General features: G+C 41.2%; 1 protein-coding gene across 9 annotated transcripts; it reads left to right on the top strand.

Moving 5' to 3' along the window:
• Positions 1–256: 256 nt before the first annotated feature.
• On the top strand, positions 257–19522 carry ATP23 (ATP23 metallopeptidase and ATP synthase assembly factor homolog). Of its 9 annotated transcripts, none has more exons than XM_081594159.1 (7): positions 257–293; positions 416–638; positions 5083–5128; positions 5848–5929; positions 10343–10480; positions 17212–17295; positions 19063–19522. In XM_081594159.1, exons 2-7 carry the CDS (start codon positions 452–454, stop codon positions 19264–19266), a joined length of 741 nt encoding a protein of 246 aa, XP_081450285.1. In that variant the 5' UTR covers positions 257–293; positions 416–451; the 3' UTR covers positions 19267–19522. The 9 variants fall into 9 exon arrangements, with proteins under 9 accessions (XP_081450285.1, XP_081450287.1, XP_081450290.1 ...); XM_081594161.1 differs by having other exon boundaries at positions 5691–5929; XM_081594164.1 differs by lacking the exon at positions 5848–5929 and adding exons at positions 5239–5367; positions 10026–10094 and having other exon boundaries at positions 257–638.
• Positions 19523–60948: the final 41426 nt, after the last annotated feature.

The following is a 60948-nucleotide window of genomic DNA, read 5'->3' as shown; positions in this document are numbered from 1 at the left end:
CACTGGTCAGGAGGTAAGGCAGGAGTGTGCACGAGGAAGGGGGGCTGCGAAACAAGGCTTGTGGGGATCTCGCAAGCACGCCGAGAGGAAGCGGCGAAGCCCACAGCGGGCCGGCTGCATTCTGCGAGAGTGCAGGCCTGCTCAGCCAGCTGGCGCCTGGCCCCGCCCCTCTAGCCCCGCCCAGCAACCGTCACCCCGCCCAGCACTCGCCGCCCCGCCCCGTTACCGTCGCCGCGCCCTGCGCTTCCTGCCCGGCACTCCGTCCGTGTCCTGGATTGCAGACCCCAGCGACTGTACGTCCTTGGGCCCGCCCAGCGACGGCGGCCGGGCTGGCGCCGGTTCGGCCTGGCAGAGGGAGGGCCTGGGCGGTGGGAGGGAGGTTACCTTTCCCTCGCTCACCCTCCGCCGTCCGAAGCGGGAGGAAGAAGCCGCGGCAAAGTCCGTGGGCAGCATGGCAGAAGCTCCGGATGAGCGCGAGCCGGGCCCCACGGCAGGGGAGCAGCTGCAGCAGCAACACGTCGGGTGCCAAGTCTTCTCCGAGCGGCTGGCTCAGGGGAAGCCACAGCAAGGGTTCTTCTCCAGTTTCTTCACCAACAACCAGAAGTGCCAGCTTATGCTCTTGAAGACGTTGGCGACAAGTAGGAGCCGCGACCCGGGGGCTGGGCGTCTGCGGGGTGGGGTCTGAGACCGGGCGGGCGGGGAGGCGCCTCCGCACCCCTCCGCTAGGGGTCTCCGGGTTCGGCTCAGGTGTGGCAGGGGCCGGGTTCTAGCCCCAAGGGCAGAGTTAAGGCAGATTCGGCATCGTGGGGTGAGTGTGAGGGGCTGAGCCTCAGTTTCGATCAGAGAAGGCGCTGAGGCCCCTTTCAGGACTTCTTTTGCCTGTGGCGTGAATGAGGAGTCGGGTTAGGAGTTAGCCCTTTCCGTCATACTCTGACAGATCCTCTCATTTCGTAGGTAAATTGTGCAGTGATATGGGGATTGGAGAGTCCAGGTGAAGCAGTTTTAAAGAGCTACGTTAATTAAAGCATACCTGCTGTAACTGCGCAACTCAGATGGGATTTGAACCCAGCTAAAACTCAGATTGGGACTTGAGCCCTGCACGCTGGGACCGGAACCTGCTGTCTTTTAATTGAAATCGCACACCTGGTCGCAGGAAGTTCAGATTCTTTATGTCTCACTGTAGTAGGAATTGAGCAGGAGGCAAAATGATAGGTAAAAAGTAGATTTATTGAGAGAGATACAAACTGCATAGACAGTGTGTGGGCTGTCTCAGAAGTGGGGAGGCCCTGGGAGATCCACATACCAAAGACAGAAGGCGGTGCCTGGATATATGGGCTGGTTAGTTTTTATGGGCTGGGTAATTTCATAGGCTAATGAGGGGGAGGATTATTCCAACTATTTTGGAGACAGGGTGGGGATTTCCAGGACTTGGGCCAGAGCCCACTGTTTGGCCTTTTATGGTTAGCCTCGGAACTGCTGTGCAATGTGTCATTTAGCATGCTGATAAATTAAAATAAGCATATAATCAGGCTCAAGATCTACTGAAAGTTGGATCTTCTGCCGTCTTGGGCCTAATTGATTCTAACCATTTTATGTCATGTCCACAACAGCTCTGTCATTCTTTAAGGGTTGTGCCCTGCCCTGTTTCGTCCTGGTTCACTGCTGCTGGCAGTGCAAAGGCAGTTTTGCAGTCCTACTCTTTGTTGAAAAGGGTTCTTAACCTTCATACATGGATGGACTTCAGAGTGTGGAAACTTCTGACATGGACTGCGAAACTCCTGTTTGTATGCTCCTAAGGGCACTTTTCTGGGGAGAGAGTTCATAGCCCCATGATGTTCTGAGATGCCCATGACCCTGAAAAGGTTAAGAACCATTGCTGTGGGTTACATAGGGACACCGTCTGCTGACCAGTTTCTAAATCCAGGAACATTGCACTAGAGATTTCTTAACTTTTTTACAAGGCCCTAGACTTCCCAAGTTTACTTTAGATATATTAAGAGAATCAAAGACAGACTTGGTTGTCCCAAAATAAGATTATTGTTTCATAGCTGGCCAGTGACAGTTCAAAAGTCAACCACTCAGTGAGTTTTCCATCCTTCTTGAGATTACCTGCATCTCCAGGAATCAGGGGAGGAGAAAGGGGAGTAGAGGGGAATGATGACATTGTATTTACTTTGCGAATATGTATCGAATGCCTCCTATGTTCTGCTTTGGGCAAATACAGAGAGTAGTTGGGACCCTGCCTTTAAGATGTTCCAGAGTAGAATGGTGGAAAGGACATGGGCTGCAGATTTAGGCGTGGGTTTAAATTTTGATCCCTTTCCTTGTTACAGATGGAAGAGTGATTTAACTCTCTGATCCTGTCTGTCTTTATCAGGAAAGGAAAAGGTAGATGGGAAGGGGTGAAAGTACCTCTTTTAGGGTTGTTGTGAGGAATAGGTTTTATAAGTGTAAAGTGCCACTGTATCAGGAGCTGAATAAAGAAACTGTAGCTGTTCTTACAGTGGAAGAGCCAAAAAGTGGAGGAAGAATTGAGATAGGAAGTGAGAAGGGCCAGGTGCTGAACTTGAGTCCCAGTAGGAATTAACCCGCTTCAACCTTCCACGGGGAATGCTGCTGGAGAACCTGTTAGTGTATTAAAGCATCAACCTGCAGCTTTAAAATCCTATCCCTGGGACGGGTGTGATGGAAGAGATCAGGCCTCAAGGGAGACATTTGTTTTATTTTTCTCCAAAGCACATCCATTCTAAATACTGCAGGTCCTTTTTTGAAGAACCAAACCAATGTGCTCCCAGCATTTTTTTCTTTTAAAGAGGACACTAGACTTTTGAACCCTGCTCTGTAAAACTCTCAGTTGCTTCAGTAATAATGCACTTAGTATTGTGCCTGATACTTGATATACACTAAGTAGTATTTATTAATAATAATTGTTTTACTGTTAACACTCTTTAAGAGGGGTCAGGTTAGAAAAGCAGTAACCAGTACCTAACTTTCTCATCCAACAATACTTTTACTCACCTGTTTTTGCTTTCAGCATTTGAAAACCATAATATCTTCTTCGTCGTCGTCTTTTTTTTTTTTACTTATGTCACGTAATTTGCTGTGCATTTATATTCTCAGACAAGACATCTATGTGAAAAGTTGATGTTAGAGGCACTTGGGTTCCTTATATTTTCCTGTAATTTGAACAGGCTCATAGATTCTTAGAAGTGGTGATGGGGGGCTCTAGAGTTGTCTAGGCCTTTTCACCCCCATCACTGACCAGAAACCTCTGTGCCATCAATTGACCAGAGTGTTTTAGACCTCTGTTGAAACAGGTTATATTTGAAGCCCTTTGAGGCTACCAGGCTCTTGTATCGACTGCTGTAATTGTTGGAAAAACCCTTTCTCATGCCGAGTTGAAATGTGTCCCATGTAACTTCTGCCCTTTGGTCCTTGTTCTGCTCTCTGAAGAAATGTTGGCAGAATCTATTCCCACACGACACCCCTTCGGATACTTGAAATTATTGTGGCCTTAGTTAAATCTTTTTTTTTAACTTGAAACTTTTTATTTTGTGTTGAGGTATAGCCAATTAACAATGTTGTGATAATTTCAGGTGGACAGCATAGGGACTCAGCCATACATATACATGTATCCATTCTCCTCCAAACTCCTCTCCCATCTAAGCTGGCAAGTAACAGTGAGCAGAGTTCCATGTGCTTATACAATAGGTTTTTGTTGGTTATCCATTTTAAATATAGCAGTGTGTACATGACCTTCCCGAAGTCCCTAACTATCCGTTCCCACACCCCCACTCTGCCCCACAACCATGAGTTTGTTTTCTGTCTGTGAGTCTTTCTGTTTTTAAGTTCATTTGTATTGTTTCTTTTTAGATTCCATATATAAGGGACGTCGTATGATATTTCTCCTTCTCTGACTTACTTTACTCAGTATGACACTCTCTAGGTCCATCCATGTTGCTGCAAATGGCATTATTTCATTCTTTTTAGTGGCTGAGTAATATTCCATTGTATATATGTACCACATCTTCTTTATCCACTCCTCTGTCAATGGACATTGAGGTTGCTTCCATGTCTTGGCTCTTGTAAACAGTGCTGCAATGAACATTGGGGTGCGTGTATCCTTTGGCAACATGGTTTTCTCCAGATGTATGCCCTGGAGTGGGATTGCAGGGTCATGTGGTAGCTCTATTTTTAGTTTTTTAAGGAACATCTGTACTGTTCTCCATCGCGGCTGTAGCAATTTACGTTCCCATCAACAGTGCAGGAGGGTTCCCTTTTCTCCACACCCTCTCCACCATTTGTTGTTTGTGGATTTTTTGATGATAGCCATTCTGACCGGTGTGAGGTGATATCTCATTGTAGTTTTGATTTGCATTTCTTTAATAACTAGAGATGTTGAACATCTTTGCATGTGCCTGTTGGCCATCTGTATATCTTCTTTCTCCTTTCCAAATCTACAAATCCCTTCCTTGCTTCCTGTGGAACATAGCCCTGAACTATTCCAGTCATCTTCCCCAGTGGAACAGCTTTGGTTGGCAGGTCCTGTTTAGAGTGTGGTACTCAGAATGGGATGCTGTGTACAGATGAGGGCAGACCACAGTGGGCCACTTACTGCCTTCCTCTAATCTGGATACTATGCTGCTGTTCGTTTCTGTGCCTATGACCACAGTCATGTTGGTATATTTTGTACATATACATTCCCTCAGTTTTTTGGTATCTATTTTAACACATTGTGTTTGATCATTTAACTGAGAAACATATTTGATATTATCTAAGGTGTTTGGTGGTACACATTTTGGTATTTCTGTCAGTGTTTCATTCCATTAAAGACTTGGTTTTATGTTAATTGAAGCTTATCTTTTTGTATTCATTTTTTAATCAATTTTAAGATATTAGTATTACTTAAAATTGTTACGAATTACTAATTAGTATTACTTAAAATTAGATATTAGTATTACTTTACTAAGATTTGAGAAGTATTTTTTTTCTTTTATAATATCTTCTTTTGTAATATTTGGATAATTTAATTGCTGCTTTTTTTTCTAATTACCATATGTAATTGAATCAATATCTTTCTAGATCCATATGTCAAACTTCTACTTGATGCCATGAAGCATTCAGGTTGGTAAGTAAATCTTTTTAAAGTGCTACTCTATATTCTGACTGCTGAAAACAAACCACCCCTTTCTCCCCCATCCCCCGCAAACTGGAACTACTTCAGATTTTTCACTTCAGGCCGCAAAGCCCTTTCCATATGGTAGGTGGTGGTGATGGTGGTTGGCCGCGTTTTCTCCAGGCAGGCCTTGTTCTCTCCGGACCTCTTCTGCACTAACTCCACATCTCTGGCTCCACCATTCACCTCAGGTATTTAGTAAAGACAATTCTTAAAATCTTTCTCGTAAGTAATTACCAAACCTGGTTTTTCCACTTGCCAGTCTCAGCATTATCCTTAATGGAAAAGAAGTCTCAGTTTGTTATGCAGGCAGTAGCCTTCCAGGTGTCGTTCTACTTTGAGGGGATCAGAAAAAGTGACTTCTGAGCTCCCCTTCTTAACATTCTGGCCCAAGGGCAGAAACACCAGCATATTTGCAATGTGATCTTCATTAGTTGAGCCAATGCTTTATGGACTCACGGCATAGCCTTTGAACTGGGATCGATTTTGCAAAGACAGTTTCCTTATTTTACAGATGAGAGAACTAAGTGCTGAAGGTGTTCAGTTGCTTTCCCAAGGTGTCCTGTGTGGCAGTGGTGGAGATATGGGTGATCCGGATCTCCTGGCCCAGGGCTGTGCCCCATGGACGCTGCTTCTGGACGTTGTCTCTTTAATCCATTCTTGCCTTCTAGTGCTGTTAACAAAGACAGACACTTTTCTTGTGAAGACTGTAATGGAAATGTCAGTGGAGGTTTTGACGCTTCCGTGTCTCAGGTAGGTGTTTTACCAAGTTGTTTCCTTTCTCCAGTTCTCCTCGTGTTTGCGGAGTGCCTTCCACATGCCGGGCATTCTACTTGGTAGACTTTGTGAAGGATTGAAAAAAAAATGAGTTAGTCGAGATTCTGACCCTTAAAGTCCTTACATCTCACAGGGGAGACAAGACGTGAATGCAGACAATGATAGAATTTGAGGCAGGTTAAACTCTTGGAGGTGGATCTGGTTACCATAGGGGATGTTGTGTAGTTCAGCTGCTATATGGTGGGGGGCTTTGGATGTCAGGATAAAGAGTTTCATCTTTATACAGTGGGAAGTGATGCATCTTTGAGAATTTTTGATGAGGAGAGTGAGTTTTCTCATCTGTAAAATATGGGTAATGGTTGTATTTATCTCACAGAATGGTTATGAGAATTAAATGAGATTTCTCTTGTAAAGTGCACTCAAGTTAACACATGTTAGTTTTAAGTCAGTGGGGGGTTCTGACAGAGTCTCGAGGTGGTAGATGGATATGTCATGTGATGAGGGCAAATATAAGTGTTGTATGTCACTGATTCCATCATGAGTATATAACACACATTTAACTACATTTAATTGTTTCCTGCTAGGGGACTTTATGTGTATTTTGGTTATTTATAGCTGTTTCAGGGAAATCATGGGAAAGAGCAACATAGCAGAGAGGTGAAGTGTCTGAGTTTTGGAGTCAGATAGACTTTGAGTTCAAATCCTTATTCCCCTGCTTATTAGCTGTGGTGCTTGGGCAAGTTATTCATTTTATTCTCAGTTTCCTCATTTGTAAATTAAAAAAAATTTATTTATTTTAATTGGAGGCTAATCACTTTACAATATTGTAGTGGTTTTTGCCATACACTGACATGAATCAGCCATGGGTGTACATGTGTTCCCCATCCTGAACCCCCTCCCATCTCCCTCCCCATCCCATCCCTCAGGGTCATCCCAGTGCACCAGCCCTGAGCACCTGTCTCATGCATTGAACCTGGGCTGGAGATCTGTTTCACATATGATAATATACATGTTTCAGTGCTATTCTCTCGAATCATCTCACCCTCGCCGTCTCCCAGAGTCCAAAATACTGTTCTTTACATCTGTGTCTCTTTTGCTGTCTCACATATAGGGTCATCGTTACCATCTTTCTAAATTCCATATATATGCATCAGTATACTGTATTGGTGTTTTTCTTTCTGACTTACTTCATTCTGTATAATAGACTCCAGTTTCATCCACCTCTTTAGAACTGATTCAAATGCATTCTTTTTAATGACTGAGTAATATTCCATTGTATATATGTACTACAGTTTTCTTATCCAGTCCTCATTTGTAAATTGATAACTGTAACACCTGTAGCTCTCCAGGTGGGTCCTGGTGAGTTCATTCCCTTTTGGGGTTAAATAGAGTGCATATTTTGAATCTTCATATTATTTCTCAGCAGTGTTTTACACAGTTGGGAACTCTTTTCTTTTTAATTAAAATTTTTGTTGTAAAATATCTCATTCATACAGAAGAATAACAAACCTAAATGTATGCTTCCAGTCATAATAATAAAATGAACATCTGTATAACTACCACACAGATTTGAGAAATAAAATCCTGCTGGGACTTTAGAAGCCTGTGTGCCCCTTCTGGGATCATAGCCCCCCTTCCTTATTTTTGACTTTCGTGATAATCATTCCCTGCTTGTCTGAATGGTTTTAACATCTATGTATACAGTCAAACAATGTGTCATGTAGTTGCCTGCTTTTAAGTTTTAAAAAAATTTATTTATTTGGCTGCACCAGGTCTTAGTTGTGGTAAGTGAGATCTTTCATCTTCATTGCAAAATGTGGGATCTTTAGTTACGGCCTGTAAAACCTTTGGTTGTGGGATGTGGGATCTAGTTCCCTGACCAGGGATCGAACTCCGGACCCCTGCATTGGGAGCATGGAGTCTTAGCCACTGGACCACCAGGAAAGTCCTTTGTTGCCTCCTTTTAAGCTTGATATATACTTGGGGCTATATGTAATACTCGGTCATTTTATGAAATTATACAGGGTATAGTCCTCTGTAATTTAATTCTTTTGTACAACATTGTGAGATTCTTCTGTCTTGTATGCATCCCTGGTTTATTTAGTGTCACTGTTGTGTATATTATTCCACTGTATGTCTGTGGTAGAGTTTACTCTCTCTAATGTCATTTCCAACTTTATTATTATAAGCAATGCTGCTGTGAATTCTTCACCTTCTCTCCTGAAGCACACAGGCAGGAATTACTACAGGGTCTCTGCCTAGAGTGGAATGCTGGCTCATATCTCATGCATTCACTTGACTTGAACAGCTAATGCCACTTTCTTGCTGTGGTTTCCAGTATGCAGCACTCCTGCGGTTGCTCCTTTGGTAGCTCAGCTTCCTGTACCAGCCCTTAAATGCTGAAGTCCCTTAATCCAGAGTGTTACAGCCCCTTCTTTTCTTTCCGGCACTCTGCCAAGGCGATCTAATTTGTTTTGCTAGGTCAGAACTCTGTCTTGAACTTCACATCCGTAGAGCCAAGTGTTCACTGCACACCTACACTTGGAAGTTTTAAAGGCACCTCAGACCTGACATGTCCAAATCCAAATTGATGATTTTTATCATCCTCCATCTCCACCCATCCTGGTCTTTTAGTTTTGCATCTCAGTGAATGGTACCACCATCCATCCTATTTTCCAAGGTAGAACTTTAGGGGTCATCCTTGATACCTCTGATTCCCTTCTCATTTTCTATCCAGCACCAAATTTTGTGCAGTCTACCTCCTAAATACCTTTTAGGCTTCCACCACCCTACCTTGGGCACTATTATCTCTTGCCTGCTGCTGCTGCTGCTGCTGCTAAGTCACTTCAGTCGACTCTTTGCGACCCCACAGACGGCAGCCCACCAGGCTCCGCCATCCCTGGGATTCTCCAGGCAAGAATAGTGGAGTCGGTTGCCATTTCCTTCTCCAGTGCATGAAAGGGAAAAGTGAAAGTGAAGTCACTCAGTTGTGTCCAACTCTTAGTGACCCAATGGACTGTAGCCTACCAGGCTCCTCCGTCCATGGGATTTTCCAGGCAAGAGTACTGAAGTGGGATGCCATTGCTTTCTCCGTCTCTTGCCTAGAATACTTTATTCTCATTCAGTTAGTCTCTCTGCATCCAGTTTGGATCATCTTATGCCTATTTTTCCAACTGTGGTCAAAAGGATGAAAGCAAAATAAAACACCCCGTTTCACTGTTCCCTTTAAGTGACTTCCCATTGCTGTCAGGATAAAGAGTGACTTGGCCCTGATGACCTCACCGGCCCTGCCTCATGCCTGCCACCTCCAACTTTGTGCTTCAGTCCTATAGGCCTACCTTCACCTTCTCAAACATTCTTGTCCTTCAACCCTCCCCCTACCCTTTGCGTGTATTATTCTCTCTCTGGAATGCTCCCTTCCCTTCTCCTCAAATTTAACTCCTGTTCATCCATCCATGAGATCCCAGTTGTAACATTCCTTCTGCAGAGAACTATTTCCCAACCTTGCAGATCAGGTCAGGTACTCCATTGTATGTACTCATAACAACTGTTATTGCATGTGCTCAAACATTTTGGTAAATATTTGATTAATTTCTATCTCCATTTGTAGACTGTAAATCTAATAGGTCTTGATAAATATTAGTTGAATAAATGAATGTTGAATGAATATATATAAAATACCTGTGACATGTCCCAGTGTCTGGCACATAGTAAGTACAAAGTAAATAGAAACTATTATTAGGACCCCTCATGCCTTTGTTATTCTTATAGGGTCCTCCTGCTCAGTGTGCTGTTGGCTTTTTGCACTTCTTTCTGAAGGTCTTTCTGAGGACTTTTCCTGTGTAGAATGGGACAGTGTGGTCATTCATTGTTGATTCATTGCTCATTCAGAAACTTGATAAGAAGCATTTTACATATATTCTCGTTTAATTCTCACAGTTCTATGAGGTAGGTAAGTCATCTCCTTTTAATAGTTGAGGAAACTGAGGCACAGAAAGCTTAAGAAACTTGCCCAAGGTCACTGGCTTAGTAAGGAGTGGGGCTGGAATTTGAATCTCTTCTTCATTCCAAGGTCCACGCTTAAATATTATTAAGACTGTAGAGTCCAAGACAGGCTGGTGGAGTCCACGCAGCGAGGATGGTATGTGAATAAATGTCCTTAAACTAAGTGCTGTGCAGTCCAAGGAGAGGAGTGCCCTTGGGGAAGGCTTCCTGGCATGTATGGAGAAGACTGGGCCTTGATTGTGGGGTGGATGTGGGCTCGATAGAGAAGAGTAGGTGAGGCTTTCCATGTACTGAGCCCCCTCAGGTGAGAGTGAAGGTGGAATCTTACGAAATGAGAGTAGCTCTTAGAAATAACTGAACTTCTCTCGTTTTGGTGCCTCTTAGATTGTTCTGTGCCAGAATAATATCCGTAATCAGGCCCATATGAACAGAGTGGTCACCCACGAGCTCATTCACGCGTTCGATCATTGTCGTGCTCACGTCAACTGGTTCACCAATGTCAGACACTTGGCCTGCTCTGAGGTAAGTTTTATTCTAGAAGATACTTCCCCACCACCCTGAACATTGTGTGTTTGAACATTTTATTCAAGTATGATTTATTTAAACATATTCGTTTTCTTGTCATAACTCCACGTTAGTCTTCGATTTCCATTTTTAACTATTGAATACAATTTTTGTCTTAAATATAACCTTTAAATCCTAATAATAGTGATTTGACTATTAATGACTATGACTAATTATAATATTAAAAAACTATTTTTCCTATGGAATAAACATTTCCTATATCATAAAATTTATAGTTGACATTTACTGAGGGCTGTGTGCCTAACACTGTTCTGTTTATGGATTCTTATTTAATCTTCACAACAATCCTTTGAGGTAGATACTGTTATTCCCATTTTATTTATGTGAAAAGTGAGGCAGTTGTTTAGATACCATAGTTAGTTAAGTGGCAGAGGCAAGATTACAGTCAAGGTTCTTGATGCGTTTGCTGTGCTGCCTTCCACAGGTAAAGTTGCTAGCTTTCCCTAGAATAAAACAGTTCATTTCAAACATACAACATCAGTTCAGTTCAGTCACTCAGTCGTGTCCAACTCTTTTGACCCCATGGACTGCAGCTTTCCAGGCTACCCTGTCCATTACCAACTCCCGGAGTTTACTCAAACTCATGTCCATCGAGTTGGTGATGCCATCCAACCATCTCATCCTCTGTTGTCCCCTTCTCCTCCCACCTTCAGTCTTTCCCATTATCAGGGTCTTTCCCAGTGAGGCAGTTCTTCACATCAGTCCTTCAAATGAATATTCAGGACTGCTTTCCTTTATGATAGACTGGTTGGATCTCCTTGCAGTGCAAAAGACTCTCAAGAGTCTTCTCCAACACCACAGTTCAAAAGCATCAATTCTTTGGCACTCTGCTTTCTTTATAGTCCAACTCTCACATCCATACATGACTGTTGGAAAAACCATGGCTTTGACTAGATGGACCTTTGTTGGCCAAGTAATGTCTCTGTTTTTTAATATACTGTCTGGTTTAGTCGTAGCTTTTCTTCCAAGGAGCAAGCGTCTTTTAATTTTATGGCTGCAGTCACCATCTGCAGTGATTTTGGAGCCCAAAAAAATGAAGTCTGTCACTGTTTCCATTGTTTCCCCATCTATTTGCCATGAAGTGATGGGACCAGATGCCATGATCTTAGTTTTCTGAATGTTGAGTTCTAAGCCAACTTTTTCACTCTCCTCTTTCACTTTCATTTTAAGGGGCTCTTTAGTTCTTCGCTTTCTGCCATAAGGGTGGTGTAATCTGCACATCTGAGGTAACTGATATTTCTCCCGGCAATCTTGATTCCAGCTTGTGCTTCCTCCAGCCCAGTGTTTCTCATGATGTACTCTGCATATAAGTTAAATAAGCAGGGTGACAATATACAGACTTGACATACTCCTTTTCCTATTTGGAACCAGTCTGCTGATCCATGTCCAGTTCTAACTGTTGCTTCCTGACCTGCATACGGATTTCTCAGGAGGCAGGTCAGGTGGTCTGGTATTCCCATCTCTTTAAGAATTTTCCACGGTTTGTTGTCATCTACACAGTCAAAGGTTTTGGCTTAGTCAGTAAAGCAGAAGTAGATGTTTTTCTGGAACTCTCTTGCTTTTTCGATGATCCAGTGGATGTTGGCAATTTGATCTCTGGTTCCTCTGCCTTTTCTAAAACCAGCTTGAACATCTGGAAGTTCGCGGTTCATGTACTTTTAAAGCCTGGCTTGGAGGATTTTGAGCGTTACTTTGCTAGTGTGTGAGATGAGTGCAATTGTAGGTAGTTTGAGCATTCTTTGGCATTGCCTTCCTTTGGGATTGGAATGAAAACTGACCTTTTCCAGTCTTGAGGCCACTGCTGAGTTTTCCAAATTTGCTGGCATATTGAGTGCAGCACTTTCACAGCATCATCTTTTAGGATTTGAAATAGCTCAACTGGAATTCCATCACCTCCACTAGCTTTGTTCATAGTGATACTTCCTTAGGCCCACTTGACTTCACATTCTAGGATATCTGGCTCTAGGTGAGTGATCACACCATCGTGATTATCTGGGTCATGAAGATCTTTTTTGTATAATTCTTTTGTGTATTCTTGCCACTTCTTCTTAAATCTTCTGCTTCTGTTAGGTCCATACCATTTCTGTCCTTTATTGTGCCCATCTTTGCATGAAATGTTCCCTTGGTATCTCTAATTTTCTTGAGAGCTCTAGTATTTCCCATTCTTTTGTTTTCCTGTTTCTTTGCATTGATCACTGAGGAAGGCTTTCTTATCTCTCCTTGCCATTCTTTGGAACCCTGCATTCAAATGAGCATATCTATCCTTTTCTCCTTTGCGTTTAGCTTCTCTTCTTTTCTCAGCTATTTGTAAGACCTCCTCAGACAACCATTTTGCCTTTTTGCATTTCTTTTTCTTGGGGATGGTCTTGATCCCTGCCTCCTGAACAATGTCATGAACCTCCATCCATAGTTCTTCAGGCACTCTGTCAGTTCTCATCCCTTGAATCTCTTTATCACTTCCGCTGTATAATCATAAGGGATTTGATTTAGGTCATACCTGAATGGTCTAGTGGTTTCTCCTACTTTCTTCAATTTAAGTCTGAATTTGGCACTAAGGAGTTCATGATCTGAGCTACAGTCAGCTCTTGGTCTTGTTCTTGCTGACTGTATAGAGCTTCTCCATCTTTGGCTGCAAAGAATATAATCAATCTGATTTTGGTGTTGACCAGCTGGTGATGTCCATGTGTAGAGTCTTCTCTTGTGTTGTTGGAAGAGGGTACGTTCTCTTGGCAAAACTCTGTTAGCCTTTGCCCTGCTCATTCTGTACTCCAAGGCCAAATTTGCCTGTTACTCCAGGTATCTCTTGACTTCCTACTTTTGCGTTCTAGTCCCCTATAATGAAAAGGACATTTTTTTTCGATGTTAGTTCTAGAAGATCTTGTAGGTCTTCATAGAACCATTCAACTTCAGCTTCTTTGGCATTACTGGTTGGGGCATAGACTTGGATTACTGCAATATTGAATGGTTTGCCTTGGAAACGAACAGAGATCATTCTGTCGTTTTTGAGATTGCACCTAAGTACTGCATTTCGGACTCTTTTGTTGACTATAAGGGCTACTCCATTTCTTCTAAGGGATTCTTGCCCACAGTAGTATTTATAATGGTCATCTGAATTAAATTCACCCATTCCAGTCCATTTTAGTTCACCGATTCCTAAAATGTCAATGTTCACTCTTGCCATCTCCTGTTTGACCACTTCCAATTTACCTTGATTCATGGACCTAACATTCCAGGTTCCTATGCAATATTGTTCTTTACAGCATTAGAGTTTATTTCTGTCACCAATCACATCCACAACTGGTGTTGTTTTTCTTTGGCTCCATCTCTTCATTATTTCTGGAATTATTTCTCCACTGTTCTCTAGTAGCATATGGGTACCTGCTGACCTGGGGAGTTCATCTTTCAGTGTCCTATCTTTTTGCCTATCTTTGCCTATCTTTGATGGCGGAGTAGAAGGACGTGCGCTCATCTGTGAGAACTCCAAAATTACAACTTGCTGCTGAACAACTGTCAACAGGAGAATGCCCACCAAAAAATTATAACCCATGTCCAAGGGCAAAGGAAAAGCCCCAGCAGGACGGTAGGAGGGGTGAAATTGCATTTAGAATCAAACCCCATACCTGCCTGAGACACTCGGAGGGCTCAAACAAAACCTTGTGCACACCAGGAGACTCTACAGAGACTGAGTCAGACCTGCCCCTGAGTGTTTGAATGTCGTTGCTTGGAAACCTGCCTTTCTTCAAGATTCATGTCAATCGTTTTATGGCCCAGGAGAACTCACCTTGTGCCAATGTTATCTCAGAATGCATGTTGTGGGTGAGGGGCCTGGTGCCAGTCTCTGAGTTTTGAGACATTTCCTTTCTCTCATGTGCAGCCTGCTAGTAGCTATATAGATCATTTAAGATGATATTAAATGTTTGAGTGTCTCCTGTGCTGTATGAGTGTCTCCTGTGGAGGTACAGGTCAGCAGTGGCCTGCCGCTGGGGCAGGGGTTCTGGGTGCAGCAGACCTGGGTTTGGCACAAGCCCCCTTGGAGGAGGTCTCCATTAACTGCACCATAGAGCTGCCAGAACTTACACAGGACTGGGGAAACAGACTCTTGGAGGGCACAGACAAAACTTTGTGCACACCAGGACCCAGGAGAAAGGAGCAGTGACCCCACAAGAGACTGACCCAGACTTGCCCATGAGTGTCCAGGAGTCTCTGGTGGAGGCATGGGTTGGCAGTGGCCTGGTACAAGGTCGGGGGCACTGAGTACGGCAGTGTGTGCCCAGGACCTTTTGAAGGAGGTCGCCATTATATTCATTACCTCCACCATAGTTTTGGCCTCAGATCAAACAACAGGGAGGGAACACAGCCCCACCCATCAAACAGAAAATTAGATTAAAGGTTTACTGAGTATGACCCTGCCCATCAGAACAAGACCCAGTTTCCCCCTCAGTCAGTCTCTCCCATCAGGAAGTTTCCAGAAGCCTCTTATCCTTATCCATCAGGGGGCAGACAGAATGAAAACCACAATCACAGAAAACTAATAAAACTGATCACATGGACCCCAGCCTTCTCTAATTCAATGAAACGACAAGCCATGTTGTGTTAGGCCACCCAAGGTGGAGGGTCATGGTGGAGAGTTCTGACAAAACATGGTTCACTGGAGAGGGAATGGCAAACCACTTCAGTATTCTTGCCTTGAGAACCCCATGAACAGTATGAAAAACACAATGTAGAAGATATTTATTATTATCTTCCTATGTTGATTGGATTGCTTTCAGAAATACACATGCTACTAGAAAGACATTTGTATTTCATACTTGCATTTCATTAATTGAAGTGTGCAATGTGCTGAGAAGCTAAAAAAAACTAATAAATTTCAAGCTTATATTTCATAACTTAGATTATTTTCTCTTTCCCTTGAAATTAATAAGCAGCCTCACTGCGTCTGATTATAACTCATATGATTTGGGAAAAAGACTGAAACCTGAGCTTTTGAATATTTCTCTCTCTTGGGTGTTACAAAAATTGATGCCTGTTAGCTAGTTAAAGCGGAGAAGGCAATGGCACCCCACTCCAGTACTCTTGCCTGGAAAATCCCATGGACGGAGGAGCCTGGTGGGCTACAGTCCATGGGGTCGCTAGGAGTCGGACACGACTGAGCGACTTCACTTCCACTTTTCCCTTTCATGCACTGGAGAAGGAAATGGCAACCCACTCCAATATTCTTGCCTGGAGAATCCCAGGGACGGCGGAGCCTGTTGGGCTGCCATCTATGGGGTCGCACAGAGTCGGACACGACTGAAGCGACTTAGCAGCAGCTAGTTAAAGTGTGTTAAGTGCTTTGAGCTCCTCAGAGGAATGAAGCTATGTTATTATAGGAGTAACAAGAAGTGGGCCATCTGATTGCAGTGAATGAGCAAAATTGTGGCCAGGCTGGCTATAGAATGTGGGTAGTTCCACAACTATTTCACATATTAAAGCTGCTTTTCAGAGAAGAAAATGACAACTGACACCAGTATTCTTGCCTGGAAAATCCCATGGACAGAGGAGCCTGGCGGACTACAGTCCATGGGGTTACAAAGAGTTGGAGAACATGACTGAGCACATACACAAAGCTGCTTCTTACCTTAAAGATTTGCTGTCAAATTAGAAAATATGGACTAACTTCAGGCTGTCATATTCATAGCATGACCAGTTTGGAATGTTCTTGATTCTTGTACCCATTAATTTTCCATAGGCCAGTTGAGGCCTTGGAGGAAGGTCATGAACTTACATGGGTTTAAGGGAAGGTCCAAGAGAGTTTCAGTGGTTTGGGCTAGGAGGACTGGGAGGTTTGTGTGCCTGAGTGTCTTAGGTACTGATATGTTCTGTTTTATGCTCACATTGAAAATCAGTCTTTGGAAGAATGCTTTCTTGAAGTCCTTTTGGTCATTTCTAGAAGTGAGAACAGAGTATCTGTAAAGATTGTAGAGAGCATAATCTTTAACTCAGAATTCCAACTCTGACTTTTGGTTCCAAAAGAAATTAGTTCTGTCATTAAGGCTCCAGAGAAACATTTTGAAAATTCCCTTTGAATAGGTGATTCCCCCCAGTATATTTGGTGTTTTGTAGCATAGCTTATAGATGTCTGGTCTTTTTTTTTTAAATGCTTTTCTGAATTCAGTAATTCTTTATTTGTTTATTTATTGGTTGTGCTGGATCTTCGTTGCTATGCCGTCTCTTCTCTAGCTGCAGCCAGCAGGGGCTAAACTCTGCTTGTGGTGTACCAGCTTCTCATTGCGGTGGCTTCTCTTGTTGCAGAGCATGGGCCTTGGTAGTTATGGCACAAGGGCTTGGTACTTACGGTTCCTGGACTCTAGAGCACAGGCTCAGTAATTGTGGCGCATGGGATTAGTTGCTCCGCAGCATGTGGGATCTTCTTGGACAAGGGATCGAACCCATGTCTCCTGTATTGGCAGCAGATTCTTTAGTACTCAGCCATCAGGGAAGCCCTCTGCTCTTTTTCTTAACTTAAGAACTTCTTAAGTCAATAGAGTTTAAAAAATCTTACAGATACTCTGTCCTCAGAAAAATATGCCAATTTTATATTCTTTTATAATAAAAAAAAATCAGTTGATATAAAGGTATAGAGCACAAGTGCTTACTTTCTTTTTGTCTGACTTCTGTCTTTGTGATAGGTTCGAGCTGCTAACCTTAGTGGAGACTGCTCACTTTTAAATGAAATATTCAGGTTGCATTTTGGATTAAAACAACACCATCAGGTAAAAACTAACATATGAAATCACTTAACTGTCAAGAGTGCTATGAGTGGAAATAATGAATAGAAAAATGAAAGTACATTTAGTATTTGAAATGTGAAAGAATCATTATTTGAATAGAATACAACAGGTATATCACTTAAGCCAACAGAGGGAATTCAGTTATGTTTTATAATTATGGGCAAGCTCTGTGACTGAGAGATTTTCGAAATGATCGCATGGGATCATTTTGGATGGGTAGATAATGAATGGAAATGAAATCACAGCCTGTCTTACTTCTATTCTAACAGTCCTGGACTTCTGTTTTCAAACTGTCGTTGTTCTTGAGACAAAAAAGTAATACCTGTTAGAACAGAGACTGCATTGCAGCACGGTGTGTATTAGTGCACCTTTATAAAGGCTGTGTGATGGGACAGCAATGCTTTGGGTCGGCACAGACTTAATTATGAAGAACTGAGCTGAGAGATTTTGTAAACAAAGCAAAATGAAAACTATAGGCAAGATCAATCCTGCTGGAAAGCTTTTAAGGTCATCAATAGATGGACATGGGGAGAGGAAATTTAGAACTGATGGACTGGTGAAGGATGTGAGCAGTTCTTCCCACAGCAACCAAGGGGCTCTGTGTCCACACTGAGGAGAAAGGCTGGTCAGAGCTTTTCTATGGGAAGAGGTTGCTGGGCCAATTTGTGAGGTACATGGCATCAGGATAGCACTTTCAACCGGATGTAGAAAGGACAGGCTTGGAACAACAACAGGAAGGTCCTTGGTGGAGTAACTCAACTCAGCGCTGAGGAGGAAGGTGGAATGTCACAGTGAACTATGAGAAACTGTGAACTCAGTGAATGGGAGTTAGAAGGCAAACCTGGGGCCTGGGAAGGGTGACTGCTCAGATAAGGCTGTTATGCTTTCAGCCTGTGCCAGGTTCACTTGGTGATGTGCTACTGACTTGTCCTGAGCCACATGGGTTCTGTGCCCTCCAATCCCTGCTCTTCTAGTGAAGTCAGCTCAGGCAGCATTTGAATGGGCAGCATGTTCTGGCTCTCAGTGGAAAGAGTGGAAGCAGGGTACACATCAGCACATCTCCGAGAAGAGGCTAATGCGTTTAAGGCATGTGATCCGGGGCCAAGAGTCTTTGAAGGAGAAATCTCTCCTCTTTTTATCTTGGGTTGGAAGTAGCAGTGGATGAATACAGCTGGCAATAGGATGGAAGATAGGTGGAGGCAGTGGGAGAAGAGCCCTAGCTTTTGTATAGCATGTGCCCAAGAAAAAAGTTGTTTGATTTTTTTTTCCCCCTGAAAAATTAGAAACCTTTCAAATTTTGTGTGTGGTTTCCTGTTGCCTCCAGGTGAGATGCCCTTCTCAAAGGAAAAGTTATCCAACAATGGTCAGCTATGAAAAATTGATAGAGGCACAGCAGTATATTTCAGATTTATTCAAGTTAAAAAATTCAACAAGAACCTTATTTATAGACTTTTTAATGATTTTTCAAATTGGGAGTTATTGTTTAGCAGATATTGCCTAGAACTTATCATCATTAGTAAAGATAAGAAGAAAGGAGGAGAGGAAGAGATCTTTCTTATACCTGAATAATTTTAGATTGAACTAAACATGCTCCATAATTGAATGTTTATTTTTTGGACTGATAGAAATGAATAAAATAACATGAGAGAAAATTAATTTTGATCGTGGTTCAGACATTATGTGAAGTGTTACTATTTCATGAGTAAATTTTCATAAAAGATTAACGCCATGTACTTTCTTGCTCCATAGACTTGTGTGCGAGACAGAGCCATTCGTTCTATCCTGGCTGTTAGGAACATTAGCAAAGAAGTAGCTCAGAAAGCTGTTGATGAAGTTTTTGAGTCTTGTTTCAATGACCATGAACCTTTTGGAAGGATCCCTCATAATAAGACCTATGCAAGATATGCTCATAGAGACTTTCAAAACCGGGATCGATACTACTCAAATATATGAAGACAATGATATTTTATACTATAGAGCTTCAGTGATCATGAAGAAAGTTATGGTTCCTAAGTGGACAAACATAAAAGATCAATTAAATACAGGGAAGACGCAGAAGATGCTGATTCTAACATCAGAAAAAGTAACTGTGATGAGAAATGAAATTGCCTTAAACACAAAGGCAAACATTGTATCTTTGTAGCTTTGGATCTTTATTTACCAGTTGGTAAATAAAGCAAATAAATTGTGCATTTAAAATTTTCTACAATATACTTGTTATTACTTGTGTTTTATTTTTACGATAGTGATTTGTTTTTATTATATGTGATTATTTTAATACTTGATTATGAAACCTGTGAAGTATGCCCTTGTGTGATATGTGTGTCTTCTTTGGAAAAATGTCTGTTCAGATCCTCCGCCCATTTTTAAATCAGGTTGTTTGTTTTTTGATGTTGAGTTGAATGAGTTTTTGTATATTTTTTAAGTAACTGCTTATCAGATCTTGTTTGCAAATATCTTTTCCCATTTAGTAGGTGACCTTTTCATGTTGTTGATGGTTTCCTTTGCTATGCAAAGGCTTTTTAGTTTGATGTCCCTTTTGTTTATTTTTGCTGTTCTTTTGCTTGCCTGAGGAAACATATCAAAACAAAAATTACTAAGGGTGATGAAAGAGTTTACTGCCTATGTTTTCTTTTAGAAGTTTTGTGGTTTCAGGTCTTCTTACCTTTAAGTCTTTAATTCATTTTGAATTTACTTTTGTGCATTGTGTGAGAAAATAGTCCAGGTTGATTTTTTTTTTTTTTTGTATGTAGTTGTTCAGTTTTCCCAGTACCATTTATTGCAGAGACTGTCTTTTCCTCAATGTATATTCTTGCTTCCTTTGTCATAGGTTAGTTGCCCATGTACGTGTGGGTTCATTTCTGGGCTCTATTCTGTTCCATTAATCTGTGTGTCTGTTTTTGTGCCACTGCCATTACTGTTCAGATTAGTATAGCTTTTGTAGTATCGTTTGAAATCGGGCAGCATGATAACTCTAGCTCTGTTCTTCTTTCTCAAGATTGTTTGGCTGTTGTTTGTGTTTCTGTACAAATTTTAGAATTATTTGATGTTCTAGTTGTGTGAAAAATACTATTGGTATTTTGATAGGGATTGTATTGAATCTGTAGATTGCCTTGTATAATATGGTCATTTTAACAATATTGATTCTTCTAATCCATGAGCATGGTATATCTTTCCCTCTGTGTCATCTTCAATTTCTTTAAATTAGCATCTTATAGTTTTCCAAGTATAAGTCTTTTACTTCCTTAGATATATTCCTAGGTATTTAGTTCCTTTTGATACAATTATAAATGGTATTATTTTCCTATTTTCTCTTTCTGATAGTTCATTGTTAGTGTATAGAAACACAACAGATTCAACAGCATATTAATAGGATCACACACCGTAACCAAGTAGGATTTATTGCTGGGGTGCAAGGATGGTTCAACATATGAAAACTGGTCAGTGTATTATAACACATTAACAGAGTGAAGGAAAAAAAATCACATGGTTATCTCAATCGATGCAGAAAAAGCATTTGACAAAATTCACCACCCATTTATGATAAAAACTCTCCAGAAAGTGAGCATAGAGGGAACCTACGTCAAAATAATAAAGGCTATATATGACAAACCCACAGCTAGCATCATATTCAACAGTGAACAAGACAAGGGTGTATACTCTTGCTACTTTTATTCAACATAGTTTTGAAAGTACTAGCCATGGCAACGGAGAAGGCAATGGCACTCCACTCCAGTACTCTTGCCTGGAAAATCCCATGGATGGAGGAGCCTGGTAGGCTGCAGTCCATGGGGTCACTAAGAGTCGGACACGACTGAGTGACTTCACTTTCACTTTTCACTTTCAAGCATTGGAGAAGGAAATGGCAACCCACTCCAGTATTCTTGCCTGGAGAATCCCAGGGACGGGGGAGCCTGGTGGGCTGCCGTCTATGGGGTCGCACAGGGTCGGACACGACTGAAGCTACTTAGCAGCAGCAGCAGCCATGGCAATCAGATGAAAAATAAATAAAAAGGAATCCAAATTGGAAAAGAAGTAAAACTGTCACTCTTTGCAGAAGGCATGAACTATATATAGAAAATCCTAAAGATGCTACCAGAAGACTACTAGAGCTCATCAATGAGTTAAGTGAAGTTGCAGGATATAAAATTAATACACAGAAATCTTTTTGATTTCTATACAATAACAATGAAAAGTCAGAAAGAGAAATTATGGACACAGTCCCATTTACCATCACATCAAAAAGAATAAAATGCCCAGGAATAAACTTACCCAGGGCTCAGACAGTAAAGAATCTGCCTGCAATGTGGGAGACCCAGGTTCTATCCCCGGGTTGGGAAGATCCCCTGGAGAAAGGAATGGCAACCCATTCCAGTATTCTTGCCTGGAGAATTCCATGGATAGAGGACCCTGGGGGACTACAGACTACCCCTAGGGTTGCAAAGAGTTGGACACGACTGAGCAACTCACACACACACACAAACTTACCAAGGAGACAAAAGACCTATACTCTGAAAACTATAAGACATTGATGAAAGAAATCAAACATAATACAAATGCAAGATAAATCATATTTTTGGATTGAAAGAATCAATATTGTCAAAATGATTATACTACCCAAAGCAATCTACAGACTCAGTACAATCCCGATCAAATTACCATTTGCATTTTTTCACAAAACCAGAACAAAAAAATTTAAAATTTGAATAGAAACACAAAAGATCCCAAATAGCCAAGGCATTCCTGAGAAAGAAAAACAGCTGGAAGAATCAGGCTCCCTGACTGGAGACTATACTACAAAGCTATAGTCATCGAAACAGTACTGGCACAAAAACAAGTATAGGCTAATGGAATAGGATAGAAAACCCAGAAATAACCCATGCACCTATGATGAATTAATCTACAATGAAGGAAGCAAGAATATATAATAGAGAAAAGACAGTCTTAAATTAAGGAGTGCTGGGAAAACTGGACAGCCACATGTAAAAGAATGAAATTAGAACACTCTCTAACACCATACACAAAAATTAACTCAAAATAGATTAACAACCTAAATATAAGACTGGATACTATAAAACTCTTAGAGGAAAATAGGCAGAACACTCTTTGATGTAAATTGCAGCAGTATCTTTTTGGAGCCACATCCTAGAGTAATGCAAATAAAAGCAAACAGATGGGGCCTAATTAAACTTAAAAACTTTTGCACATCCAAGGAAACCATAAACAAAACGAAAAGACAACCACAGAATGGGAGAAAATATTTGCAAATGAAGTGACTGACAAGGGATTAATCTCCAAAATATACAAACAGCTCATGCAGCTCAATATCAAGAAAACATATAACCCTGGGCAGAAGATCGAAATAGACATTTCGTCAAAGAAGACAGAGACGGCCAAAAAGCACATGAAAAGATGTTTAACGTCACTAATTATTATAGAAATGCTAATCAAAAGAACCATGAGGTATCACCTCACACGGTCACAATGGCCATCATCAAAAAAATCTACAAACAATAAATGCTAAGAGAGGGTGTGGAGAAAAGGGAACCCTCCTATACTGTTAGTGGGAATGTATGTGGGTGCAGCCATTATGGTAAACAGTATGGAATTTCCTTAAACTAAAAGAAGTTGCAATGTGACCCAGCAATCCTATTCCTATCCATGAAAAGCCATAATTTGAGAAGATACGTGCACGCCATGTTCATCGCAGCACTAGTCACAAGAGCCAACACACGGCAGCAGCCTAAATGTCCATCGACAGAGGACTGGATAAAGAGGATGTGGTACATATATACAATGGAATATTACTCAGCCATAAAAGATAATGAAACTATGCCATTTGCAGTAACATGGATGGAGTGAGAAATTATCATACTCAGTGAAGTAAGAGAAAGACAAATATCATATGATAATCGCTTATATGTGGAATCTAAAAAATGATACAAATGAACTTATTTACAAACAAACAGACTCCTAGACTTGGAACACCAACATGGTTACCAAAGGGGAAAGTTAGAGGGGAGGGATAAATTAGGAGTTTGGGATTAACATATACATACAATTATATATAAAATAGATAATAAACAAGGTCTTACTGTATAACACAGGGAACTCTTTATTCTGTAATAACTTACATATACAGAAAAAGAATCTGGAAGAGAATGGATAAATGTATATTTATAACTGAATCACGTTGCTCTGTGGTGTTGTTCAGTTGCTGAGTCATGTCTGACTCTAACCCCACGGACTGCAGCGTGCCAGGCTTCCCTGTCCTCGCCTGTCTCCTGGAGTTTGCTCATGTCCATTGAGCTGGTGATGCTATGTTGCTATACCTGAAACTAATACAACATCGTAAATCAACTGTAATATAAAATAAAAATTTAAAGAGAATAACTCTGAAAATCAGGCAAACCATGGATTGGAAGAAAATATTCATTTATCTGACAATTCTAGTGTGAAAATATAGAGTTTCTATGACTCAAGATAGGGGTGGCTCAAGTGATAAAGAATCTGCCTGCAATGTGGGAGACCTGGGTTTGATCCCTGGGTTGGGAAGATCCCTGGAGAAGGGAATGGCAACACTTCAGTATTCTTGCCTGGAGAAGTCCATGGACAAAAGAGCCTGGTGAGCTATAGGCCATAGGAATTGAAAAGAGTTGGACACGACTGAGTGACTAATATACACACACATACATGACTTAAGAATAAAAAAACAACCTATTTTAAAAATTGGCAAAAACACTTAACAGACGCTTTACAAAAGAAGCTACGTAATTGACCAATAAACACTGCAATGAGAAGCTACACAGTACACACCCACTAGGAAAGCAAAAATTTAATAGACTGCTGAAAATATTTGTTAAGATGTGCAAACAGAACTCTCATGCATTACTGGTAGGAATGTAAAATAATATCACTTCAAAAGTTTGGCAGTTTCATATAAAGTTAAACATTCACCTATCCCTTGACTGTGCTGTCCTGAACTTGGTATTTTATTTAAGAGAAATGAAAACAAATCTAGAAAAAGACTTGTGTAAGAATGTCTACAACATAATAAGTTAACTTATTTATGATACCTAAAACCTGGGAACAATGAAATGTCTGTCAACAGGAGAATAAGTAAATAAATTATGGTATATTTTTACCCTGGAATACTTCTCAGCAATAAAAAGGAATCAATCACTGATATATACAACAAGCTAGATGAAGCTCAGACATTATGCTAAGTAAAAGCACGAGACAAGAGAGTACATACTTAATGATTCCATGTATATGAAATTATAGTATGGGTAAAAGTAATCTGTGTTGAAAAAAAAAATCAACAGTGGTTGCCTGGAGTGAGGGAGAGGACAAAGAATTGACTGGAATTAGAGAGAAGGAACTCTCTGGGCTGATGGAAGTGTTCTATATTTTCATTGTGATATGGGTTACACAGATGTATCCACTGTCAAAATTGTTGAGTTAATATTTAGACATCTCAACATATGTAACATTTACCTTAAAAAATAATTGAGGGCCTCCCTGATGGTTCAGTGGTTAAGAATCCACTTTGCGATGCAGGGGACACCAGTTTGATCCTTAGTCTGGGAAGATCCACGTGCCATGGAGCATCTGACCCCAATGCCACAACTCTATCAAGCCTGTGCTCCAGCGCCTGCGAGCCTCAACTACCGAGCCCGTGTGCCACAATTATTGAAGCCCGGGTGCCCTAGAGCCTGTGCTCCGCAGTAAGCCACTGCAACGAGAAACCTGCGCATTACAACTGGAGAACGTCCCCGCACAGCAGCAAAGACCCAGCACAGCCAAAAATAAAAATAAGTAAAAAATAAATTCTTAAAAAAAAAAGCCCATGGACGTTGGGTGGAGGTATAGATTAAACAACGTGGCAGGATGTTGATAAGTAGCAAAACTGATTGAGATAGAGAATTCATTATACAATTCTATATACTTTGTAAATAAAATTTTCCACTATTTTTTTAAACTGGAGGAAATGAGTTAAAGATTAATATGCACTGAATTCCAAATACTATATTTTTTTTTTAAAGAAAGTGAGAACTGGTATAACTACACAGTCTTTGCTAGGCAGAAAACTAACTGCTAAACAATTAGAAAATCATTGTTTTGTTCATTCCTGCCCTTGGGAAAGAGAAGGAAGGGCAGACTGAAGAATGAAACAGGATAATCTTAGTCTGCAGCAATCAGACCACACTATTCAGTGATTCAACTTCCTCTTTTCAAGGGGACAGAGATATCCAGGCAAGATATTACCAAACCTAGATATTTGTTAATTAAACTCACTTCAGAGCAATACCCTGAGTGAATAATTAATTAAATGTTAATTTATGTTGATGATAATATTGCACTTGAATTTTGGAACTTCTCCCCTGAATTTTAAATATTTGAGAAGCAAGAGCTAAGTATTCTGCTAATAACCTGCATTTTTTTCCTCACATTTTCTTTTTTCTTTTCCCTGCTGATTTCTACTGCTCACTTTGATAATGCAAGTGGTAGAGTTCCCAAGCAGAATGAATGTGGTTCTATAGAAATTAGCGAGTAGAGTATCGGAGATTTTATAAGGATGATAATTTTTCAACGGGTATTAAGGCTAAGTTGAGAAAAAAAAATTGGGTGGTCCAGTGGGTAAGGATCTGCCTTGTAGTGCAGGGGACGTGGGTTTGATGCCTTGTCAGAGAACTAAGATTCCACATGTTGTGGGGCAACTAAAGCTGTGCACCACAACCACTAAGCCGGCATGCCACAGCAGAGATCCTGAATGCTGCAACTAGGACCCCAGGCAGCCAAATAAGTAACTAAATGGAAAAAATTAATCCTTAGTGACATCCTGAGTGGTAATTGGCAGCTTCTGAGTGCTATCTGCATTTATATTGCCTCACATCGAAGGTGGTAAAATAATGGGGAAAAAATCAAACTGGGTCTAGAAAACTCTAACATAATGCTTCCTTTTCTGAAAATTAGTAAATCCCAGAGTTCCAGAGCAAAGGCCAAAGCTTTATGGATAGCCCTTCCAAATCTGGATCGGCAGGGTCAAAGCCAGATGTGTCTGGAGGGGCCAGGCTGGTCACTGGAGTGGCCAGTTATTGGTAGGAGGCCCTGAGGAGTTTGTGTCAAGAGGCTGGACTCAAAACTCACTAAGGGAAGCACAGTGCCTCTCCCCTCCATTTTCCCAATCATGGCATGAGGAGGAGAGTCAGTCTGAGGGAAAGAATAGATACTGCATTAATTCAGTAAATTCTTATTTTAGTTTTTACTTTTTGGCCATGCTGCATGGCATGTGGGATCTTAGTTCCCCGACCAGGGATCAAACTCATGCCTCTTGCATTGGAAGCATGGAGTCTTAACCACTGCACCACAAGGAAAGGCCCAGTAAATATTTACTAAGTACTGACTGTCTCCTATATACTGATGCAGGCACTAGGGATACTGGAATGTCCAACTTGGATTGGATCTTTGTTGTCATTGGCAATAGCTGCACCAAAGAGGAAGAAGGGTGGGGTGGTTTGGGGCTATAAAATCTGGTACCCAACCTAGAGGAAGTGACATTTAAACTGAGACCTGAGTTTGAGGAGGAGTTAGCAAGTCCAGGGGGTGTGGAAGGAGACTTCCAAACAACAGGAAACTCTGTGTGAAGGCCTTAGAAGGGGGCAGGGACAGTGAGAGAAAGGTGGTGGAAAGGGATGATGTGGAGTAAAGTATCTGGTTCTCAAGGAAACTGGTACCCAATTCCCAGGGAGATGAGAAGCTCTGTAACCTGAGTGTCAAAAAAGGTAAACAGTGGGAAAGAGTGAAATATTCTGTAAATGGTTTGGAGAAAACTGGACATCTGGAAAAAAGTTAAACACTTAAGTTATTTCTATACCAAAATAAGTTCCAGAGATATCAAAGATGTTAATAGAAAAGAAAGCCATAAAAATACCAGAACATGGGGGAATTTTAAACATAATCTTAGATTGGGAAAACGTAAAATGACACAAAAATTACAAAACCATAAAAGGTGCTATCGATACTCTTAACAGCATTTTTAATCTCCAAAAAAAGAAGACAAAAAATATTTTCAACCCAGTAGCATGAAAGATGTTATAGTAAAGTGATGACTGTTTACATCTATATAAAAAACAACAGAAAAATGAGCAAATAACATGAATACAAATAGGTACCTCTTTAAGCATAAGATTTATGTGACCTTATTTGTAATAAGAGATGTTCAAGCTATGACATACTGTTTTCACCTAAGAGGTTTACAAGGGTCAAACATATAATATACATCAAACTAAAGTACTTCTTCATAACAAAGGGAACCACTAACAAAATGAAAGTCAACTTACTGAATGGTAGAAAATATTTGCAAATCATACATCTGATGAGTGGTTAATATCCAAAATATGCAAGAGCTCCTATGATTCAATAGTTCCTCCCCCCAAACAAGCTGATTAAAAAAATAGGCAGAGGATCTGAATAGACAGTTTTCCAAAGAAGACATATAGATGGCTAACAGGTACTTGAAAAGATGCTCCACATCATTTATCATCATGGAAATGCAAATCAAAACTACAATGAAATTATCACCCCCTGCCTGTTAGAATGACTGTTATAAAAAAGACAAGAAATAATGTGCTGGTGAGGATGTGGAGAAAAAGGAACCCTTGTGCACTATTGGTGGAAATGTAAATTGGTGCAGCCACTGTGGAAAACTCTCTGTGTGTTAGTCACTCGGTAGTGTCTGACTCTGCAACCCCATGGACTATAGCCCACCAAGATCCTCTGTCCGTGGAATTCTCCAGGCAAGAATACTGGAGTGGGTTGCCATTTCCTCCTCCAGGGGGTCTTCCCAACCTCGTGATGGAACACATATACATACGGGTATCTAGAATATTCCTATAAATAAATACAATGAGCTACCTCAGGTGGCTCAGTGGTAAAGAATCTGCCTGCAAATATAGGAGACACAGAAGACATGGGTTTGATCCCTGGGCTGGGAAGATCCCTTGGAGAAGGAAATGGCAACCCACTCCAGTGTTCTTGCCTGGAGAATCCCATGGACAGTGGAGCCTGGTGGGCTACAGTACATGGGGCTGCAAAGATTCGGACATGACTGAGCATGCCCGCAATGAATAGAAGTCTCCACCGGGGAAAGCAAACTAGATGTTGGAGAGGGAGGAAATGTTACTATTTGCTGTGTACAATTTTGAACCTTTTGAATTTTGTACATGTACATCTAGTAACTAAAAAATTAAATGTGCACTTATTCATAATTTTTTCAAAACTGTTATGTCAGTATAACTAATGCCTTTGTTGTAAGTGTGAGCAAATCATTGCAATGTTAACCTCAATGTTGTTAAATATATGATAAATTTATTTTCATCATATGAGTTTCATTTTTCAAGCTATAATGCCAAGCACACCTTTTTTTGAAAGTGTCTTCCATAAAATTCCCATTTTAATTGAATTCTCTTTCAGGAGTCTTATCGCTGTCATTAGTTATCACTGATAATGAGGAATCCCAAATTCCCGTTTCCAAAGCTACAGTGCATACTAATTTCACTATAATCTTAACAGTACTCAGCACAAACCTTGTTTGTTTTCATTGTGCTACCATACACATAAAATGTACCATCGTAACCATTTTTAAGTGTACAGTTCAGTGGTATTAAGTACATTCATATTGTACAGCCAATACCATCCTCCATCTCCAGCACTATTTCATCTTGCAAAATGGAAACTCGATGCCCTTTAAACAACTCCCCAGTCTTCACTCCCTGACCCCCCAGTAACCAATGTTCTACTTTTTGTCTCTGTGATTTTGACTACTGTTAAGTACCTGAGAAATTTGTGAGGATTAAATTTGTTTACATATAAAAGACTTAGAAGGATGACTGGCATATGTATTACTAGCTGTTGTTATCTAGGTGTTACTGTCCAATAGAACTTTCTGTGATGATGAAATGGCTTTTACCTGCACTATCCACGTGGCATACATGAAATGTATGTGGTTTTTCAGGATTGAACTGTGGCTAGTGAGACTGAGGAATGGCGTTCCAGTGGTTGGGACTGCACGCTTCCAGTACAGGGGCTGTGGGTTTGATCACTGAACCGGGGGGGCTAAGATGCCACATGCTAAGTGATGCAGCCAAAATAAATCAATAAAATCATTGAGTTTTTTTTTTTTTTTAAAGGAATGGCATTTTACATTTTATTTAATTTTAATTAACTAAAATTTTTTAGTCACATGTGATTAGTAACTGCCCTATTGAACAGCAAGAATCTAGAGCTTAGAGGAGAGGCCAGGCTTGGAGTTACAGATGCAGCTGTCACCTTATGGCTAATAGTTGAAGATATAAGAATGAAGGGAGGTAAATGAAATGGGAAGGGCAGAGGGCTGAGAATTAGAAACTAGAGAATACCAGCATTTCAGGTTTTTTCAGAGAAAGAAGACATGGAGACATGGGAAAAAGACCAAAAGTAGATGAGGTACCCTCTAAGAAAAACAAGACAATTCCAAGAGAGGGAATGGTCACCAGGTTACATACCATGAATTGAGTTAATACAATAAAACTGAAAATATCATTGACCATATCTGTGTGCTTGAGGTAGGTTTTGTAACTTTGCAGGTGGTGGTGGGGGAGATTGGCTGTGCAGTGGAATTTGAGGCACTATTTGTAATGCCTCTGCCTTCTCTGGTGAATATATGTAAAAGACCTTATGAAGGCATTGGCTTTGAGAGCTTACAGAAGAAATATTTCAGTACTAATTTCCATGACTAATTCTGGAGACATTTTAAAGACAACACTGCACTGCTTTCTACAACATAACCCTGTTGGGCTGCACCCCACAGGCTTACAAGGTCTGCACCTGCCCAGCTTTAAGGCCTAAGAAGGAGCCTGGAATCAGCCACAGAGCATCAGTGGTTTAATGGATGAGGTGGTTTACATGTCTCAAGCAGGGTCCTGGAGTTGGACCTGACTGTGTGTGGCAGACAGATGGCGGGCAGGATGTGGCGGCAGGCTTCCTCCTGCTGGGTGGGGAGGGGAAATTGCCAGTTATTGGGGGAATTGATGTCAGGTTGGCTCATTCGTTCCCAGGGAAACTAGCAGAGGGGCATGCCCCTCACAGCCCCTTTGATGAGAACAGTCACTAGGTGGGGCCTTGGGCAAGTAGGTAGGAAGGTCAGTCATGTGAGTTGGGAAAGCGGGCATAGTTTGAGAGTGAGAGAACAGTCATCTTGAGTGGCCTCACCATACACCCCATAGAACTCTGTCATAAGGCGTTGGAAGATTATGGTGGCTGTTTCCTTATTAAAATGTTAACGCATGAGTCAAATGGATGGTTTTTGAGCCAGAAGGATCAGTTTCATTTAATTATATTAACCAAATTGTTTAAACCAGCAGAATTCTTTGTAGTGTTCAAGAAGTCATTATGCTCTACCCAAGCAAGAGGAATGGGTCACCTTGGGATTCGCTGCTGGAATTTTCCTTTATGACAATACACTGGTAACTAAATCATTTGTCCTAAAGAGACTCTCTCAGCAAGGTTCACCAAACCTGTCTTGATTAATTTTTCAAAAGCTCATGAGGAGCTTTACTGATTATACTTTCAAGGGTTCATTTGATCAGCTTCACTTGATTGCACAGTCTGCATATTGCTCCAATAGACGAAAATGGTTAAAAAAGATCTGATGGAACTCAACTATGAACGAAATTCTAATATAACCTAAACTTGTGTGCTTTTAATTAATGCACAGCCAATTCTCATACCATTTCTGCAAAAGTAGGGAGCAAATATTAAGTCCTTTGGGCAGTGAGGGAGACTGTGACAGAAAACAGGAAGATCACTCAGATGATACGATAACCTACTGCAGAACTATTAAGATAAGTTTTTCTCTGAGCCGCCCTCCTTCTTTTGTTTCTACAGCAGTTATCATTATGGTGTTGTGGTTGTAAATAATCGGCATTTTCAACTCACACAGACATTCTGTCATTCCATATTGAAACAAATTCCCTTTTCTTCTGTGGCCTCTCTCAAAATTTTGCTCCTCAAAGTGTGGTCCTTGGCCCAGCAGCAACTTCATCAACTGGAAGCTAATTAGAAATGCCCAGATTTTACTAAATCAATCTGCATTGATTCACATGCAAGTCAAAGGCAAGAAACCCTCTCTGAAGGGACTTGATGGGTTCAAGACAGTGGTTGGCCACCCAGGCTGCATAGTAAAATTGCCAGAGCTGCTTTTAGCCATGAGGTTCCCGGGGATCCCAACCTCAAGGGTTCTGATTTAATTGATTTGCAGGTGGGGCCTGGGTATGCTTGAGTTTTAAAACTTTCACAGGTGATTCTACTCTGTAGGCTTGAGATTTCCTGCTTTAGAATCATGTTGCATCTAGGTGCCCTTATTTTCAGATTCGTTATTCTGAAAACAAAGCAAAACAAAATATTCTATACATTTCATATAGTATTTTTTGTTGCTGCATAAAAGAAATCCAGGAATTCAGAATTTTTCTCATTCAATCCATTCGCTAATTAAATAACTTAAAAAAAAAAAAGAACAAATGTTTTCAGTCATGCGTAGCAGACCCTGCTAATGCAATCTTTTGCTTTAGGCTTTGATATGTTAAAACCTATTCAGTGTCTCAGAAAATGCAAGGGAAGAAACAGAAGACAGAGAGAGATGTTGTGCTTTTATCCATTATTATGGTAGGATAAGCACTGCGTGTCACAAGAGAAAAGAATTTCAATTATGAAATGCAGAGCACATGTGAAAATAGGTAAGGTCTTCAGATAAATACAGGCAACCCAATTAAATCTGAATTTCAGATAAACAATGGATTCTTTTCTATTCAGTAATTTAGTATTGTTTGGTATAAGTATTCAGTATGAGTATATGTCATGCAGGTACATGGGATATATTTTTATTCACCAAATTTGGCAGCCAAAGCAATAGGCCATGCAAAATGAGGCAAAAATTGCATCTATAATTAATAAAAATTAGAATCTATAGATGTGTCAAGAGGATGCCTACACAAATTCTTTCTGGAATACGTTACAATTTAAAGAGCAATAATGTATACTCCATGATTACAGCTCAACAGGAAATCTCTAAGTGTTCTTTGATTAAGATACTTCTTTAGGTGAGGATTGTAATGTTAAGAGATAATTTAAAATAATTCCATGTATTTTGATTCTACAATAAGTACCATTTTACTAACACTTTTTACTAATTTATGTGTAAAAAAATTTAATCAAAATGAAACATCGCACGTTCTTAAGAAAAAACAAAGCAAAACAAAGCAAAACACAAAAAAGCCGCCCTGAGCAATCTGAGCTGTTGGTAAGTATAGCCAGTAGAGGGCGCTAGAGTATCACGGATGAATTTCGTCTCATAAAAGGCTCGTTTTTTGCAATGCTTTGTGCTACTTTGATTTTAAATATTTATTTCAGTCCACTTTGCTATGCAGTGTTGCTAACACAGATTAGAAACTAAAGGCAGTACGAGTGAGCTGTTCAGCCCTAAATGATACATTTCTTTTGCCCAAGATCCTTGACAGCAATACACTTTAGCCCATGTTGGCAATTGAACTGAGCTTTCTGTTTAGGCTTGAATGCCCGGGTCTCTGCAAGTGTGTGTGATTGTATGAGTAATAATGGGTCTAATTAACAAAGGCAGTGGCAGGTGGAGGTTTATCAGGTGAAGGATGTGAAAGTCCCAGTTGGGGTGGGAGTGGCCATGGCTGGTCTGACTTGGCTCCTGAACCAGAGAATGTGTCACGTGTCACAGTTCTGTCCTCATGTGTACACACCTAAACGGTGTACGGAGGTCTAGTTGAATTCAAGACAATTTCATTTCCTCTCTGTACTGCCTATGCGACAGAGAAGGAGCATTTATTATGTGTCTGCTTTGGGCTAGGCTTGACCTTTTGTAAGGTGGCTTCCCTGATGGCTCAGATGGTAAAGCATCTGCCAGCAATGTGGGAGACCCGGGTTAGATCCCTCGGTTGGAAAGATCCCCTGGAGAAGGAAATGGCAACCTACTCCAGTATTCTTGCCTGGCAAATTCCATGGATGGAAGAGCCTGGTAGGTTACAGTCCATGGGGTTGCAAAGACTCGGACACAACTGAGCCACTTCACTTGACCTTTTATAGATTTGATTTTATTTTCATGACAACCCTGTGTGGTGGATGTTATTATCATCTCTTTACAGATAAAACAACAACTGAGGCTGAGAGAAAGAATGGATTTCCATGGATGCTATTCTTGCATATAGTGAGTACTCACTGAACATTAGTCTAAGGCAGCATTTCCCAAACTTTGTTCTGAAAGACACTGGTGCCCTTCAAAGTTTCATAAGGTTTCCTTATTAAACAATTTTGGAAAATATTGCAAATTTTGACCCTCTCTTAGAGTTTCACAATGCACAAATGTGTTATAAAGTTTCTTAAGAAATTCTGTGGCAGGAAAACATCTTTAACTTTGTGCAAGCTCAGGTTTCATAATCTTTTTTTTTTTGATGAGGACCATTTTTTGAAGTCTTTATTGAATTTGTTACCATATTGCTTCTGTTTTATATTTTGGTTTTTTGGCCCCGAGGCATGTGGGATCTTAGTTCTCTGAGGAACTCACACCCCATGCATTGGAAGACAAAGTCTTAGCCACTGGATTGCCAGGAACGTCCCAGGTTTCACAATCTTAATTGATCTAAGGGAGCCCTTTTTGTTCCTCCATTTTTAGAACCATCAATATTACAAGGCAGGTGGAACGTGTTTTGAGAAGTATGGATCTAATGAGTAAATATGTGGAATATTATTCACGGCAGGAATTAAGGGGAGTTAGTTCATCATTGCTATTATCATCATCAGAAAACATATTCAGGCTTCCCGAGGGGTTCAGTGGTTAAGAATCCGCCTGCCAATGCAGGGGACACGGTTCCATCCCTGGTCTGAGAAAATCCCACGTGCCTCAGGGCAACTAAGCCCATGTACCACAACTACTGAGCCCACGTGCTGCAACTACTGAAGCCTGGATGTGCTCCACAATGAAAGAAGCCATGCAAGGAGAAGCCCTTGCACTGCAACTAGAGGGTAGCCCCTGCTTGCTGCAACTAGAGAAGCCCTGCGTGGAGCAGTGAAGACCCACCACAGCCAATAATAAATTAAAAAAATATCTTAAAGAAACATGTATTTAGCCTCTTCTGTTTGTAGGGCATTTGGTTAGAACCCAGAGACATGACTCAGACCCTCTTGTAGAGGACTTTACAGTTTAGGGGCTTCCCCTGGTGGCTCTGACAGTAAAGAATCTGCCTGCTACAGCGACTTGAGTTTGATCCCTGGGTTGGGAAGATCCCCTGGAGAAGGAAATGGCAATCCACTCCAGCATCCTTGCCTGGAGAATTCCATGGAGAGAGGAGCCTGACAGGCCAAAGTCCATGGGGTTGCAAAGAGTTGGGCGTGACTGAGTGACTAACACTTTCACACTTTCCAGTTTAGACAAGGAGGTCAAATGTCTTTAGTTTGAATGAAAATATAGCTTGAATTCCTATGATATTATTTTGCCAACTTTTGGAGTTAGGATAGTGTTAATGGATAACAGGGTTTCCAATGATTTCTTAATGTGGCATTCTGTTTCATTCCCCTAGCGAACAATTACCATCTTCTTTCATTAATTTAGTATGGCTCAGATGTTTGGAGGATGAGACAGTTAAACATTTGATTATGAGTAGATCCTAGCAGAAGTTGTTAAGAATCATACATCTTTGACACACCCTGGGAAAACAGATGTTCTCCTTTTCACATACAAGCGCACACACACTCACACACTCAGTCTCAGCTCATCAGTGCATCTCATCTTCATGTCATTTGTGAGATGAACCAAAGCAAATGAAGGATGCAGATGTCTGTATCAGGGAGTTGGTCAAATGATTTGGAGTATACAAAATACAGAAATGTTAATTTTGATGGCTGGCAAGTTGTCAGTAGCCTTTCTTCTCCAGAGATGTGATAGTTCACAGGATTCTCGCACCTTTCCTCTAAGACTCTTTTAAAGCCTTCTCAAGCAATGTGGCGGAGAAAGCAATGGCACCCCACTCCAGTACTCTTGCTTGGAAAATCCCATGGATGGAGGAGCCTGGTAGGCTGCAGGCCATGGGGTTGCTAAGGGTCGGACACGACTGAGCGACTTCACTTTCACTTTTCACTTTTCACTTTCATGCATTGGAGAAGGAAATGGCAACCCACTCCAGTGTTCTTGCCTGGAGAATCCCAGGGACGGGGGAGCCTGGTGGGCTGCCGTCTATGGGGTCGCACAGAGTCGGACACGACTGAAGCGACTTAGCAGCAGTAGCAGCAGCAGCAGCAAGCAATGTGGTATACTACCAGCAGGGAAGAAATTCATTCGTGGTTGCACCATTCATAGAGGAGCTGGAAAGGAAATATTCAGTTGTGGTTAAGATGTGCAAAGGGAAATGTGAGATGATGAAAAATGACCTGGAAACTGTCCTGAGGTATGCAGACGCCTATAACAAAAAATGATTTTTTCCTTTCAAATCACCTTTAGTTAAGCCAGCCCCATTACTTCACCCTGACGTCCCTTGAAGTAGGGCTCTATGTGGAGAGGCTTCAGGTGGACAGCCATGCTTTTTGGAAGTACCATTACTTGCATCTCCATCGAATCAAGTTCATCATCTTGGAGAGAATAGGCAAGAGTTTTATCTTTGCCTCTACCTATCTTAGCAGCCTTCTCATCCTATTAAATCACCAGGCCTTATTTATTCAGGTCACAAATGACTGAGCAATGTAGAAATAATAGGATAGTGGAGGCAAAATTGTGTTTTTCCACATCATGACTATAAATAAGTTACCTGAGACAACTTTTCAGAAGCCAATTTCAGTATAACAGTTTAAACCAAAATCTGATGAAAGGAAGTTATTTTTTCACATAATACAGTCATGATTAAGAATGATTGTTTTCTCTTTACGTTGATAACCCCTAATCCTTAATCCTCCTTATGAGATTTGCTTTAATATCTAAAAATAGTGGACATTTCTGAAAATGGAAATGGAACTTGCAATGGAGCTAGGAATTGCAGAGAATGTCCATGTGGTTATTTTTCATATGATATCTGGTGTGTCTCATCACATAACTTTGCATCATATCCTAGGGGACATGACACATATCTGACAATATAGATGGAATAATTCATATATTAGTCCAAATTGGCACCGTGAGCAGGCTGTCTGCCTTGGTGACTCTGAGTTTCGTGTAAGTGCACTGTGGGGGCTGGAAAGAAACAGGCTAGTTCATCATTTAAACTTTGTTTCCTACATTGAGAAACTGAGAAGGCAAAAGAGAAGGAGCTGATCCAGAGTCAATGGTTGCAATCTCTCCCAGCGTCACTCTTGTAGTCCCAGATTTCATGTAAACTTTTTAGAGCAAGTTGGGCAACTTGGGACTCTGTAATCACTTGTTTATAACAGAGATTCATGTTTTTAACCCCTGTAACTCCAGCTGTAGCATGAAATCATCACTTAACCAAAACCTTTCAGTTAATCCCAAACCTCTCTTCAATATTTATATTCATTTCTTTAATGAATATCTACTGAGCACATATTGTGTGCCAGGCATCATTCTGGATGCTGGGATACTGGTGAAAATGATGGGTGAAGTCCTAGGTATCTTATTGATTTACGTGTTTATTTGTGGCGGTGCTGGGCCTTCTTTGCTGGTTACGGGCTTTCTCTAGTTGTGTTGAGCAGGGCTACTTTCTAGTTGCAGTGCATAGGCTTCTCATTGCTGTGGCTTCCCTTGTTGTGGAGCACGGGCTCTAGAGTGCACGGGCTTCAGTAGTCACTGTGTCTACTATTGCTGAGAGAGAGACATGAGAACAGAGATGAGCATTAGATTCGTCTCTTAAAGGTTATGAGTGACCTTGACGAGAGTGAGGCCCTTGCCCACGATGACAAAGAGGACGAGACTCAATCTTTGTCTTTGAAGAAATGACAATGTAGCCACGGAGACAAAGCAGCACTTCATTCTGTGGCTACACTTACCTTCTCAAAGAACCTGTGTTATTGTGGAAACCTTGAGTTGCTCTAGAAATAATATTCTCTCTAGATTTAAGGGCCCCTAGAGGTCCAGTAGTCTGAATTGTCACTTTATGCCTTCTTGATGGGGAGCCACATGTCAACATTTGCACAAACTTTTCCAGAGACACAAGTCCATTTATAAGAGAGTCCTGTCCATAGTTGCATGGCTTTGAACATGGTGATTTATTGTGCTAGGATTTTAAATGTGATTTATGTTTCAGGTGTGCAACACTATAATTTGACATCTGCATACATTACTAAGCGATCACTTTGTAGTTACAAGTCTGGTACCATCCATCACTGTGCAGTTGATCCCCTTCACCTGTTTCCCCTGTGTAAGGATGTTTTAATGTATGTCTGCACATTGTACTTACTATTCCTCCCCTTTCTCCTCCTGCTGTGTGTGTGTGTGTGTGTGTGTGTGTGTGTGTGTGTGTGTGTGTGTGTATTGAGGGGGAGTGGGGAGTGGGATGAGCATCTCCTGAGTTGCTAGCTTGGCTCTGGCGCCTGCTAACTGTCCAATTCTAGGTGAGTTGTTTTCCTTTTTGCTATCAGTCTCTTGATTAGTGAAGTGGGGGTAACACCACATATTTCACGGGGCTATTGTGGGGTAGAGTGAGGTTACCCATGTAGAATACTCACCAGGTGCCTGGTTAAAGGCAGATGTCAGCGGGTGTGTATCACTCTCCCCTCCTTTAGCTTCGTGGTGAGACAGCCTTTAGCGGGGCTGGGGGCTTCCTCTGCAAAACCTTCCTTGACTCTCCCCACCCCTCCCCACCACACTCAATCAAGTTTTCTTCCTTTTTAAATTTGTGTGTATCTTTATCCTATCATTTATCACATAATATTGTGATGGGTTCCTTCATTTCTACCCAACTAGGTTGTAAGTCCCCCAAGTTCAGTAAATGTTTTCATTTTTAGGGCGATAACAGAGTGTAGTGATTAGGGATGTGGCTTGAAGCCATATTACTTGGGTCTGAATTTCAGCTCCATCCTTGTCGGCTAGATAGTCTCAGGTAATTTCTTTAATCTCTCTGGGCCTTGCTTCCTCCTTTGAGAGGATGTACATCCTAGGACTGACATACTAGGGTGAGGATTAAATGAAATAGTTCTGATAAAGTTCTTGAGACAGTACCTGGCACATCGTCAGTGCTCTGTGAATGTTTGCTTACTTTGAGGACAGTTTGGGAAGCCCTTGCAATGCCTGGTCTGGGGACAGCTGACCTAAGGCTCTGGTGTGTGGAATGACTGAGCAAAAGGGACCAGTTAGAGAAGGTAGGCCACTACCTAGACAGGTAAGCAGATCACAGATAATGATTTTAGACAATCCTTTAAAATATAAAATTTCAGAAGTTACACGTAAAGACATTTTTATTTTTCAAATTCTTAACATTTTCAAAAAATGTAGAATTATATCAAGTAAGGAGAAAAAGTCTCCATTCATAGTCTTTCTACTCCCCAGTTCCTCACCTTCTCAAGAGTTTCTAAATTTACAGTTTACTCTTTATGGTTCAGGCGTGTGTCCTCAGGCTCATAGATTGAAAAACAAACTCTACCACCCATTCACCAAAAATGTCAGAGATGAATTAAGTAATTAGAATTAATTAGAAATTAATTCTAAATTAGAAAGTTATTAGGAACCACTCATTTTAAAAATAATTGCTTTATGCCTGAATCCAACCTTTGTCTCCTCTTCAGATGATAATGTGTGCAGAGTAAAGAGACTGCCCTTGAAGGAGAGTTTGGAGACAATGAGAAGAGGGGTCTTGTTCAAAAATTCTCTCCCACAACTCTGTCCAATGCTATTTTCTTATTAGAGCTGAATTAGGGGCTGCCCCCGTGGCTCATCGGTAAAGAATCTGCCTGCAAAGCAGGAGATGCAGGAAACGCGGTTTCGATCCCTGAGTTGGGACGATCCCCCGGAAGAGGAAATGGCAACGCACTCCAATATTCTTGCCGGGAAGAATCTCAGGGACAGAGGAGCCTGGAGGGCTACAGTCCATAGGGTCGCAAAGAGTGGGACATGACTGAGCATGTACGCACATTCTTGGAGGTAAGGGAGTACTGCCAGAAAGCCCTGGTAAAGTTGCAGGTGAGCACCATTTCTCAACAAAGCAGCTTATGGGGAGGGAGGGCCCCGAGGAACCCAGGGAGCTCCATCCGTGTCAGATTTTGGCCTCTGGCTTGTTCTCCTTGAGGAATCGGAGACCTAGCTTTGACTTAGAAGCTTGAACTCTCTTGCTTGCTACTCGATTTTGTCATGCTCTGGTTCTTTAGTGAATGTTCCTCTCTTCAGACTCCTTTCATATTTTGAAAAAAACAGTAGGAGGAGCTCTTTGGATGGGCTAAGGCTGTAGCCATCCTTTGAATAATTAATTTTTATTTCTAAGGTGCTATGCGTGGACCTAGAGGCATTTTACTGTGGTCGGTTTTTTTATATATATATATATATATTTTAAATAGAAAGGGACACATGAATTTTTATCAAATCATCGATCTAAAAACAAAGCCCATGGTAACAGAATGCTATTCTATATTTTCTAGTAATGCTTTATCGCTAACATTTTCTTATTATCCTAAAAAGTACTTACTTCTCTTCTGATTTTATGATAACATAAAATCATTGGTTGGAACAGTATTATAGCTGTTTCACAGTTGATGATTTATTTTGGGACTGGAGTCACATCTTTTAGAAAAACATGATTTTATATTCATAGATGTTGTTGATTTCTTAACTAAATCTTTTGATTTTTTAAAATAATATTTTAATTCTTTCATTTGCCTGAATGTTGGAATCATTGATAAGCCAGCGTTTAGTGCTTAGATGTCATTGTATTTAGGACAATAAATTTCATATTCATAATTCAGGGATCCCCATCTAGATGGTCCTAATAAATTGTAAAGTCTCACTGATTGAAGTCTGGGTGGATGCTGTGTTATGATTCCCTCTCTCTCTGTGGCCAGTATTTTATTTTTAACTTTTGGAAGTAAAGTTGAAAAATTTCTTACAGATCCCAGAAACCAGGAACAGGGAAAGGAAGGCAGTGAGCCAGGGCAAGGGCAGCCCTCTGACCTAGTTCACATGTGAACAGGATGCATGCATGCATGCTAAGTTGCTTCAGTTGTGTCTGACTCTTTGTCACCCCATGGACTGTAGTCTGCTAGGCTCCTCTGTCCATGGGAATCTCCAGGCAAGAATACTAGAGAGGGTAGCCATGCCCTTCTCCAGGGGATCTTCTGCACCTTGGGATTGAACCCGTGTTTCTTACACTGGCAGGCAGGTTCTTTACCACTAGTGCCACCTGGGAAGCCCGTGAACAGGACAGTGAGAAACTATTATGTATAAGGTGGTTGGGGTTGCAGGTCACTAACTTTATGTGGGTTTAACTCTAGGTGGTCATTTTAAAAGGTGCCTCAGGAAAAGCAAGTGGGAATTTAGTGCAGGAATTCTAAACTCAGGTCCTTATCTAAATGTCCAGACTCTGGGTCGTTAATACTGTAAAATGCCTAAGCAGCAACTCAAAATAGTTGTTTTCTCATTTAGCTCAGAAATTGAGGGCATGACATTTGGGTGAAAATTGATCAGGGTGTGGCCAGTATTTTATATGGAAGTTCAGTTCAGTAGCTCAGTTGTGTCCGACTCTTTGCGATCCCATGAATCGAAGCACTCCAGGCCTCCCTGTCCATCACCAACTCCCGGAGTTTACCCAAACTCATGTCCATTGAGTCGGTGATGCCATCCAGCCATCTCATCCTCTGTCGTCCCCTTCTCCTCCTGCCCCTAATCCTTCCCAGCATCAGGGTCTTTTCCAATGAGTCAACTCTTCGCATGAGGTGGCCAAAGTATTGTAGTTTCAGCTTTAACATCAGTCCTTCCAATGAACACCCAGGACTGATCTCCTTTAGGATGGACTGGTTGGATCTCCTTGCAGTCCAAGGGACTCTCAAGAGTCTTCTCCAACACCACAGTTCAAAAGCATCAATTCTTCGGCACTGAGATTTCTTCACAGTCCAACTCTCACATCCGTACATGACTACCGGAAAAACCATAGCCTTGACTAGATGGACATTTGTTGGCAAAGTAATGTCTCTGCTTTTTAATATACTGTCTAGGTTGGTCATAACTTTCCTTCCAAGGAGTAAGCGTCTTTTAATTTCATGGCTGCAACCACCATCTGCAGTGATTTTGGAGCCCCCAAAAATAAAGTCAGCCACTGTTTCCACTGTTTCCCCATCTATTTGCCATGAAGTGATGGGACTGGATGCCATGATCTTAGTTTTCTGAACGTTGAGCTTTAAGCCAACTTTTTCACTCTCCACTTTCACTTTCATCAAGAGACTTTTTAGCTCCTCTTCACTTTCTGCCATAAGGGTGGTTTCATCTGCATATCTGAGGTTATTGATATTTCTCCTGGCTATCTTGATTCCAGCTTATGCTTCTTCCAGCCCAGCGTTTCTCATGATGTACTCTGCATCTAAGTTAAATAAGCAGGGTGACAATATACAGCCTTGACGTACTCCTTTTCCTATTTGGAACCAGTCTGTTGTTCCATGTCCAGTTCTTACCGTTGCTTCCTGACCTGCATACAGGTTAGCCGCTATTAAACTATATTCCCTATGAGCACTTCTATCCTTTCAAGTGATTATAATGTTTTGATGAAGTAAAAAGCAGTTCTCACAAAGATGTGTAACTGGAAAAGAAATTCATTCATTCAGTTGTGGATTAGTGAACAAATCCTTGTTCAGAATGGGGCACCACACTAAGTCATAGCTGTCTTAGCTGAGGTTGCTCTCCCCCAAAGCACAGACTTATTGGTAGGGAGTTTTATTCCAGGGAATAAGAGTGGGAACTGAAAACAATGAAACAGGAAGGAAGAAAAGTGTTCCTGAGCTGACTCACCACTGTGGTCAAGGAGGATTCAATCCCACTGTGCACCCTCTAAGAAGCTGTATAGGATGCCCCTCAGAATTACCCACCTTCAGGAACCCTGCTACACTGTTGGTGGGAATGTAAATAGGTACATCCACTATGGAGAACAGTATGGAGTTTCCTTAAAAAACTAAACATAGAACTACCATATGACCCAGCAATCCCACTCTTGGATCTATATCCTGAGAAAACCATAATTCAAAAAGACACATGTAGCCCAATGTTCATAGCAGCACTATTTACAATACCAGGATATAGCAACCTAAATGTCCATTGACAGATGAGTGAATAAAGAAGATGTGGTATATATACATAATGGAATATTACTCAACCATAGAAAGGAACAAAATTGGGTCATTTGTAGTGATGTGGATGGATCTAAAGTCTGTCATACAGAGTGAAGTTAAGTCAGAAAGAGAAAAACAAATATTGTGTGCTAATGCATATATGTGGGATCTAGAAAAAGGGTATAGATGAACCTATTTGAAGGGCAGGACTAGAGAAGTAGAAAACAGACATACAGACACAGAGGAGAAGAGGAGGGTGGGACGAATTGAGAGAGTAGCATTGACATATATACGTTCAGTTCAGTTGACTCGCTCAGTCGTATCTGACTCTTTGCGACCCCATGGACTGCAGCAACCAGGCCTCCCTGGCCATCACCAGCTCCCAGAGCTTACTCAAACTCATGTCCATTGAGCTGGTGATACCATCCAGCCATCTCATCCTCTGTCAGCCCCTTCTCCTCCCACCTTCAATCTTTCCCGGCATCAGTTTCTTTTCCAATGAGTCAGTTCTTCACATCGAGTGGCCAAAGTATTGGAGTTTCAGCTTCAGCATCAATCCTTCCAATGAATATTCAGGACTGATTTCCTTTAGGATGGACTGGTTGGATCTCCTTGCAGTCCAAGGGACTCTCAAGAGTCTTCTCCGACACCACAGTTCAAAAACATCAATTCTTTGACACTCAGCTTTCTTTATAGTCCAACTCTCACCTCCATACATGATTACTGGAAAAACCACAGCTTTGATTAGACTTTGTTGGCAAAGTAATGTCTCTGCTTTTTAATATGCTGTCTAGGTTGGTCATAACTTTTCTTCCAAGGAGCAAGCATCTTTTAATTTCATGGCTGCAGTCACCATCTGCAGTGATTTTGGAGTCCCCCAAAATAAAGCCAGCCACTGTTTCCACTGTCTCCCCATCTATTTGTTACCATAGACAAAATAGATAGCTAGTGGGAAGCTGCTGTATGGCACAGGGAGCTCAGCTTGGGGCTCTGTGATAACCTAGAGGCGTGGGATGAAGGAGAGGGAGGGAGGCTCAAGAGGGAAGGATGTGTGTATACATATAGTTGATTCACTTTGTTGTACCGCAGAAATTAATACAACACTGGAAAGCAATTATACTCCAATAAAAATAAAGAATTGCCCCCTTGAGATACGGAAGTGGGCACTAGTCAATCTCTTGAATAAGAATTATCCTCCACTTCCAAGTCTATGTAAGAATCAGAACAGCCAAGTGACTCTTGGGGTCCCCTAGTAGAGGCAGAGGACTCCCGATAGAAAACAAGAGAAACTGGATGCAGCTGAGAGAATAGACTGTCAGTTTTCTCCTGCTGGTTGCTGTGGCCCAGCCTGAACTAAAAAGTGGGCCAACAGATGTGAGATAAAGCAGAAGAGGAGTATGATAAAAGCTGTTCACGTGTTCATGAATCTTATTGTCTAGTGGTAGACTCAGACAATAGGCAACTACAATTAATAACTGCTACTGCTACTGCTACTGCTAAGTCGCGTCAGTCGTGTCCGACTCTGTGCGACCCCATGGACGGCAGCCCACCAGGCTCCCCTGTCCCTGGGATTCTCCAGGCAAGAATACTGGAGTGGGTTGCCATTTCCTCCTCCAGTGAATGAAAGAGAAAAGTGAAAGTGAAGTCGGTCAGTCGTGTTCGACTCTTCGCGACCCCATGGGCTGCAGCCTACCAGGCTCCTCCGTCCATGGGGTTTCCCGGGCAAGAGTACTGGAGTGGGGTGCCATTGCCTTCTCCGATAAGTGATTAAAGGGAGAGTTAATCAGCTAGAACTGTGTTGGGCTATATTTAGCAGAAACTCAACAGTAGTAGCTTAATCCAACGGAAGGTTATTTCCCTCCTGTAATGAGAAATCCAGAGGAAGGCAGTCCAGGGATAGTGCAAATGCTCAAGGAATCATAGAGCACCAGCCTTCACCTAACTTCCTGCTCTTCCATCCTCAGTGCCGGGCTTCCATTCTCATAGATGCAAGATGGTTGTTCCACTCCTGGGTACCCTGTGTTCTAGGCAGGAGGTCAGGGAAATGGTAAATGGCAAGGTCATGTGCCAGCTAACTCTGTTTTTAATCAGGGAAACCATAGCTTTCTGGAAGCCCCACCCAATAAAATTCTACTTCCATATTGTTGACCAAAATAGGTCACATGTTCACTCTTGGCTCAGGGGAGTCTGTATGATGAGTATTTTTACATGGACACCTTGTACACTGCACAGAATTGGAGTCTGATTAGTAAGGAGGGGGGAGAAAGGATATTGAGTAGGCAACTTATAGTCTCTGCTTCAGAAGTCTAGAGTGCTATGGGACCATGAAGCAGAGACCCCAAACTTGGTCTGGGGGTGTGAGAGGGTGGTCAAAGAAAGGTCCTTACAGATGACTCTTGAGCTAGATCTTGAAAGATGACTTGGAATTAACCAAGTAGAGGATATGTGAGCTTGTGTTTGTGTATGGTGGCAGGGGGGTAGGGGTGGGGGTGAGTGGAAAGACAATCTTGACATTATGTAGAAGAACAAGGAAATATGAAAGATTATAAGCACTTAGGCATTTTAGAGAGATACAACATAGCTAGAAAATTGAGGGCAAATGGGTAGTGGTGAGGTACAATTCTGGCAGAAATTCTAGAATCAGTCTAGACATAAAGGGCCTTGTAGGCCATAATAAGGAATTTGGATTTTATCTGAAAAGTTATGTGAAGTCACCAGTGTTTTAAACAGGCAGGTAGTATGATAAAATCTATTAAAAAATCAATCTGGAAAATTTCAGAGGATGAATTGGAGGACTCAAGGCTGCAATAATCAAGTACTTGCCATAATCTAAGGAAAAAATAATGTGGACTTGAATTAACAAGAATAGATAGTAAGGAGAAGATTCAAGAACTACTTTGGAGACAGAATTGATAGGAGTTAGTGGACATCTGTGTGATACAGTTTCTCTAATCCAGCAACATGGGAGGAGGGTGAGATAATGAATGGACATGCTGAGGTGGAGGTTTCTGTGAGAGAGTCAAGAGGTGATGTCCGGTTCAGTTCAGTTCAGTTGCTCAGTTGTGTCCGACTCTTTGCAACCCCATAGACTGCAGCACCCCAGGCTTCCCTGTCCATCAGCAACTCCCAGAGCTTACTCAAACTTATGTCCATTGAGTTGGTGGTGCCATCCAACCATCTTATCCTTTGTCATCCTCTTCTTCTCCCGCCTTCAATCCTTCCCAGCATCAGGGTCTTTTCCAATGAGTCAGTTCTTCGCATCAGGTGGCCAAAGTATTGGAGTTTCAGCGTCAGTCCTTCCAGTGAATATTCAGGACTGATCTCCTTTGTGATGGACTGGTTGGATCTCCTCACAGTCCAGGGGACTCTCAAGAGTCTTCTCCAACACCACAGTTCAAAAGCATCAATTATTCGGTGCTCAGCTTTCTTTATAATCCAACTCTCACATCCACACATGACTACTGGAAAAACCAAAGCTTTGACTAGATGGACCCTTGTTGGCAAAGTAATGTCTCTGCTTTTTAATATGCTGTCTCCCAAGGAGCATAACTTTTCTTCCAAGGAGCAAGTGTCTTTTAATTTCATGGCTGCAGTCACCATCTGCAGTGATTTTGGAGCCCCCCAAAATAAAGCTTGTCACTGTTTCCATTGTTTCCCCATCTATTTGCGATGTCCAATAAGTAGTGAGAATGTTGGGACTGGAATCTTTGCAAGATGTTTGAGCTAGAATCATAGATTGAAAGTCACTGGCATATGGGTGGCACTGGCATGAATGAGGTCCTTCAGATCACAGAGCATAAGAGAGAAGTAAGGAGGAAGAGCTTGATGGCAGCGCCATAGGGCACATGAACATTTCAAAGGTGGAAAGAAGATAAGCCCATAGAGGAGACAGTAAAGGAAGATGAGAGTGATACAAAGAGCTCCAGGAGACAGTGATACCTATAGCCAGGAAGTGGAGAGATTCAGGGTCTAGTGGAGTGGTATGAAACAGTATGGACTTCAGAGTCAGACAGCCCTCATTTCCAGTCCATGTTCTAATCATTACTAATTGTGTGATCTTGAAACCAAGCAGGACGCTGTGGGGCTCTTGGGCATGAAAGCCTTTTTGTCTCCCATTTCTTGTAGGTAAGACTCCAGCCTCTATGACATTTTCCGGAGTTCCAAAGGGCAGATTCAAACAATTACTAATCAAGGGAGGAGCAGCCAAGAAACCATCTGAGGCAAGATTAAAGGAACTGGAGAAGCTCATCAAGATTAGGAGACCAAACTCCTCAGTCTCTCAGGAGACTGAGATTAGGGACTGCAGGCCCTGTACACACCTTAATCCTTATCAGCAACCCCATCCTTGTTATAAAATCCTCATTAAATCCTCCTGGGTTGGAACACAATTTTGTGAGGCATGAGCCTGCTGTGTCCCCCTTTGCCTGGCAAAGCAATAAAGCTATTCTTTTCTACTTCACCCAAAACTGTCTCTGAGATTCAACTGGGCACCAGTGCTGAGCTTTTGGCAATCTCAGTCAATTTATTTGGCCTTCCTATGTCTCGTTTTATTTCCTCAAAGTGAGGAACATTTACCAGTCTGTTTTCTCCTTTTGAAAATGGAGACTATACTAGTACCTACCTCAACACTGTTTTGAAGATTAAATGATGTATAAAAGTGCTTGGCACATCCTCAAAAAACTGGAACTAGAACAGCCATATGACCCAGCAATCCCACTGCTGGGCGTACACACCGAGGAAACCAGAATTGAAAGAGACACGTGTACCCCAATGTTCATCGCAGCACTGTTTATAATAGCCAGGATATGGAAGCAGCCTTGATGCCCATCAGCAGACGAATGGATAAAGAAGCTGTGGTACATATACACAATGGAATATTACTCAGCCATTAAAAAGAATACATTCAAATCAGTTCTAATGGGGTGGATGAAACTGGAGCCTATTATACAGAGTGAAGTAAGCCAAAAAGAAAAACACCAATACAGTATACTACTAACACATATATATGGTATTTAGTTAATCAGTAAAGATAACCCTGTATGCAAGACATCAAAAGAGACACAGATAAACAGAACAGTATTATGGACTCTATGGGAGAGGGTGAGAGCAGGATGATATGGGAGAATGGCATTGAAGCATGTAAATTATCATATGTGAAACGAACTGCCTGTCCAGGTTCGATGCATGATACAGGGCGCTCGGGGCTGGTGCACCAGGATGACCTGGAGGGATGGGATGGGGAGGGAGGTGGGAGGGGGGGTTCTGGAAGGGGAAAACTTGTACACTCATGGTAGATTCATGTCAATGTATGGCAAAACAAATACAATATTGTAAAGTTAAAAAATAGATAAATAAACTAATTTAAAATTTTAAAAAAGTGCTTGGCACAGATACATTTCTCAAGTGTGGTAGCTATCATATTAATATATATTAGAAGTATTTTCTCAAGAGTGTCTGGAGATTCAGATAAATCAGAAGGATGACATTGAAAAAGTTTGGAAAACATCCCCTGGACTGTGATTCAAGGAAGTCTTTGGGAACCTTGATGAGTTTCCACAGTGTGGTGCAGGCAGAAGCCAGAATGGAAAAAAAAAAAAAAGAAGCCATAGTGAGTGGGGAAGGGGACCGGAGGGGAAAAATGGATTGTGAAGAGGTAGGTGATGGTGGGCATACAGGAGTTTACTGTACTCTTCCTCTGGTTTTCTGGATATTTGAAGATCTCATGATAAAGATTTTTAAAAAGACCACTTGCAGTAAAAAATATTTTACTTTTCCTCCAAAATATATACTTGATAGAAATAGCAGAAATAGTAGAGGACTCAGCCTTTGCCTGAGGGAGAGAAGCTGTAGCCAAAGTAGAATGATTTCCAGAGTTAGGATGTTACCAAAGGGAAACTCAATTGTTTGTACTTATCAATCAAACTCAAGGTATGTATGTACCAATCTTCACACCAGCGTGGGCTCCTGGAGTTAGATTGCTCTGATCAAAGTTGGCAAACCGTGAGATCTTTGTGACATACTTTACCACTCCATGCCTCGGTTTTAGAAATTTATAAAATAATGGTAAGAGCACATACCTCATGTGGTTGTTATGAGCTAATCCATCAGCTAATGCATAGAAGGTGCTTAGAATAGTGTCAGAAACATACTAAGTGCTCAAAAATGTTTTATTTCTTTCTATATATAATTCTATCTTCAGCTATGTAAGCTAACACTTTTCCACTTGAAAAAATCTTATATGAATTTATTTCCCTAAGGGAATTGAGAAGTGATGCAATCTTTCCCACCATCGCCCCTCTCAGGACAGTGGCAAGTATCACAGTGACGTTTCTCATGACACATATGCTCACACCCACCACCACATACACACACATCACAAAAACACATTTCCTCCACCCCAACCGTTACTGAAGCTGTCACCTTCAAAAGTTTCTATTCCACCTTCAAAACTTTCAGATAGCTTTGTGGTAGATGCCCAGGGATAGGTCCATTCAAGTGGGAAACTGATCTTTTTGGCCTAGTCTGAGTCCCTTTTGGGGGGTAGGCATCACACAAACCCTTGAAACCTGGCTGGATGGAGTCAAGTGTGGAAAGGAAGAAATTCTTTCTAATGAGTAATTCCATGGAGCACCTATGCTTGTGGTTTGTGACTATTCACATCCTGACCCCTTTGCCCCCAACTATGAAGGGAGGATTAAGCTGAAATTGAGTACCTTTTATTTTCATCAAAGAAATGTGCTTATTGAGTAATACTATTTCCCATGATGGTCAGCCTGTTTATCTGGTGTGGCATGCTCAATCGCCTTTCTTCACCTTACAAATCCTATCTATCCTTTAAACTCAAGTCTTAAGTGTGAGGAAATAAGTCAAGGAAACTTTTTTTCCAGGAGAATCATGAAACCCATTGATGTAGGAATCACACAGAGAAGTTCCCCTGAGACAGACGTCCCTTCATTGATAAAGTTCTCAACTGTGGTAGCTGTCATATTAACAGCTAGGGAGGATTGAGCTGAAACTGAGCAACTTTTATTTTAGCACCCTGTTAGTCAGGACAGGCCATGCTGTGCTGCAGACACGTGTTAGCTCCCAATTCTCAGGGCCCAGCCCAGAAAGCTTTCCTTCTTGCTCAAGGAGCACATCCAGCATGAGTAGGCAGTGGTGGGGCACAGGATGTGGGGTGGTGTAGTGGTGGAGCTCTGCCTCGTACAGTGGCTCAGGGACCAGTCTGACAAGCTCAGCTTGTCCCCGCAGCACAGGAGAGAGACCAGAGAGTGGCTAAAGGATTGCTGAGTCTTGTCACTCACTGCCTAAGCCTTCAAGTGACACAAGTCGCTTCTTACATTTTATTGGCCAGAACCACTCACACAGCCCTGTCTAACTGCAAGAGGACTGGGAGGTGTGATCTTCCGAATGTCCAGGAAGAACAACAAATTTGTATGTGGGTAAGAAAGCGCAGAGTCTATCAAAGCACATACACATTCAGGCCGCTGGGTTTGCTGCTCAAAAGTGGAGGAGTGACGTGAAGGATCGTGGGTTTTGTTCTCAGAAACAACAGAGACACCATTGAGTCTTTTGGGGGCTGGCGAAGTATACCCAGACATATCTGGCCTTTGGATAACCTAGTCTTACAATCCATGGAAGCCTGACCTCTCAAATAGATGGCTGAGAACGAGCTGTGCTACCATATAGGTTTATTAGGGCTTGCAGCAGAGGAAAGCCAGGATCACCCAATCCTCAGTCATGGGCCACAGGAAGAGTTCTGAGCTCCAAAACCTGGGCACTAAGGCATCACTTTTTTGGTTAGTAGTTTGTCCTTTACCATAACATTTGGCTTCCGTTGGCAAACAGTGACTCTGAGCAATAATAAATCAATTGGAGTCAGCTGTCCAGTAGTTTAGATGATGAAATTTAAATGTAGACAAATGCTAATTTATTCATTTATGCTTGTCTAACTGCTAAGACATGGAAATATACCCTTTCTTGAAAACAGAAAATAGCAACCAAAGTGCCCTTGGCAAAGAAGTAGCTTCTCCCCTCCCTAAGAAGTATCTTTCAAATAGGACTTGAATTGGCTTTGAATATTTACATTTAAAGTTTTTTTTAAAAACAGAAGTTAAAAATATTATTAAAAAATGAGCCAGGAATGAAGGAAGTCTGATCAGGGTGGGTGGTGTTAGTAGAAAGCATCTGGATAATTTCATTACCTAATTGAGCTAAGAATTCTAGTGGTGTGGCATCTTTAGAGGCAGAGTCCTTTCCGAGCAGAATTCTCTGTTCTTTAATGACATGAATTCTTTCTTTTTTGCTATTAAAGAATGTTAGTGAGGAGCACATGCCCTGCCCAGTAGGAAACCTACCTGGAGTGATGTGCAGGCCCCCTCCAATGTGTCAATAAATGATAACACATCCATCTGATTTTTTTCTTTTAAATTACCTAGAGCCTGGGACCCTAGAGGTCTCAAGAGAGTGTTAAGGGGGTCTATAGACCATTTACTGCTGAAATGATTAGGAATGTAATTTCTTTCTTTCTCTACTTTTAAACATGTGAATTTGAAGTAGTCTATGCTAGATGAGAATCTGAAGCTGATTCCATGTAAAAAATGAGCTGTAACCCCAGCTGACTGCATTTTATGTTTTCACCAGAGCTTTTCTTTTCCATGTGGCTGGCAGAAGGAATACATTTAACTGAGGCTTATTATTTGTGAATTATCCATGTCAGTATTCTTGCAGACCTAAAAATAAAACCTCGGCAACTACTTGAGCTGCAGACATCTGAGCTGGTGGGGTTGACCTTGGGCCTAATCAGATGGAAACCTTGGCCAGTGGAGAGAGATCAACGTTACGATCTGACGGGCAGGAATGGCCCCAATGATGAGGAAAGTTTGAACTGGGGATGGATTTCACAGGTGGCCAGTTCATTCATAGATTATTTCTAGTTCTAACTACTTTTGCTCCCTTTGTAACTGAGGTCTAGAATAAATTCTCTGAAAGCAAAGACTGTAGTAGTTCATGATGCATCTGCTTATGTTCCATTCCAAGGCAAGTCACAGGGATGTTTCCAAGGTACATTCCAACAACAGAGATGGTGGGGAAGGGAGGGAGGGGTTCTGAGCAATGATCTAAACTAGCATAGGTAGCCACAGGTGGGGTGCACAGAAACTGCCCCTCCACCCTCTCTGCAGCTCATAATGTGAATAAGAGCAAGTCCTGGGGTAGCAGGGAGGGATGGAGAAAGACTTTTAGGGGTCCCGTGTGGACCAGCTGTTCTGTTGAGCTGGAACTCTACACTGCATATTGTAGACATGAACAGCACTTGGGGGACCAAACATTTTTAGTCTATATAATAACTATTAATATGCCAAGTCTATATTTATATCAATGAGTGTCATTTATTGAGCTCCTACTATTGTGCCCTGTGCTAAATGAATTTCATGCTCATTTTAGAGGTCAATCAACTTCTTCTGTGGAGGGTCACACAGTGAATATTTCAGGCTCTGCAGGCCATGAGGCCTCAGCTGCAAATATTTGACTCTACTGTTGTTGTGTGGACACAGCAGAGACAATACAAAATGAACAAGTAGTTCTGTGCTCCAATATCATCTCATGTGTTGAACTCTGAAATTTAAGTTTTATACAATTTTTGCATCATGAAATACTGTTATTCTTTTTATAAAAACATTTAAAAATGTAAAAACTGAGCTAGGAGGGAGGTTCAACAAGGAGGGGATAGATGTATATACATAGTTGATTCACTCTGTTGTACAGCAGAAACTAACAACACTGTAAAGCAATTATACTCCTATTAAAAAAAAAAAGTAAAAGCCATTCTTATGTTGTGGGCTGTTAATAAAAAAAAGATGGTGGGCCAGATTGGACTCACAGTATGGACTCAGGGTCCATACTGTGCTCATCAACCCCTGCTTTATCTCATTAAATCATTACAGTAAACCTCATGAGGTGGAGAAGGAAATGACAACCCACTCCAGTATTCTTGTCTGGAAAATCCCCAAGGACAGAGAAGCCTGGCGGGCTACAGTCCATGGGGTCACAAAGAGTCGGACATGACTAAGTGACTAAGCACAAACCTCGTGAGGTAGTTATATTATCCCTGTTAAAGGTGAATATTTCAGAAGTTTAGTCCTCCAGTCTCTGGCAGTCAGATACTATCATACCAAGAGGTTAGCGAGATTTTTTTTGCTTTTGACTAACAACATGTTTGTAATGTGTTACAGAATAATACAAATTTCCAGTGTTTTCTGAGGATGTTTTAAATGTCACCTAAACCACAGAAAGAAAATCCGTTTATCTTTCTTTTTGGTCACACCATGTGGCATGTGGGATCTTAGTTCCCCCACCAGGGATTGAACTGGCACCCCTTTCATTAGAAGCACAGATTCCTAACCACTGGACTGACAGGGAAGTCCCAAGAAAATACATTCATCTTATTTTTCATGTTGTGCTGTGTTGTGAAAGTTGCGTATTTGTGTCAGACTCTTTGCAACCCCATGGACTATAGCCCGCCAGGCTCCTCTGTCCATGGAATTCTCTAGGCAAGAATACTGAAGTGGGTTGCCATTTCCTTCTCCAGGGGATCTTCCGGACCCAGGGATTGAACTCATGTCTCCTGCATATCTTGCATTGCAGAAAGATTCTTTACCATCTAAGCCACCAGGGAAGCCCATTGAAGATGCTTAAATTATTTGACTATGGCAGATAGCAAATCACTTATTTTAGACTTCTCCTCCATTTAATTGTGTTTTGTTTAATGTTAAAATGTACTGATTTCTCCTGAATACACTCTGAGGAGGAAGGGGGGTGGTGGTGAGGAATGGCCAGTGATGTGCAGACAGATATGAATGCATGTGTATGCACACATACACAACACCCTCCCACACACAACACACACACACACACACACACACCCCACACACACACACTTTCTCTAGAGAATGAATTCCCTTCCTGAATTTGGTAAAGCCTGGAAAGCATACAAAAGGAGGTTTTCTGTCTTTCACATACTCAGTACGGCACATTAATAATACCTCAGTGAGTTTAAACAAAACAACCGGACTCATAAGAATTCATACATATTTCCAGCATATTACATTTTATACTGTAATAAAATTCCTTTATAATATGGATTTTTTGGTTAAATGGAGTTAGTTAGAATAGAAGCCAAATAATGTTCTTTGAAACACAGTCTCTGTATACAATAGACATCTGACCCACCTCAGATATTAGTTTTAGCAGCTAGAATACTCCTATATTAAAAAATCTGAAACTTCATACTTAAATAATAAGCAATTAAAAAATTTCAGAATGCATCCATTGCATATGACCATTGTGTTTAGATCCAAAGGACTACAGATAAAGACTGAATAGCTACAATTTGCATATTTAAAAACAATGTAACTTGCCCAGCATGGCTGTGTCTAATTGCGTATCACAACATCAGTGGGTAATTGTGCTTTCTATGAGAAAAATTTGTTCCAAAGTCAAAATGTCATCTTGCTGTCAAATAATCCCACCGATTACTATAAACAGAGCTAGAGAAATTGCGCAGTGACTGAGAAAATGTGATATGAATCCTGTTCATTACCTGAGACATGACTTCCATTGTAATTATGTACCTATCATAGTAGTTTCCTTCTGCCATCTCCTGCTTACCTGCTGCCACACACATAACTCATTAACATTCGGTCAATACGGGACCATCCATACAGTTAACCTCTGAGCAAAATGAGGTCGTTACTTCATTAAGATGGATTCTGTAATAACACAGCAACTTGCATCATGGATTAATATTTCCCTTTTCTTCATTTATGGCTAAATAGTAATTAGTCTAACACCTGGGTTCCATTATATTCTTGTAGGTCTGATCTTGTGTTGAGAATTCAATTGGCTTAGAGGAAACTTCAGAAACCTTTTGCCAAGGAAGAGCTACCTTCCTCTCTGGCTATGTCTACTCTAAAACAGTAGAAAAAATATTTGGCATCAGGTCTGGTGATGAATATGAAAGTCACTGGTGATGTGAAATGAACCAAAGGAACGAACATATGGTCTGGAAGGTCCATTGCGGTCTTTGAAAATTGAGATTAGATTAAACTAGATGAAAGTTCTAACAGCTTTACTGCGATGAGAAACTTGAGTCTGAGCTCATCCTGGTGTTTCTACCCCAAGAGTACAGATCACCAGTTGGGTTTTCATTTTCACAGTCCTTCAGAGCAGCATCTCATTCCATTGTTAAACTGATGTCAACAGCTGCATTCTAAACAGAGAAGTGGTTAGTTTTTGTAAAAGAAGTTATTTGACTTTTTAAGTTGAGAATAGAATTACAGCAAGACATTTAAGAAGAAAGCGAATTTCACTTAAAAAATATGTCTCATTATAAAGAATAACAAAATTCAGGGAGAGGCAGCAAGACAGCTAATGTTTCTGAGAATCTAATCTACCAACCTTTGGTGTCTGTGCCTATTAGTGTTTTCCCCCCAACAACTCTGGAATATTGTTTAGAAATTCTGCAGTAATTAGTGGACCATTTTACAAAGCTTGATTTTATGCTTCTGTGACTGTCTTTGGAATGAAAGTTTGAATTAACTTGGCATGCTTACAGTGTACACCATGGGCTGTTGAATAAAATTCCTAAAGATAGGAGAACAGCAAAAATCATAGATCCAGGCCATATTTCAAAGTAGGTACTTTCTCTGGGGTGATTACTCTAGAAGATGATCCTGATAGTTTTTTAAAACTTTGCAAAGTGGGTGTTATTGTCCCAGTTGGAGATGAAGAAACAGAAGATTCTAGAGATTAAATGTTCTGCTTAAAGCCACACACCCAGAAAATAATGGAGTCAGAATTTAAAATTGGGTCAGCCCCAAAGAGAACCAAAGCTTTTTCCATTATGATATATCTTACCAGGCTGTTCATTCATAAAACATCCAAGCAGAAGAGGACAACAACAACTGCATGCTTATCTCAGAAAGAAGAGATAAAAGCAAATACTAAGAGGCAAGAATTTAAAGTGAATAAAATCAATTGAATGTATGATTATATACCACTGCATGCACCCAGACTTATATAGGGCATTATTTAACAGGGGTAACTTTTAGTGCTCTAAATAGATATTCAGGTATCTTCTAAGTGCCAAGTTTTCACAAAGGATAGACTATACTTTATTTTTCAGAACCTGGAGTTTCACACTTACATGGTTTCAAATTTTTTTGGTTGAGGGGGTTTATTGCATTAGAAAGTTGCAACCCTTTGAAAAGTATAGTAGTGCAGTTCATCAACAGGTTATGCTGTGAATATTGCAGCCACATAAGAAAAGAGCGCATGTCCGTTATCAGTTTATTGCTTTTCAGCTTTAAATCCATCCATTATTGCCTGCTCTATGAAGATGGAGTTGTTGTTTAGTTGCTCAGTCATGTCCAACTCTTTGTGATTCCATGGACTGCAGCACGCCAGGCTCCCGTGTCCTTCACTATCTCTTGGAGTTTGCTTAAACTCACATCCATTGTGTTAATGATGCCATCCAACTATTTCATTCACTATTGCCCCCTTCTCCTCCTGCCCTCAATTGTTCCCGGTATCAGGATCTTTTCCAGTAAGTCAGTTCTTCGCATCAGGTGGCTAAAGTATTGGAGCTTCAGCTTCAGCATCAGACCTTCCAATGAATATTCAGGACTGATTTCCTTAAGAATGACTGGTTTGATTTCCTTGCAGTGCAAGGGACTCTCAAGAGTCTTCTCCAGCACCACAGTTCAAAAGCATCAATTCTTTGGCGTTCAGCCTTCTTTATGGTCCAACTCTCACATCTATACACGACTACTGGAAAAACCATGGAAATATTTGAAATATTTCATGGAAATACTTGAAATATTTCTCCCGTGCCAATTGGCATGATGTCAATCTTGTCAGTAGAGGGCACTAGAGGGATACTGGATGGGGAGAGGGGAGAAGGTTTGTCTCCTTTAATTTCCTTCCTCACCTCTTTCCTCCCTTTCTTTCTTCTTTCTATTTTGGTCCTGGTCCAGAGTGTTCTCTCAGCAGTGGTCTGCTCGCGTTGTGAATTCCGTCTTACAGGCTGGCAGCACAGGGTGCAGCTTTCTTCAGTACTCAGTTTCTGCAGGTGGCTCAGCAGGTAAAGAATCTGCCTGCAACGCAGGAGATGCAGGTTCAATCCCTGGGTTGGGAAGATCCCCTGAAGGAGGAAATGGCAACCTACTCCAGTATTCTTGCCTGGGAAATCCCATGGACAGAGGAGCCTGGTGGGCTACAGTCCATGGGGTCGCAAAGGCTCAGACATGATAGAAGTGACTGAGTATGCATGCATGCAGTTTCTGCAGTGTGTGGCTGCTCCAGCACTGGCTCCTTTAGTGAATGGTTCCTCCAGTGCTTGGCTCCAGCAATGAATGCATGACAACCAACAGCATCCAGCAGCTTTCTCTGGTAGCTCCCTATGCAGCTTTGCACCTCCCTGTGAATGGCTTCCTCTGGCACCTCGGAGGGTGGATCGCTAGCAAGTTCCAACAATAACAGCCCCTCAGCAACTCCCCTCAATCCACTGAGCGATGACTGTACTCTTTCTGACAAGGTACACACCTCAGCCCTAGGAGGAGGGGAGCTCTGCCTTGGAACCTCTATTTTAGCCCTAAGCGTGGTCACTGCTCCTTATACCTGCAATTCCTATATGCTTTTGAGTTTTCTTCACTCCTTACTGGTTATGCTCCATTACTCTAATCTTCTCTTATAGTTAAACTTTCCTTGTTAAAATTACTGTGTAATTTCTGTCTCCCAGTTGGACACTGACTGATACAGTTGAGTAGCAGTGCTCGAGGAGTGAGACAATGCCAGGATACTGCAGAGATTTTTAGTTCTGTAGGACGTGTATAGATAGGCTTTGAGAACTGGGTGGGGGGAAAGAATGTTTTGTTATTGGATATATTTTGAAATGGAAAAATGATTCGAGGGAAGATGAATTCTTAGGTGGGAACACTGATTCTCTGCAGTGAGATTTTCCCATCTCACTTAGAGAAAAAGTCAAAGTCTTCACAGTGGCCTACAAGGCCTGTCATGGCCCGATCACACTCTTAGTCTGACCTCACCTCCAACCCCTCTCCTAGGGCTCACTCCAGTGGCTCCAGCTACACTGGTTTCTTTGTGGTCCTTGAATGCCCCCAGTGTACCCCTGCCTCAGTGTCTTATACCTGCTGCCCCTTCCTGGGGTACTTTCCTCCAGATAACTGCTCACTGAATTCATTGCTCCCTGCCAGTCTTTTCTCCACTGTCACCTCAGTGAAGCCTTTCTTTTTTAAAAATATCTATTTATGGTTGTGCTGAATCTTGTTAGACACGGGCTCTCTCTAGTTGTGGCAAGCGGGGGCTACTCTCCAGTTGTGGTATGCAGGCTTTTCATTTTGGTGGCTTCTCTTGTTGCACAGACCCTAGGTTTGCAGATTCAGTAGTTGCAGCTTGTGGGCTCAGTAGTTTCAGCCCACTGGGCTTAGTTGCTCTGCAGCATGTCGGATCTTCCTGGACCAGGGATCAAACCCAGGTCCCCTTCATTGACAGGTGGATTCTTATCCACCGTACCACCAGGGAAGTCCACACCTTTCCTTAAAGGAAAAAAAATTCTTTTGGCTACACTCTGAGGCATGTGGAACCTTAGTTTCCTGAGCAGGGATAGAACCTGTGCCCCTGCATAGGAAGGTGGGATCTTAACCACTAGACTATCAGGGAAGTCCCAGTGGGGCCTTTCTTGATCACTCTCTCTAAACTTGAAATTTGACCCTATCCCCTATCAACCTTTCCTTATTTATTCCTCACGTGTCAACTTCTAAGATGCTACAAAATTTAATTATTTATTTTGTTTATTGTTTCTCTCTTTCTCACAACAATGAGGCAGGATTAAAATTTTTTTCAGTCCTGTATCCTCAATACTTAGAATTGTGCCTAAATATTTGTGGGTAAATGAATGGATGAACTCCTTATATAATTAGGTCAAATATAATAGAAACTTAACACACTTTATCTGTAATTTTTACAGATATTTGTGTGTGTGTATGTGTGTGTGTGTGTGTGTGTGTGTGTTCAATTATATAACCAGAATAAAGAGATGACAGATTTAGTATTATGGCCAGCCTCTTTTTCTTGAATGAGGAACTACTGTGATTGACTTTCTTTTAAGTTATAATTAAAATTCATGATTTCAGAAAACTGCAAGGTATTGGCACAAAAGCATACATATAGATCAGTGGAACAGAAAAGACAGCCCAGAAATAAACTCATATATCTACAATCAATTAATCTTCGACAAAGGAGGCAAGAATATACAAGACCATCTCTTCCTAGCAAATGGTGTGGGGAAAGCTGGACAGCTGCATGTAAATTGATGAAGTTAGAATACACCCTCCCACCATACACAAAAATGAACCCAAAATGGCTTCAGGACTTAAACATAAGACAGTACACAAGACAGGACATCATAAAACTCCTAGAAGTGATCATAGGTAAAACATTCTCTGACAAATCATACCAATGTTTTCTTAGGTCAGCTTCTAAGGCAATAGAAATAAAGACAAAAATAAACAAATGGGACCTAATCAAACTTACCAAGCTTTTGCATAGCGAAGGAAACCATAAACAAAATGAAAACAATCTACAGAATGGAAGAAAACATTTGCAAATGATATAATGGACAAGGGCTTAATTTCCAAAATATACAAAAATTCAAACAGCTCAACAACAGACAATCCAATTGAAAAATGGGCAGAAAATATAAATAGACACTTCTCCAAAGAAGAAATACAAATGGTCAATAGGCATGTGAAAAGATGTTTAATGCTGCTGATTATTAGAGAAATGCAAATCAAAACTACAGTGAGGTACCACCTCACACCAGTCAGAATGACCATCATTAAAAACTCTACAAATAAATACTGGAGTGGGTGTGGAGAAAAGGGAACTCTCCTACACTGTTGGTTGGAATGTAAGTTGATACAGCTGTTATGAAAAATATTATGGAGGTTCCTCAGAAAACTAAAAATAGAATTACCATATAACCCAGCAATTCCACTCCAGGGCATATATCCAGATAAAACTTTAATTGTAAAAAAACACATGTCAAAAAAAAAGATAATGCATCCTTATGTTCATAGCAGCACTATTCATAATTACCAAGACATGGAAACAATCTAAATGTCCATCAACAGATGAATGGATAAAGAAGATGTGGTACATATATGAAATGAAATACTACTCAGCCATAAAAAAGAATGAAACACAGAAAGTCCCCTATATAAGAACGAGTTCCATTCCAAGAGCCTGTTTGTAAGTCCAACAAAGTTAGCCTAGGTACCCAGCTAACACAATTTGCTATATAATACTGCTTCCCTGTGGGGCTAGTGGTAAAGAACCTGCCTGCCAAATGCAGGTTAGACGTAAGACATGTGGGTTCAATCCCTGGGTCTGGAAGATCCCCTGGAGAGGGGCATGCAATCCACTCCAGTATTCTTGCCTGGAGAATCCCATGGACAGAGGAGCCTGGCAGGCTACAGTTCATAGGGTAGCAAAGAGCAGGACACAACTGAAGTGACTTAGCACAGCACAATAGGTTTATAATACTTTTCACACAAATAATATATAAAACACAAACACACAAAATAAAGAAAACATTTTTAATCTTACAGTACAGTACCTTGAAAAGCACAGTGGTACAGTATAACAGCTGGCATACAGGGGCTGGCCAGGTAAGAAGAGTTACTAACTAGAGGAGGGAGAGGAGGTGGGAGATGGTAGAGCTGAAGGATCATCAGCAACAGGAGATGGAGGGCAAGTTGCAATTTTACTCACGCTTGACATTGATGGAACACACGTTCGCATCTTTGAAAGTTCACAATGTGAAGATTTGTATGTAGGGGACTTATTATAATGTCATCTTCAGCAACATGGATGCAACTAGAGGCTATCATACTAAGTGAAGTAAGTCAGAAAGAGAAAGACAAACACCATATGATATCACTCATATGTGGAATCTAGAATATGATACAAATGAAGCTATCTGTGAAACAGACTCATGGACATAGAAAACAGATATAGTGGTTGTCAAGGGGAAGAAGGAAGATGGAAGGATAGAGTGGGAGGATGGGGTTAGCAGAAGTAAGCTATTATAATGTAGAATGGGTAAACACCAAAGTCCTAATGTATAGCACAGAGAACTAGATTCACTATCCTGTGATAAATCATAATGGAAAGTAATGTTAAGAATGTACATATGCGTATAACCGAATCACTTTGTACAGCAGAAATTAACAAAACACTGAAAATAAACTATGC

Source organism: Giraffa tippelskirchi, chromosome 4 (assembly GCF_054371585.1).
Source record: "Giraffa tippelskirchi isolate mGirTip1 chromosome 4, T2T-mGirTip1v1.2.pri, whole genome shotgun sequence".
NCBI lineage: Eukaryota > Metazoa > Chordata > Mammalia > Artiodactyla > Giraffidae > Giraffa > Giraffa tippelskirchi.
This window is presented reverse-complemented; position numbering and strand designations above follow the sequence as displayed.

Excerpts from the sequence above, each read along its gene's own strand:
- ATP23 (XM_081594159.1), top strand. The coding sequence starts at position 452 with ATGGCAGAAGCTCCGGATGAGCGCGAGCCGGGCCCCACGGCAGGGGAG. Across the intron at positions 639-5,082 it reads CTTGAAGACGTTGGCGACAA|ATCCATATGTCAAACTTCTA; the intron begins GTAGGAGCCGCG and ends ATATCTTTCTAG. Across the intron at positions 17,296-19,062 it reads GATTAAAACAACACCATCAG|ACTTGTGTGCGAGACAGAGC; the intron begins GTAAAAACTAAC and ends CTTGCTCCATAG.